At 36.8% G+C, this 72,089-nt stretch overlaps 1 protein-coding gene across 2 annotated transcripts; it reads right to left on the bottom strand.

Moving 5' to 3' along the window:
- Positions 1-10,897: 10,897 nt before the first annotated feature.
- Positions 10,898-60,254, bottom strand: Phf6 (PHD finger protein 6). 2 transcript variants are annotated; one of them, XM_074063843.1, is made up of 11 exons: positions 60,116-60,254; positions 55,870-56,053; positions 55,533-55,634; positions 41,505-41,638; positions 41,191-41,234; positions 25,699-25,865; positions 25,428-25,571; positions 24,302-24,406; positions 21,007-21,140; positions 14,350-14,479; positions 10,898-13,577 (listed from the first exon to the last, which is right to left on the bottom strand). In XM_074063843.1, the coding sequence occupies exons 2-10, from the start codon at positions 56,005-56,007 to the stop codon at positions 14,350-14,352; spliced, it is 1,098 nt and encodes a 365-aa protein (XP_073919944.1). In that variant the 5' UTR covers positions 56,008-56,053; positions 60,116-60,254; the 3' UTR covers positions 10,898-13,577. The 2 variants fall into 2 exon arrangements, with proteins under 2 accessions (XP_073919944.1, XP_073919943.1); XM_074063842.1 differs by having other exon boundaries at positions 10,898-14,026.
- Between the last annotated feature and the right edge of the window lie 11,835 nt (positions 60,255-72,089).

A 72,089-nucleotide genomic window follows, 5' to 3' on the forward strand; every position in this document is an offset into this window, starting at 1 on the left:
ACAGATGACAGCTTGCAGTGGTAGCTCATGGTGACTAGTGAGAATATGATGTGTCAAAGACTAGAATACCAATGCTATGGCTTGAATCAGTGTTCCCCAAAGGTCCATGTGTTAAAAGCTTGGTCTTCAGGGTGGCACTATTAAAAGCTAGTGGAACTTTTAGGAAGTGGGAACCCAATTGAGAAGTGGTTAGGTCATTAGAGGAATGCCCATACAGGGAACTATAGGAACCTGAGCTCTTCCTCTTAGCTTCCTGACAGGGTTTGCTTTGCCATGCAGTCCATCATGATGTGCTGCCTCATTAGAGGTCTAATTTAATACACCACTTGCTGTTGTACTGGAACTTCCAAAACTGTTAACCAAAAATAACCCTTTTCTCTTTACAAGCCAATTATCTTAGATATTTTGTTACAGCGACAGAAGGGTGACTAACACAATCAGGAGACACTTAGGTTAGGGGTAGGGGCAATAGTAAGAAAAGGAGTGGTCTTCAGACTTCTCTCCCCTGCCCCCACAGGGAAGTGAACCATCAGCTAGAGCCTGAAAGCACTGAGACCTGTCCCCAAGGAACTGAGTCCCAACATGTGTTGGCTGCCAGGTGAAACTGAGGGCCTGGGACACAGGCCCTCCAAATCACAAGATTTCCACAGCATTCTTCCCCCCTAACAGGGAGGGGGACTTCTGGAAAGGGTTTGTTTGAAAGTACTGGGGATCACCTCTAGGATCTGCATCCCAGCATGTATTAGGTACCAAGTGAGTCTATGGGCCCCTGATCCAGGCCTGCTGAGTCACGTGATTTCCACAGGGAGGCAAAAGGCTGGGAAGGATCTGAAATTCCCACTGAGGCCTGCCAATGAGTACTGCATCCCAGCAGGAGATAGCTGCCAGGCCAGTATGAGGGCTCTGAGGCCAGACCCTCTGAATCATGTGACTTTCACAGCCAGCTTCCTCCCCCACGCAGGGAGGCAAACTTCTGGGTAGGGCTTGAAAGCACCAGACCTCCTTTGGGAACAGCATCCCAGTGCTGCCAGGCAGGACTGAGGGCTCTAAGCCCAGACCCTCTTAATCAAGAGACTTCTATAGTCTCTTTCTCTTCACAGGGAGGTGAACAGCTGGATGGGGTCTTTAAGCATTGAGACCAGCAGGCAGTGACCTGCTCCCTCAGTTCTCTCCCAGCCAGAGCAGAACTCAGTGTTCTGTTTGCTCTCCTCACTCTCTGATATATTTGGGGTCACCCCAAGGCTTGAATGCATGTTGACCCTGGGAACACAAACTGGCAAACTGGGAGAGGGCTTGTGGAGCAAATGGGATCCTACCCAGCCCACTGGCTATAAAGCTCCTTGCAGCCAGCAGCAGCTCCCCATACACAAATAAGGGAAGAAACAGACAACTAACCATTCTACAAGAAACTCCTGCTAGTTTCCCTGGATCTGAGCAGTGCTAGGGATCAGGCCTTGTGTCCTGAGCATGTGAGCAAATCCTGGGCTACTGGGCCATATCTCCAGTCTAGTGGTGACAACATCTCAACCTGGCCACTATACTATTCTGCCTGAAAATTGAGAACATTTCAATTGAAAAGGGGATTAAAATTTCCAACCAACTACTTTGCCTCAGATGTGCAAATCCCAACACAGAAACACAGAAATATGAAAAAACAAGGCAACATTACTACTCCAAAACTCAACACTACTGATAAAATAAACACTAATGATAAAATAAAATCTCAAAGACAAGTGATAAGCAAATGAGCAGTGAAAAAGCATCACAAAACCAATAAAATGGCAGGAACTACTACATATCTTTCAGTAATAACTCTGAATGCTAACAGTCTCAATTCTCCAAACAGAACTGGTCAACTGGATTAAAAACAAGACTTGACCATTTGTTGACTACAAGAAGCACACCTCACAGGCAAAGACAAATATAGGACTGGAGGTGAAAGGATGGAAAAGATTTTCCAAGCAAATAGACCCTGAAAGCAAGAAGGAGCAGCTGTATTCAGATCTATAAAGCAAGCATCAAACCAAAATTAATCACAAGAGACAAAGTACGTGATTTCATATTGATAAAGGGAACAATCCAGCAGAAGAAGATAACAATTGCAAATACATACATATGAAACATCAGTGAACTCAATTTCACAAAGCAAACACTATTGGACATAAAAAAATACAGACTGCAACACAATAATAGTGGGTGACTTTACTACCCAATTCTCAAAAATATATAAGTCATCCAGACAAAAAAAATCAATAAGGAAACTTTGGACATAAAGAACACTACAGATCAAATGGACTTAACAGACATCTACAGTATATTCTACCCAACAACTACAGAATACACATCCTTCTTAGCAATCCACAGAATTTTCTCCAAAATACAGCATATCTTAGTACATAGAGCAAGTGTTAACAAACACAAGAAAATTGAAAGAATTTCCTATATTTTGTCAGACCACAATGGAATAAAACTAGAAATCAATAACAAGAAAAACTACAGGGGCTGGGATGTAGCTCGGTGGTACAGCGCTTGCCTAGCATGTGTGAGGCCCTGGGTTCGATCCCAGCACCAAAAAAGAAAAGACAAAAAAAAAAAAAAAAGAGAAACTACAAAAAATATTCAAACACAAGGAGAGTACAATTCACTCTTAAATGACCAGTGGGTCATGAAAGACATATGGGAAGTTAGGTCCCAGTGGCTCAACTCCTGTAATCCTAGCTACTTAGAAGGCTAAGATCAGGAGGATCATGGTTCAAAGCTATCCCAGGTAAATAGTTCAAAAGACCCCATCTCCAAAAATAACCAGAGCAAAACGTACTGGAGGTGTGGTTCAAGTGGCAGAGCACCTGCTTTGTGAGCATCCGATGTACAAATGCAAAGCTCTGAATTCATACCCCAGTCTCACCAAAAACAAAAAAAGGAGGGAAATTTCAAAAATTCCTAGAATCAAATGAAAATGAATACACAAATTACCAGAACCTTTGGGACACAACAGAGGCAGTGCTAAGAGGGAATTTTATAGCTGTGAGTGCTTTCATTAAAAAATTAGAAATCACAAATAACCTAATGATGCACTTCAAGTTCTTAGGGAAACAAGAACAAGTCAAACCCCAAAACAGTAGATAGAAGGAAATAATAAAAATCAGGGCAGAAATTCATGAAATAGGAGACTAATACACTAATATAAAGAATCATTGAAATAAAAAGTTGCTTCTTTGAAAAGATAAACAAAACTGACAAACCTTTAGCCAAACTAAACAAAGAGGTAGAAGACCCTAATTAATAAAATTAGAGATGGGATACGGGATATCACAACAAACGCCAATTACATTCAGAGGATCATTAGGGAATACTTTGAAAACCTTCATTCTAATTAACTGGAAAATCCAGGAGGAATGGATACATTTCTAAATGCATATGACCTACTGAAATTGAACCAGGAGGATATAAACCACTGAAACAGATTTGTAACAGGCAATGAAATTGTAACAGTAATAGTTTCCCAACAAAGAAAAGCCCAAGACCCAGTGATTTACTGCTGAATTCTACCAGACCTTTGAAGAATAAATAGTACCAATGCTCCTCAAACTATTCTATAAAATAACAAGGGATGGAATGCTACCAAACTTATTCTAGGAAGCCAGTATTACCCTGACACAAAACCTGAAAAGGACATGAAAAAGAAAGAAAATTACAGACCAATTTCCTTCATGAATATACATGTAAAAATTCTCAATAAAACAGTTGCAAATCTAATCCAACAACACATTATAAAGATCATACTGTGATCAAGTTAGTGTCATTCCAGGGATGCAAGGACAGTTCAACATATACAAATCAATTAACATAACACAGCACATGAAGAGAATCAAGGATAAAAGTCACATGATCATCTCAATAGCTGCAGAAAAAGCCTTTGACACATTTCAACATTCCTTCATGATAAAAGCCCTGAACAAACTAGGAATAGAAGTAACATACCTCAACATAGTAAGAGCTCACATCATACTAAATGGGGAAAACTTTAGTTCCTCTAAAGTTAGGAATAAGACAAGGGTGTCTACCCTCTTCACTCTTATTCAACACAGTGCTTGAATTCTTAGAGCAATAAAGAAAGAAAGAAATAAAAGGGCTACCAACAGAAAAGGAAGAAGTCTAGCCTGGTGCCAGTGGCTCCCACCTGTAATCCTAGCTACTCAGGAGGCAGAGATCAGGAGGATCACGGTTCGAAGCCACCCCAGGAAAATAATTCACAAAAACCTATCTTTTAAAAATCCCCAACAGAAAAGGGCTGGCAGAGTGACTCAAGTTGTAGAGCACCTGCCTAGCAAGCGTGAGGCCCTGAGTTCAAACCACAGTACCGCCAAAACAAATAAAAGGAAAAAAAAGGAAGACATCAAATGATCTCTATTTTCATATGATACGATCTTATATTTAAAAGACACTAAATACCCACCAAAAAACTCTTAGATCTGATAAACACTTTTAGAATACAAAATCAATACACAAAACTCAGTAGCTTTCCCATATACCAATGGGAAATATGCTGGGAAAGAAACCAAGAAATCAGTACCATTCACAATAGCCTCAAAAAATTAAGTACTTAGGGATAAGCCTAACAAAGGAGGTCAAAGACCTCTACAATGAAAACTATAAAACACTGAAAAAAGAAATTGAAGGTGACACTAGAAGATGGAAAGACTTCCCTTGTTCACTGATTGGCAGATCTGATACTGTGAAAATGGCTATACTACCAAAAGCAATCTACAGATTAATTGCAATCCCCATAAAGTTCCAATGACATTTTTCAAAGAAACACAAACAGTCCTAAAATTCATATGGAAGCATAAAAGACACCAAATAACCAAAGCAATCCTGAACAACAAAAGCAATGTTGGAGGTATCATGATACCTCAAAACAGCATGGTATTGGCATAAAAACAGACATGTTGACCAATGGAATAGAAAAGAAAATCCAGTAATAAGCCCACACAGTTATGTAGCTAATTTTTTTTTTGTCAGCACTGGGGTTTGAACTCAGGGCCTCATGCTTGCTAGGCAGGTGCTGTACTGCCTAAGCCACTCCACCAGCCCTTTGTAGCTGATTTTTAACAAAGGTGCTATAAGCATATATTGGAGAACAGATAGCCTCTTCAACAAACGGTGTCGAGAAAACTGGACATCTACATGTAGACAAATGAACCTAGATCCCTATCTCTCACCCTGTAAAAACCAAATTTAAAATGGATCAAAGATCTAAATGTAAGGCCTGAAACTTTGAGACTACTAGAGGAAAACAGAGAAGACCCTTTAAGACATATGCATAGGTAACCCCTTTCTGAATAGGACTCCAGTTGCTCAGGAAATAAGATCAAGAGTTAACAAATGGGGGGGGGCAGAGAGAGTGGCTCAAGTTGTAGAGCACCTGCCTAGCAAGCATGAGGCCCTGAATTCAAACCCTAGCCCTGATTTTAAAAAAAGAGTTAACAAATGTGATTTTATCAAATTAAAAAGTTTCTGCACATCAAAGGAAACAATAACCAGAATCAAAAGACAACCTACAGAATGGGAGAGAATCTTTTCCAGCTATTCATCAGATATAGGATTATTATAAGAGCTCCAAAAATTAAGTGCCAAAAGAATCAAACTAATAAGTGGACAAATGAATTGCACAGATAGTTGTCAAAAGAAGTACAAATACATGGAACTCTTCAATATCCTTGGCCATACAAATGCAAATCAAAACTACATGGAGATTCTGCCTTCCCCAGTCAGAATGGCTACCATCAAGAAAACAAAACTGAATGTTGGCAAGGATGCAGGGGAAAGGGAATCCTTAAACACAGTTGGTAGAATGTAAATTAGTGCAACTACTATGGAAATCAGTAGGATGGATCCTCAAAAACTTAAAAACAGAACTGTCATATGGTCCTGCTATATTATTCTTAGACATATATCCAAAATATGACTGCATACAATAGAGATACTGGCACACCCATGTTTATAGCAGCAATATATATATACACACATATATCTATACACACACATATATAAACATATATATATCAGCAATATATATAATATACAATATACGTATGTATATACATACACACAATGGTGTATTTTTTCAGCCATAAAGAATGAAATTGTGTTGTTTGCTGGAAAATGGATGGGACTGCATCATGTTAAGTGAAAAAGGCCAGACTGAGAAAGATGAATATCCCATGTTCTCTCTCAAATGCAGAATCTAGACCTTAAAAAAAATGACACAGGTGTAAAACAGGGCAGGGGACTATTTGAGGGTGGGAACCAGCTGGATGGGGGAGGGTGACAGGGTGATGAGGAGTGAATATGATCTAAGTAATTCAAATGCATGTACAAAAATAGAGTAATGAAACCCATTAAAATTATTTAAAGAAGTGGGAAGGGAAGATAAGAAGTAATAGAGGGGGGTGAATCTGATCAAAATATACTATATGTATACTATATGCTAATAAAAAAAGAGAAAAAAAGGAGTGGTCTTTGAGGGGTGAAAATTAAGGTAAGAGTTTCAAGGAGGGGATCAAAGGAAAAAATGAATAAAGATCTGACTTCTACATTTGTGTTGATCTTTCTTGGAAGTAGCCTACAAACCACAGGCTGTATCTCCGTTTCATGGAATGGAGTGACCCCAGTTATTAAAGTGTTTCAAAGACCACAGTAAAGGCTACTTATGTGTCTCTCCCTCTCCTCTCTCTCTTTCTTTCTCTCTCTCTCTCTCTCTCTCTTCTACCCTGTCTCTTCGCAGGAGAAAGAAAATCTGTCAATCTTTCTTCCTAAGTAACATATGTTTTCTTTAATGCTCTCTTTCAACACCCCCCCCACTCCAACAAACTGGCTAGCTTCCCTAAGCCTTTGGGACACAAGGGATAGGTTGAAATGCTTACGAATAATAACAAGGATGTCCAGAAGGAATGCTGTATTTGAGGATAATGCTAAAATTCCAGCTCTCTGATCTGTAAACTTCCAGAAACTCCCTATCTTTTGTGTTTGCTCTAATCAACAACACATGAGACCAGGGTCCAATGAGTTATTGCTTCCTGGTAATACTAAATCAATACTAAATATAGAACATAAGCCTATTTGGGCTTAAGGATCAGGAATGTTTGAAAATAAGCCTTTGTGTTAAATTGTCTAAATAACCGGAGAGGAAAGTGACAGCAGTCCTCATGACTGTTTTAGTTCCAAGTTACAAAAAGAACTCTAATGAAATCACCCTATTTTGTTGCCCCTTCTTAAAGAGTTAATTATTTAACAAACCTATAAAGACTGAATGGAAAGAAATGTGATCAATGTTTGGGTTACTGGAAAAACACTTAAAATTTATTTTTGTAATGTTATAATCTGAGTTAAGTCTTTTCAAATAAAATAGTGTCACTAATGTTATAAATACTAATTAATGCAAAATGTCATTTTGAGAATTAGAAAAAAAAGGTTTTCATGTGACATGATTCACCCCTGACTACATTCATTTTATTCTTTGTTTAGAAACTTCCATGCTGACTGGCCAACATAATTGAGTATCTGTTATTTTTACCAATAATTTCTTTTCAGACATACGGGCAGCTGTTGCTTGAAATTCCTAAATGAAAAAAATCATTCTCTAGTCAACGAGCCAAAAGCATCAGTCAATTTTTCTGGTAGTCTTAGACTTTATTCATACAAGGCCAAAACAAGTAATTGAAAAGCAGAAAGTTCAAGTGATGTTTTTTTTTTTTTCAAATGATGTTTTCTTGTTTAAGAGAATTGACTACTTGTTAGACATAGTCATAATTGGGAGGCTAAGAGTCATCACACAACAGCTAAGGTCATAGTAATGCTCCAACACTAAAGTACACAGCCCCTTAATGTGTACTGGACTGAGCCACACTGGCCCTGGATATGGAGAAGCAGGTCTACCTGGAAACAATGGATAGTGTCGAACAATCTGTTACTTTTCAGAAATCAAGAGAAAGGGAAATGATTGACCGATTTCTATTGTTAATAATACATACAAAACAAAACCTTTTGATTCAACTGTTTTACAAATGTAATTGTGCCTGGTTTCTCAAAGACAATTCATATGCCACATTGAGATACGGTCTATATGGGCTTCACCACAAAAATCCTACAGAGTATGTATGTTGAAAAGGCACCATGTCTCTTTTCATTAAAAAGTACTCTTCTGAAGCAGAGAAGCAGGCAAGCTTAACCCTACAGATGGACTGCTAAATTGGCACAAATTTTTGGATGGCAATTCTTATTAAAGCTTTAAATGTACATACCCTTGACTTAGGAGCTCCAATTCTAGAAATTTAGCCTAAGGAAACATTTGCATAAGAACATGAGGATGCATATGAGACTACATAGAACAATTCTAGTTCATTCACACACTGAAAAAATATGCAAAATCTAGATGTACCAAATGTGTTGAAATGAAAATCACAAGGTACAGAACTTAATGGCATTTTAATATTAACAGCATGAACCTATAAATGTTAAAACTATATATCTTATATCTTATACAGAATCATGTAAAAGGATACATATGTAATACTTCTGGAGATTAGACTCGTAGAGAAGGGAGAATTTTCACATTTTGCTTTATATACTTTGTATATTTTAATTTTGCACAATGATCGCATATTAGTTTTTTAAAATATGAACTAAAACCCACTCTTTTAAAGTCTGTAATTCATGATTTTTAGCATACTCATGAAGTCACGTGGCCTTCAACCACTAATTCCAGACATTCCATCACCCCTCAAAAAAACTCTATACCTATTGTCACTCATTCCCATGTCTCCGTAGTTCCTGGTAACCACTATCTACCTATCTGCATCTGTGGATTTGACTCTCTGATAATTTCATATAAATGGAGTCATATTGTATGTGACCTTTTGTGTCTGGTTTCTTGGCATAACATTTCCAATGTTTATCCCCAATGTAGCATATATCAGTAATTCATTCCTTTTTATGACTATATATTACTTTAATAAATAAAAAATCTAAAATTGATTGTAAGTTTAAAAATACTCAACCATCTTACTCTTCTGTACAAATCACTTTACTGAAACAAAGAAAGCCGAGTGCCAGTGGCTCACACCTGTAATCTTAGCTACTTGGGAGGCCGGAATCAGGACGATCAAGGTTTGAGGCTGGCCTGGGCAAACAGTTTATGAGATCCCATCTCTAAAATACCCAGAGCAAAATGGACTGGAGGCATGGTTCAAGTGGTAGAGTGCCTGTTTTGGAAGCTCAAAGCTTCCAGTTTGAACTAGAGTTCAAACTCCAGTTGCCCTTATTACAGCACTATTTACTTCTATCTTGCCACTCCTAACACTCTCTTAAATCCCACTTGAAAGGTTACCCCCTCAAACAGTATTTCATGCATATCTCTTTATTAGAAAATTATCATTTACATAGTAGACCCAGTTAGCTCTTTGCCAGGCCACCTTTTATTTTCCTTACCATCCACCAGCATCATAAAAGACACACTTATAGCCACAGAGATAATTTGGAAGTTTGTGATCTGCTGTCTCTTGTGTCTGTTTTATTTTTAAGACAGGTCTTGCTATGCAACCAGGGTAGCCTGGAACTCACTATGTAAGCCAGATTGGCCTCAGACTCAAGATCCTCCTGCCTCAGCCTCCCAGAGTGCTGGGCTTACAAGAATGTACCACTATACCAGGGCATCTGCTATCTTTTGAAAAGGACGTGGGTCTGTTTGACTCCAGTATACTGGCCACATGCAGTACATCGATACTACCTGCAGAATAATATTTTCAAATGCTACTAATATTTGCCTTATTATCTGAACAAGGCAAAGTTATATAACATTAGTCAATATATAAACTAGCACTTTAAACTAGCCCCTCTAGAACTGAAGACACTAGTTTTTTTTTTTTTCTCTTAAAAATATGGACTGGCTATTTGGTGGTCATAGAATTTTCTTAAGGAAAAGTTTATGCTCTGTAATGACCTCAGCAATTGCTAGGGACTGCAGCTCAAAACAATAAACTAGCTGTCAATAGCTCTAACTTGCTAAATAAAACCATGTAACTCCCAATCGTCGTATTTTTAATTATGGTAATTTAAATGAGACTTAATAATGGATATGTATATGTGCCAGGCACTACTAGGTAGTATTTGCAGTAAAGCATGCTATTCTATGTTGCAGCATTAATCAGAACCTATTCCTTGATTTTTTCCCCTTTGAATAAGAATGCAGGCTAGGAATTTTGTATAGAATGAGCATATTCCACTAATTAAAACTTTGATTTCTGTCCTAGATGTGACCAACCTCAATACAGGAGCACGGTAGTAGCAGCAAGTTGTCCATGGAAATGAGAGTAACGTAAAGTCTATGAAGTGGAACCTCTGTATGACAAGGATATTAATCCCTTACCCTTTTACCCATCAGACGAACTGCACTAGGAGTTTGGGTGTGTTTATTTTCAAAATCGCCTTTTATCTAGGTTTCAGAGGACTTGATTTAAGCTGTAGGTATTGGAACGCTGTGCTAGAATAACCAAGATATAATACAATTCTATTATACTTAAAAGATTGCCATTTTTCTCTCGATAAAACCTTTATATTGTGAAACTTTAAACTGATTCAAATTCACTTTTTTCCTTCCATACCTCGCCTCCCCAACTGTTTTTTTAAGATAGATTTTTTTTGGTGTCTCAAGCATGCTAGGCAAGCACCTCCCACTGAGCTATATCCCTAACCCTTCTTCCATATTTATTTAATGACAAGTTATTAAACAAACTAGGCATTTTACCTCAAAGCAAAGCAATACTAAAAGGAATACAACACTATTGTTGTCATAAGATAAACTTCATTATACACTTTCACAAAAAAAGACATACAAATATGAAAGTCATAACTCATTTATTGAATGAATAGTATATGCAAGAATACCAATAAAAGGAAACTAATACTACAAACTACAGTTCTGAAAATAAAGCCAATATAACAAGAACAAAATATACATAACATGAGAGGAATGTTTGATTTTTGACCCATGATGCATTCCTTATCTTTACAATTAACTTAAATGTCTGTTAGAACAAAACTATGCCTTGGTCTAACCTTAGTGCTTTTTAAAAAAGCAACAACACTCTAGAATACTTTTTCTTTTTGCTTTGAGATATTTGAGATTCACACATTTGTTCAAGTACATAGATTCTGATTCGATAGTAGACCTATAGATCTTGTTATTCTGTTAATATCTCGAGTAGCATGTACTTCTGAGCAAGTACTATCTGAAATTCTAAAATTGTTCACCCTTGAAATAAAATTTGAGTTGTGGGTTTTTAATATATTGAGATGAAAGTAAAATTCACCCTCCCACCCCCCAAGGAACAAAGAGCTCTTATTAAAGTAAAGAAACTCAGGTCTATCTTTCTACTCTAAAGAACATTTCTTACTAACATTTCTGGTAAGGCAATAAATGCTCCAGAATAATCTTCAATATACGCTTGCAAAGGTTACACTGTTTAATATTAATAATAACAAAAGAAAACAAAAACAAAAAAGGAAAAGAAAGAAAAAAGGAAAGAAAAGACGCTTCAAAATTTCAGGCTAAAATATGCATGAAAGACAGTAATGGCAGTATTTTTGGAAATGATGTAAATGTCATATACTTATCAAATAACGTCATGCTTATTAAAACTACAGTTAAGGACTTAAGAGATGTACAGTAAATACACTGCTGAGGTCCATTTCTCTAACTATTAATAGCACAATGTAATTCTACCCAGAAGATGATGATGCTGCTTGGGAACATAAGTACTGTACAATTTTTACATTGTAAGGCACTTTTTACTCAGCATGTGATGAAAACATAGATAGAGAATGAGAATCAAAATATTGGAGGTTTACAACCAAAGGTGAACTTTCATGTGACTTCAATTTACATTTCAATTTTTAATGAAGGATTATTTAGCCAATCACACCACAGTGAGAAAAACAGGTAGTCAGCCACTTATCTAGCAAACCAAAAGGTAAAGTGCTATTCCGGTTGCTAGTGGCAGAGAAAGGGCTGAAGAAACCCATACAAAGTCATACATTTTATTACATAACAAATTCATCAACTGACAGCTATAATATTTTATTGACTGGCCATGATTACCCCTGGCACCTTCCATTTTTCCTAAAAAATTCATTACAGTAGTTGTCCAAAAATGAAGGAGCTCTGTTTCTTCATGGGTAAGTTCTATGGCACACAATGTAAAAGTGATTGAGACACAGTGATTTAAAGATTTAAAAAATAATGTTTTTCAAGCTGTTGTAAGGAAATAAAGTACAGATCCTTTGGGAAAAGTCACATAGCTTGGTAAACAAACATTTAGATCTGTCCTTGCACTTCAAGTCATGATGAATTTTGAAAATTAATTACATACACATGATGGCATATTAAGAGCAAAAAGAGAAGACATACAGGGCGATCGATCCACTACTAAAGCTAGTTTCCTTCTAAAAATAACAATAAAAGATAGTTAAAATAAAGCAAGCATCGAGTCCCTTGATTTAAGTAAATGTGTTAATACACACTCAACAAACATGATCTTAAGGGACTAGCAGTTAAAAAATTCATTCATTAAGCACAGTGTAATTTTCCACCTGTTACATTTAAAAAACGCTGTTCTGTCAGCTGCAGACGATCTCAATGTACAGTCAAGTTAATGTTATTTCTCACTTGCAAATCTGCTTTATTGTGGTAGGTTAACTAATAACTCAGAAATCAGATCCCTACCCTTTGTACTGAGGTGCTATGGTAATATTAGGCAGACCACAACTAAAGTTTTTTTTTTTTTGGCTTTGCAATAAAGAAATATGTAAATGTGCTTCAGCAGATAAGTGGAAGAAAATATCACTAGCTAGAAATGCCAGTGTGGAAATCCTTTCTAAAAAGCTGGGTTCTTAGGCTTTCATAAACAATTGTGATGATCAATAAAATAATACCAAGCCCTACCAGAAGAAAAGCAGGGCACAAAAGCCTATTTAATACATATAACCAAAGCAATGACTGAAAACATTGAAAATATTAAATAAAGTTTCTAAAATAGTGGTCACAAAATTAAAAATAAATACTGTTTTATGCAAAGACTGTTTTTTACTCCTACAGCACACACGCCCTCCTTACATACTTTGGGCCAATATGTGAAGTGTTCCACACAACAGGGCACTTGAGAGGAACAGGTTTCAGACATGGTGTCTTAAAGTCCTTAGCAAGTGGTAACCCCTTTAATCTGAAAGAGGTTTAATTTGCTGTTGCCAAATGTTAGTTTAAACTTGAAAGGATTCAATCATTTTGCCAGAAGCTCTTTGTATGACATGGAAAGAGAAGAGGTGTATTGTCAAGAGAATTTGGCATAAGCACTGGAGCTCATAGCTTATAATCACCAGATGCCCGAGTCCATGCTGGTCAGTGAGAACAACTTTAACAGGAACCAAAGAAAAGCTTCAGCACACTTCTTGGAAGAGACTTTTAGCATGTGCTGTCAAAGCCAATATAGAAAGAAGGTCCTCTTCATTTCTAGCCTCCATCACTTGAGTGTGAAAAAACAATCCACAAATTATCATGTGTCGCCACCAGCGGCATGTTTGTATTGTAAAGTAAAATTTGCTTACGGTTTCCCTTGAGCATGAATCCACTAAACAAACTTAAACACTCTAAACAGTAGAACTTTGTTCAGTCCAGAAATATAGCTTACTTCATTTCAATGTCTGCTTTAACTGTTGACACTATACACAGGGTTAATAGTGTTTCAACTGCTTCCCAGAAACTGCAAACTACAGCTATGTAATATCAACATGTCAAGCTCAGCGTCTAGTGAAGGCTCATAAAATAAACGACGTTTTAGGCAGTTCAATGAAGGATCTAAGAGTTGGGCAGTAAAAAGTTACAAACCCTTTCTGATTTTAGAAAACAGTGAAAAAAGAATAGTAGTTATAGATGTCTTATTCATTCCCAGTTTTCTAACTCTGTCCCATGAACCTGTTTAAAAGATGATAAAAAAATGTAAAATATGATGCTTGAGGGGAATACAATCAACATAATGTTAGTGAGGAGTGAGAATATTTTACTGATTTGACACTATAACTATTGATAAAGTAGATAGTTTGTTTTTATGGTTACAAAATTGGCTAGTTAAGAAAAAAATCTATGCAAGCCTACATAATCTTTAGCATTCCAATAACATGCTCTTAACTAAACATAATAGGACTAAAAAACATCTTACTGCATATCATTACTTCATTATGTATTTATCAGTGTGTATTGTATCCTGACATCAAATCCCATATAATTAACTTTCATACCTAGTTTCCATTAAGTTGCTGCTGAGTTAGTTGTTGCTGATCAATTTCTACTTTTCCCCGGCTTTTACTCTCTCGTTCCTCATCTTCTTCATCTCTCTCATCATTTCCACTATGATTTTTACAATATAGTCTACAATGATGAAAGACAAAAATCTCAAAATCCTTTGCACTGTTGATAAGAATACATTTATGTCATCATTAGCTGGTGAAGTTGGTGCCCATAGAAAATATGGATTTCTTCATTCACACTTAAAAACACCCACAATTATAGGCCTCTTTCTATCTAAAAGCTAGGAAAGCACACTATTATTGAGATAAAAAAAGTTTATTTGAAATAAAACCTCCAGTTTAGGATGACAGTTATCATAAGGCAATTCCTTATTTTGTACCATGAGATTAAAAGCAAGATATATGGCCAACTAAAAAATATCAACTTTCAGATCTATAGATGCAATTATCAGTTTCTGTAAGTTTATTTAATATACACAATTTATAATTACATTTCAAGAACTACAGTCCATATACACTGCTACTTTCTGTTCATCTTTCATGAGACAATTTTAGTCAAACTCTTCAGATGCCTTTTCATTAAGTCGTGGCCTTCATGAATACCTTCATGAATCATCCAACAATGTCCCCACACTGTTTTTGCCTGCATCTCTCTTACTCTACTCTGGTCCTTCCAACTTCCTTTCAGCTTATGACACTGACTCCTTTTGGATGGAATCAGACCAAGTATCTTGTTGACTGTACCACACTGTGGGTCTGTCTAGTACTGTTTTATTTAGTTCTCTCTCACCTCATATTTCATATAAACTAGGGATAAAGTTGAAGGGTTTGGTGAGTTTCAGGTTCAACTTTGGTTTTTCATTCGGCACTTTAATAGATAATTCTGCATACTTCAGGAGGTATGTAATTTCACAGTGTCCCACTATCAGTGATACTATGCTTGATGATTTGGTTAAGGTGGTGGTGTTAGCCATTATTTCTCCACTGTAAAGGTAGGTTAAAATTAGCAAGTAATCTCTGGAGTGATTCTTTGACATCATGCTATTCCAACAACCTTTTATTTGGGTATATACTCTGTATACGTGAAACTCACTAAGTTTTTAATAAAAATAATATAGGTGATAATCAGAGAAAGATGAGCTGATGTGAGCCCAGTTTTAGGTCAATTACAGAGTAGATGACAGTGGAATAGTTCTTTAAAATCTTCATTGGATGCCCTCTTGTGGTCAGTAATGAAAAAAGATTATATAGGAATTTATGTGTCACAAATGGATAATCTAAACTAGGTCTAACACTTGAATAGAATAAAAGGCAGGAATGGGGCTGGGGTACAGTAACAACTGACTTCAGTCTAGTTTTGCTCATGGTTTTTCCTTCAAGTCTTAAACATTTTCAAAGAGTTATAGGGAATTTATATACTTCAAATGCTGCATATTGAGAACTACCTCTTGCTTTTTTAATCATGAATTCAAATCTCAAGAGTGAGATTCTGATACAGTGCCACCTATGAAGTATCTTCCCAAAAATAAAACCTGAATCTAATAAAACCTTTGAATCAATTTCTAGTTTACAGGAAATGTGTGAAAGAGGGGTAGAGACCTAAACTATTAGCAGACAAGACAAGTCTATAATATGAGACTTTTACAGAACAACGTAATGGGTTCTTCAAGTACGGAGAAAAGGCGAGAGTGGGTTGAGGATTACTTCATATTAAGACAGACACAACAGAAGTATCAAATGGAGGAGATGAACCTTCTATGTATACAGATTTGAACACATCAAGTCTAGAAAGGTTTGTGTAAGACAATTGAGGAAATGCAGAAGTGGACTGGGTATGAGCTAATACTAAGAAATAACTTCATTTGTGATAATAGAATTGATCATGGAAGAAACACCAATACTTTGAAGAGATGCATACTGAAGTATGTAGGGATGAAATCACAACCTATCTGGGGTTCTGCTTTAACATACTTCAGGAAAAAAGAATAATGGATGGAACTGTAGTAATAATTTGGCAACTGCTGATAAGGGAATGTTATTTACAATTCTTCTGTCTCCACTTCCTGAGTATTGGGATTATAGACATGCACAACTAGGCTCGGCTTCCCTTGCCTTTTAAATTATGAATATATTCAACACAGAAAGGAGTTGTAAGAAAGGAGATAGGAAAGCCGTTTTGTTCAGAAACATCCTTCCTTGAACTCAACAGTCTGTCTGAAACCCACATCACAAGCAGCTTTAAGACGCACATTTCAATGTGAAGAATAAAAAGAACAATTCAAGTCATCATGGATCCTACTGCATATATTTGTTTAGAGATGGCCACTGAAGCATGGCTTTCTAATGACTAAAAAGTAAAAACAATCTAAATAAAATAAAAACAAACATCTATCTATAACAATAGAATACTATACAATCATTAAAACAGATGTAAAATTGTTTAATGTCACAGAAAAGATGTCTCAGATATAGTGAGTGGAAAACAGATTATGAGAGTGTATAATCAAAAAGTCTTTGGTGGTACTGGGGTTTGAACTTGGGGCTGTGAGCTTGCTAGGCAGGCACTCTACCACTTGATCCAGGCCCCCGGCCTGAAAATGTTGTTTTATAAATATACACATATACGTAATCACACAACCGTCTGGGTGGTAGAATTAATGTTGACATTAACTTTTTTCTTATCTAATTTTCTACTTTTCCCCAAATGAAAATGGGTAAAAAATATCTAAATAAAGTTAAAATTTAAATGTAATAATTTCTTATGTAATTTAATTTCAGATGTTTAAAACAGGCTTATTATTTAAAAGTATTAATGGCTACTTAAATAATAATGTACTGGTCATAAAAAATAGTCAACACCACAGAATCATATAATGCACAACATAAAATCACCTCCTCCTCCATTCCCATGCAACTATTAAGTTTGCTGAATGTGTTTCTAGAGGTGTATATACGTAAAAACATATACACACATATGTGGAAAGACATCCCATGGAGCAGGGAGCAGAAAGATGGCTGGTAACCTGGGTCCCTGATGAGAATAACAAACTGCCTCTCAGATCTGACTCCTTTCCTCTGCTCATCTTCTCAGTTCACAAACAACTCGCTATCTTGTTTAAGCTGCTATTTTTGCCCAGCTTTATAATGTAAGCATAATGTAAGCATAATCATTACAAATAGAAAATTACACCATGTATATGCTTTTTTCCCCCAGTACTAGTGACTGAATTCAGGGCCTTGTGCTTGTTGGGCAAGTGCTCTACCACTGGAGCCATGTCAACAACCCTACTATGTTTACTCTTTGAGATAAAATTTCCAAAAAATTTGGATTTCATTAAAATTATACTAAATTTATGGATTAATTTGGTGAGAATAGGTGTCTTTCAATGCTGAGACATTCTATCAAAAACATATTTTGCTATTCATCTGAGTCCTTTGTAAAATGCAATTATTTTTAAAGATGGAAAAGGTTTACCTTGTGTGTGTGTGTGTGTGTGTGTGTGTGTGAGAGAGAGAGAGAGAGAAAGAGAGAAAGGAGAAAGGGGGATGGGCTAATGGGGAGAGGGGATAATGAACATTCTTCATTTACATTTTCTAATCAGTTATTACTGGAATTGTTTCTTTAAAGTCACTTCATATTCTACAACATTACTAAGCTTATTAATTTTGATATTCCTTTGGATTTTCTTGGTAGACTACTGTATCAATAACAAGTATTGATCATTTATTATACAGTTGTCTTTTTGTTTGGTGCAGGGGATGGAACCCAGGGCCTCTTGCATGCTAGACAAGTGCTCTACCACTGAGCTACACTCCAGCCCTTCTTTCTTTACTTGTTGGTAGTTGGTTCCCTGTTCTTGCTCCTAATCCAAGTTCTGTTAAGAGATGAACAGAAGAATCACCTGGAGGATCATCAAAATAAAGATTTAGGGCCTCAATGCAGACCTACTGAATTTAAATCTCTGTGGTAGGGCCCAGGCATGGACATTTTCAAAGACATCCCCATTTACCCCAGCAGATTCTGAGAAACAGCCCTGAATAAGGACTATTGATCCTTTACTTTAACACTAAATAAACTATTTGTTGCTTTCTCCTAAACTTTACCTTATTAAGATTTATAGCTTACCAGGATTACCCTTGTTAAGTGGGGGGAGTGGATTATGAGAAGCCTATGAGAACTTGTCATAAGCACAGTTGTGCTCAATGATCTACAGGCTGAGTTTGGCACAGCCCCATCCACAGAAGAAAGCAAGAGGCTGCTTTTCCAAAGTTGTTTATGTTCAGAGAAGTAGGAAGGCAGGTTTTCTCTTGCTACAATGTCACACCCCCTTCCAAGAACTGTTGCTCCACCTCCTTGTTTACCACTGGATATAAAAGACTCCCTGAAGAAGGATGTGAGGTTTTTTGATGGGGGATTGATGGAAAGTTTTTTGATGGGGATTTTTGATTGGCTGCCACGGATGCTGCTGCTGGATGTTGCGTCTCCACTAGAGCAGCTTTCTGCACCGAGACTTTAAGAAAGCTAAAGAGAACATGGGACAGTGCAAGTCTAAGGAAAGAGACTTTAAAGAATAGAAAAGAAGCAAGGTTTTAAAGAACTGTAAAGCAGTAAGGCCTTAAAGAACAGAGAAGAAGCAATGAGGGTGTTGTGCATCTCCATCGGAGTGCCCAGCACAACTGATCCCAACTTTATGCATGTCTATTGTTTGTCCTTTCTGCATCTCCAGTCACCCCCAGTTAGGTCAGGGGAGAACAAGAGAGCTCCTGAGAAAGCTCTCTACAGTTAAGTAACTTTAAAATTTGGAAATTGATGTTGAATGTTATCACACATCTTTTCACCATCCAACAGGAAGGTGATGATAGAATTTTTCTTTATTAATTACAAAAATAGATCACATTAACATGTTTTGAACATCTCTAAATTCTCATACTACATTTGATTTACTGATATTTTATTTCAATTTTTTTATATAAATTTTTATTAGGATATATGTACATACATTTATAAATGTGAGATTGGTCTACAGTTTGTTCTTTTAATGTACCTTTTTCAGGTTTTGTTATCAAAGTTATGCATGCTTTAGAGAATGAGTCAAGTTTCCCATCTCTTGCTATGTGCTAGACTTATCTGTTCCTTAAAGGCTTGACAGAACTCTCTTCAAAAATATTTGTGCATTTATTATTAAAAATTTGATTAATTTTATGATACAGTATTAGCACTCTATGCAGGCACCCAAATGACTTGATGACTGCTTGTGTAAACTGCTTTTTACACAGAATATTATAGCATGAAGTTATTGACTTATTGTATACTAGTCATGTGAGAATATGGAAGGGCTTCACAATTCTTGAAAGCAAATCAAAGTTCAGGGATTCCTATCAAATCATTCTCTATTTGCTTAAACAAAGGGAACCATGATAGACACACATTACACCATTAGCTTGAGGAAGCACAGGTAAAGTGGCAGATCCATTACAAAGAGAGTGACATGCAACCCCAAATGTCCACATCCTTCTCTCTTCTACTTTCCTTCTCCCTCTCCCTCTCTGTGTCACCCCTGGCCTCATACTGAGGCCTGAAGCCAGGGTCTTGCACATGCTAGGCAAGAACTCTACCATTTAGCTAGCACTCCAAGCCCTCAAATCACACTCTCTGATCATTCTGTCAAGCCAATCTTTTGGTGTCTATCTTTGCAACTACATGCTATTCTAAGTTAGCAGCAATTCTCACCTGAACAATCAGAAATAGCCTCTTCAATTCATCTCCTTATCTCCTTCTTCACCTCTGTCCCATCTGAGGGTCTTACTTGTCCTGTTCTCTCTGCCTACAACACTTCCACCCTGCTTACCTCTGTTCTTCCTATCTTCAAAACATTCTTTTTTTTTTTTTGTGGTGTGACAGGGATTTGAAGTCAGGGCTTCACACTTGCAGAGCAGGTGCTCTACCACTTGAGCCACACCTCTAGCCCATTTTTGCTCTGTTTATTTTGGAGATGGCAGTCTCTCAAACTATTCGCTTGGGTGGCCTCAGATTGCAGTCCTCCCAATCTCAGCCTCCCAAATAGTTAGAATGACAGGCGTGGGCCACTGGTGCACGGCTCCTTCAGAAATTTTTTTTTTTGGTGGGTCTTGAGTTTGAACTCAGGGCTTTGCACTTACAAAGCAGGTGCTCTACTGCTTGAGCCACATCTCCAGCCCTACTTTGGAAAATTCTTTAATACTCTCTATTATAGACTAGATTAGCTTTTTCTTCTTATATGCATTCATAGCACTTTGTAGCTTCTTTAGAGTGTTTAAGTACTTCATAATCATGCATCTACTTCTCTGGCCATTTAATGAACAGGTCTCTCCCAACAGACTGTAAACTTCCTGAGAACACAGTCTGTGTCTGTTTTGATCTCTATGTATGCCCAGCTCCTAGCACAATGCCTAACACAGAGTAAGTGTAATACTGAGTGAATGAATGCTGATCCAGGCGTATGTAATCAGAGGAAAATGCCAATTGCAGCTGTCATTCCTTACTTAATAGCCTCAGCATTCTCAACTAAACACCACCGAAGAATAGAGATTAAGTAAACTAGCTTCATCTATTTAAGGGCCATTAATTACTGTCATGTTTAGGAAAATGGACAAAGACTGTGTTCTTACTTGTAAATTCCTCGTGACATATTCTCAATGTATTTAGCTTTGTCTTGTACTCCACAGTGGTAATGGTAGGTTTTAACACAGGCTTTGATTTCACATCCAATAGTAGCACCAGGCTGACTGCAAAGTGTACATTTCTGTAAAGAAAGAAAGAATAATCATAAGCCCTATTTCAAAGTTTAGGCAATCTTATTTGTTCTACTTTAGCAACATTTCAGCCAAAACGCTCTAGTTTATAAAGAAAACAAAGGCCATTTTATAATGAAAAAAGTACACCAATACGCCAAACTTACTATATAGCGCATAATTAAAACTGTACTAACCATAAGAGACCTGACATCTAAATATAGACAAGACACTCCTTGATACTGCCAAACACAAACACAATATTGTATATTGCAGTGGTCTAACTTCTTTTCCTACCAGGGATCATATCCTTCCTTATTATGATTGGCGGAAAGAATGAGAAAACAGGAAAGCAAACTTCCCCACAGAGGACTCACTACCAAGTAGGCAAAAGGGCAACAGGGAGACTAAAGGAGCTGAAATCTTTTCAAGACTTCTCAGTTTGGCCGAGAAGAGCCTCACCTAAAGAGTGTTCTGAGACTAAAAGGTGCCTGTTGAAAACAAGGGTTTCATAGTCAAATAAGTTTATACAACAGTGGATTAAGTAGATTGCCTTATTATAGAGCTTCTCATAGCCTTTTCTCCAAGAAGGGGTATAGAGTAAATGGTTTTGCAGTTTAGATGTCCTTTTATTTTTGGAGTGCTGGAGGTGTGCCCTGATGGACTAACTTGCTTTGGCACACACATGGAGAAAATGCTAGATGAGCATTTATCCTACCCTTTAACAGAGGTAAACAATAAGATAAGCATGAGAGCTGAATCGCCATCCTACTCACCTATTTGAACTTAAGTTAATATGACACAACATTGCTGCATGATAGATAAAGTGACCCCTCTCTTTTTTAGTGTAATCAAAGTATCGACAAACTGAACTGGATCTAAATAACAATTTTCATACTTAAAATAGGAAGTTTCACAAAGAAAGGGCCATGTCTAGCGGCGTCAGACAAAGACCATAAATGTCTGAAATCATTACATTAAAGACTGACAGGGAACTTCCCAGTAGAGGAATCACACTCACCACTTGAATCCAAAGATCAGCCATTATGATCTATATGATATGACAGAGTAGGGAAGATGATACAGTCCTACCTGTGAAGGATTCTTACCCCTCTCAAAGTTGAAACTGTATCTAATCAAGCCTTTACATATAATTCCCACTTTGAATAGAAATATGGAGGATAGAGACACAAGTTAAGTTGGCCCACAAAAAAACAAACAAAGAATTAGGACATTCTACAGGACAATTCATTCATTTTCTTTACCAAATCCATAACATACAAAACTATAAAACAACAAAGAGAGAGAAGAGGGATTACCCTGTATTACTTAAGGGATATAAAGAAACAAATGTAACAGGTGGTCCTCCGTTGGAGTCCAATTCACATAAATCAACCTTACAGAGAGTTTTCAGACAGTTTGGGAAATAGGAATGTGAACTGGATGTTACATGACACTGAGGAATTAACTGCTAATTTTTAAGTTGTAATAACATTGTGGTCAGGTAAGAAAATGTCAGATTAAGAAATATATCCTGGATAGGCATGGTGGTGCACACCTGTAATCCCAGCTATTTGGAAGGCTGAAGCAGGAAGACTGTAAGTTGAAGGTCAGGCTGGGCAACAGAGTGAGACCCTGCCTCAAAATAAATAAAAATTAAAATAATATTAAACCACGCATACTGGTAAACATCTGTAGTAGTCCTACCTACTTCAGAGGCCGAAGTGGGAAGATTGTTTGAGCTCAGGCAACATAGTCAGACCCCATATCAAAATTTAAAAAAAGAAGGAGAGGGACTGGAGCAATGGCTTCAGTAGTAGAGAACTTGCCTAGCAAGCTCCAGGTCCAATCCCCAAACCACAAAAGAAAAAAAAAAGGAAAGAAAAAGCAAGAATGAAAAAGAAAAGCATACTAGAATTAGAGAGTATGGGGTTGGATGCAGCTCAGCAGCAGCAGAGCACCTGACTAACAAGTGTACGGTCTTGGGTTCAATGCTTAGCACCACACACTCACACATAAAGCTGTACACTTGACTATGGAGAGGTAAAAAGATAGAAGGTCTGAGCTCTGCTTTAAAACACTTTAATCAACAAGTGATTAAAGGCACAGATGAAACAAGAGCTGAAAGTTCCTGATAACTACAAAATCAAGGTAATGGATAGATGTGTTGATGGTCATTCTAATTTAATATGTTTGAAATTTTTCACAAAAAAGTTGAAAAGATAAATGTTATTTGAGATAACTGCTATCGTAAAGAAACGACTTTGCATTTCATTGACATTCCATATTCATACGCTGAAGATGTCAATACTTCTCAAAGCTACTTCTTAGTAATTCAATATGTTTAAAAACATGAAACTAAAGGCTGGGTGTGGTAGCCCATGTCAGTAATCCCAGCTAATCTTGAAGACTGAAGTTCAAGGCTAGCACAGGCAAAAAAGTTAACAAGATTCCATCTCAATAAACAATCTGAGCATGATGGTATACTCTGTAATCCCAGCTACTAGGAGGCACTGGTGATCTGAATCTGGCCCTAGGCAAAAATTCAAAATCCTATTCAAAAAATAAAGCAAAAAGATCCTGGGGGTCTGTGTGTGGCTAAAGTGGTAGAGTGCCTGCCTAGCAAGTGCAAGGCCCTGAGTTTGAGCTCTTGTACCCTCTCCCAAAAGAACCCACTAGATTAAAGCACATTCTATAAATGAAACTTTAAAGTGATGATAAACATTTTAACAGTTATAACTGTTTATGTGTTCTTTAAACATAAGCTCCTTAAAAAGTTTTCCTTTTACTAAAAAAAAAAAAAATAAGAGTAAATAATATGGGGAGGTCCTCAATGGTATATTAGACTTATGAAATTTTTCTTTAAGCAAGCTGATACAACATAACATTTTAAACTTTATAAGAAGCACTGGAGGTGTGGATCAAGTGGTAGAGTGCCTGCCTAGCAAGCACAAAGCCCTGAGTTCAAACCCCAGTACTGCAAAAAAAAAAAAAAAGAAATGACATTTCATAGAAAGAAAGATAAGTTTCAATAATATCAGCATCTTTTATCGTATTACAAATGTATACTTGGCTTTAACATATGAACTACTTTATATTATTTCTTATGACTGAATAAATTTGAGATGTGCTCTAAATTTCAAGCAGAGAATCAAGAATAAAAACCACAGACCATCCTTTTTCCTCGCTTAATCTCCTGAAGGACAGTTTTAATATCGAAATCTCCAAACTCTGCTCTCGATGTTGTTGTGAGCTGGACAGTGCCAGAAGAGAACAACTAGAGAAGAAAGATGCAGGAGTATTATCATTCATTGTCCTCACAAGAAAAAGATTCAACAAGATAATAACAAATGTGTTATATCACTGTAATCCAGGGCAAAACCTGATTTTTTCATTAATAATCAAATACTAACTCAAATATTTTAATATATTATCTTGTTACAATACAACCCCAAATAAGGCCACTTTAAAAAAAACCTAAGATTGCCAATGGGAGCTATGTTTAAATACCCTGCTTTAAACAATGAAGATTTCAACGATATCACCTTGTTCTATTTTACATTTACACCAAGTTTTTAAAAATAGTTTAAATTGCCAAATTTCAACTAGTGATGCAGATCAGAAACACCTGTGGGTTTTCGTTTTAAAAACAGACATGTCTAGTATCTATTCCACAGGGGTCCTAGGTACACTTTTTTAGGGAAAAAAAACAAAGGTAAATCTGGTATGTACTTTAGTCAAGAGCTTCTTATATAAATAATATAATTTTAAAACCTAATTATGAATGGGTTGAATAATTCAATACTGTATAACTCAAAAACTGTACTGTAAGTCAGGTCTGGATCTAAGGAGGAAAAGATAAACACTTAGCTTCATCTTATTCTATCTTCAAGGAATTTAAGTCTATTAAAGAAGATAATTCATAAATAAAAACTTAAAATACAATGTGTAAACTACAGTAACAGTGGTATTTATTAGGTTGTAGTGGAGGTCTAAAACATCTTTCATGACATTTATAAAGATGAAATTGTTATAGTTGTGAAATAATCATGGATTATCTTCAATATGGCAACTAAAATTAGTATTATTTCAAACCCTACTAAAATATAAGGGCAATATTTTTAAATCTAAAGTTTATTAATATTTGGGGTCATACAATGTTACTATTCATAAGCCTTAGTCACTAATGCTGCGGGGGTGACGTGCTATACTTGGTGCTGTACTTGGTTACTAACTAAATGATTTTCAAAATATTGAAAACACTTAGGCTTAAAAGCACATAAAAGAGCCATACTTACCATGCACTTATAATGTGCAGCTGCCTTCTTGGCATTAAATATATGCAATTTTCCTCTTGCTTCATTTTCTTCCTCCCCTACATGACAAAATCCACATTTAGGCCTGGTGTCACTAGGGCTACTTCTGTGTGGAGACCTATCTCTCTGCAAACATAAAAAAAAAAAGCTTAAAATGTTAGTATTCCATGCTTGTTTTACATTTCAAATGGTAAGCCTTACCTAAAAACACAGTTTCAATGAAATATTCATGTTGCAACAACTTTCTACTTACATAGGAACTACTTTCCATTTCATCTGTTCCATGGGAGGACGTGGACCTGGTGTCTTCAGACAACCCTTTAAAATTAGTTTTCCTTGGTCTTCCTTTGCGACTTTTCTTTTTACTTTTTGGGGATGAGGGCTCCAGTTCATGTTCATTAAAACTTTCTTCTAAATCAGCTGCATACAAATGAACAAAGATTCATATGAACCAATCTTAAAATGAGTATTCATGGGTCCTTAGGACATGTTTTCCTGTAGAATGAAATTGCCTCCAGAAATGCAGAGACATGGTTTGTGGTATTTTCAACATAGCACAGTCTAATGTTTCAGATAAATTCAACAAAAATCAAATACAAAAGAAGTTTTATTGTAATCACTGTAATCCTATTTCCTTGGAGTTTTTATTTCTATAAAAATGAGTTTTGTGATAAGTCTTTTCCAGGGGTGAAAACCAGTGGGAGGAGGGTGGGCATAAGGAAAGGGTGAATGAGGGTGAATATGGTGGATGCATTTTTTTATTTATATATGAAAATAGAATAGCTGGGCACCTGTGCCTCAGGCCTGTAATCCTAGCTATTCGGGAAGCAGAAATCAGGAGGATCTGGTTCAATGCCAGCCCTGGGCAAATAGTTCTTAAGACCTATCTCAAAAAAAATCCATCACAAAAAAGGGCTGGTGGAGTGGCTCAAGTGGTAGAGCACCTGCCTAGCAAGCACAAGGCACTGAGCCTGAGTTCAAACACCAGTAATTCCCCTCGCCCAAAGAAAATAGAATAATAAAACCTGTTGAAGTTGTTCTAAGAAGGGGGGAGGGGGAACAAGGGAGAATGATGGAGGGAGTGAATCTAACTAAGATATATTGTAAGCACATATGTAAATGTCACAATGTACCCTCCTGTACAACTATTATATGCTAACAAAAATGAGTTTTATGATCTTGATTTGTGGCTTTTGATGATTAATTATGAGCTATCTTCAATATGGTAACTTCAATATGGTTATAATAAGATAAAAACTTAAGTTTCTCAGTCACACTTAGCACATTTCAAGAGCTTACTAGCCACATGGGGCCAGTCGCAACAGCGTTAGCACAGATATGGACTGTCTCTATCACTGCAGAGGAGTTCTGTTGGACAGCATTTGTCTAGATAGCTCTTCAACCATCATGAAAACTGAAGGAACAAATTCAATAAGGAAGTCATCTGTAATTGAAGCAACCGACCAAGTAATTAGACAAATATTAAGTAAAAATGGAATTTCTAACACAAGTGATAGAAAAGCTGTGTCACAAGTTAGTCGTGTATACTTTAATGGAGCAAGCAAAAATCACATAGAAATTTCAGAGCTACATTTCCTAGCAGTTTGAAAAGAATTGTCTACCATTAACAGAAGGTATTTCATTCAGATGTTCACTATAAATATTTTATTTATTAAAAGCCTACTAAACAGAAGGTAATGCATTTAGTGTCCGCAAACACCGCATTTAGTGTCCGCAAACACCAAATGTTCATGGTCTTAGGGTTAAACTAGAATGGTTTCAGACACAATCCTCTAATAACTTCATGGTTTTTCCTTTATCATAGTACTAATTATAATTTTAGGGACTAATTTCTCAATGAGAAAGCATACCAGCTCCTATTCTCAGATGTTAGTATCTTTCCTAAGCACATTCATTATGATAAGAAAAGGGTAACTCAAATAGTATTAGAACATATATAAACTCAGTGAAACTCCAAGTATTAGTTTACTTATAAAACGGTTAATAACAATTTACATGAGTACAGTTTCACATAGCTATGATATGAATGGAGGGAGCTAAGGGAAAGAGGTATAAGTTATTGGAATGTTTTACAGGAAACAAGACAAATTCATATTTAATAACTTCCTGTGAAGATAGGGAAGGCAACTAAAAATGTTTTGTAGCCTTAACACTACAGCAAATTTCATTATCAGAGCACACTACCTACTTTAAATATTCAAGCCAACAAATTTTAGCATATAGAATTTCATTAAAGCTGTTAGAATTACTTACACTTGCCAAAAACTAAAATTTCTTAAAATGAAAAGTCATAACCAAATGTTTTGATCATTCTGACATTTATATATGTGTATATATACATAAAGCCCTTCAGTTACATATGTGTATATAACATACCCAGTTATCTATAATGAAAACAAGTATCATTAGCACCATAACACTACATTATTAAACACCTAGAAGAAGCTACTTAAGAACTGATTTTATTATCAGGCCAACATGATTTGTTTTTCACATGGTGTAGTTGTCCAAAATATGGAATTATTCAGTAAAAAAAGTGTAGGAACTTTAATAGTAATAGTAAAATCACAAAAGATTCATGGATTTAACTATATTAGACTTTCAAATTTCTGGAAGGTAGAAAAAGTAGTAAGCTAAAAAGCAAACAACAAGTTGAAAAATATCTCCTATATCTATGATAAAGGATTAGTGTCCTTACATGATGTTTATCTATGATTATGACTCCAATAGATCAAGAAGGTATCAGAAAAGTCACAGAATATACAGTTAATAAACATACTTTAAGACTATTTAATTTCTCCAGAAAAAAATACAAACTATGTGATATGTCATTTTCACCTATCAAAATGGCAGATTTTTGTTACAAAACATAACAATAAACCCAACAAAAATGTGTTAGAAATGAAAGGACAAAAGTTGTCTCTAAATGTAGAGAAAGGTAATGACCAAAATCAGTATTAGAAAATTGGTTCTTGCTAACTTAATTTAATAAAATTCCAACAAAGTAAGTTGATTCTGGTTTTTGGGAAAAGTAAACAGACAAGAATGAAGAAGAACATCTTTTTATTTTTGAGATGGGGTCTCACTATGTTAACCCAGGCGGCCTTAGTCTCTCAAGTAGCTGGGATTATAGCTCCATACCACACTGCCCAGTTTAGTAGTATCTTTTCAAAAAAGATATAAAATATACTATAAAGTAACAGCATTTAAAATACTGGCATGAGTAGCCAGGCAGAGTGGTGTTTGCCTATAATCCCAGCACTCAGAAGGCCGAGGAAGGATGCTCACGAGTTGAAAGCCAGCCTGTGTGACATAGTGAGACCCTGTCTCAAAAAACCAAGGGCTAGGGATGCAGCTGAGTGGTAGAACACTAGCCTCACATGCATAAGGCCCTGGGTTCCATCTCCAGCACTGGAAAAAAAAAACTGGCATGAGGATAGACATATATCAGTGAAAGAGAAGAGCAAGTCTGAAAAGACTAATATGCATATGATAATGGTGGCATTTCAGATGAGTGGGGAGAAGAAATGATGTCACAATTGCCTACCCATTATTTTAAACAATGAAAAAATTATGAGATTAATTTTAAAATCTAATAATAAAATAAGCTATCAATACCACAGAAGAAAATAGAATTATTTAATATCAGCTTGAGATTAGGACACATAAGTGTCCATAAAGGTGAAGACTGTGAGATGCGACTAAAAATTAGTAACTTCTATATAGCAAAAGGCATTGCAAGGCAAGTTAAAAGACAAATAAATTGGCCTGGATGTGTAGCTCAGCAGTAGAGCTCTTGCCTAGCATGTGCGAGGCCCTGAGTTTAATCATCAGAGCTGAAAAAAAGAAAAGAAAAAATAATCAAATAAATTGGGTAATGACTTGCATATAGCAACAAAATTAACCCCTATATTAAAGAGAGTGCCTATAATTCAATTTTAAAAAGACAAACCCTCAAGAGAAAAATCACACAGTCTAGGAACGAGCAATTCACAGAAGAAATAAATGACTAAAAAATATGAACAGAAGCTCAGTCTTAGTGATAATAGAAATGAAAATTAAATGGAGATAATCAGATTGCCAAAAATTAAAGACTAATAATAAACCAGCCAGGTAAAGGCTATTTTTACCTGCTTACCCTTTACCCTACTATCTATAATGTAGTGTCTACACTGTGGACAGGAACACGAACTGGGTAAATGGTTTCAGAAGCAGTGTACTTATTCCCAATGTTAAAAGCATAGAACCTTTGATCAGAAAGCCCCATTTCTAGGACTTTATCCCATAGTCACTGTATTAAGTACATAACTATATTTGTTCAAGGAAGATTGTTGTAGTATTATTTGTAATAATGAAAGAAATAAACATAGCCTATTTTTTTGGTGGTAATGGGATTTGAACTCAGGGCCTTACACTTGCTAGGCAGGAGCTCTACCACTTGAGCCACTCCACTAGCCTGCCTATTTTTATTAATAGACAAATTCTTAAATAAGTTATGGCCCTAGTTATTCTATGGACCATAACTGTTAAAAAAATAGAGTAGATCTGCATGCTAACAAGGAAGGTCTGTGATATATCACAGAGAGAAAACAGTGAGTTGTATAATATTGTGTATACATAACACTGTTAGATTCAGAACAGGCGTGCAACTGCATATATATCTAAGTTTGCATATTAAAAAGATTTTGGAGAAATATATGTATACCAGCTACTCCCAGAGAACATGATTTGAGGTAAGGAGAGAGCTTTTTGAACTATTTTAATTATATTTTTGTACTATTTAATGTTTTAAACAATGAGCAATGTGCCACTTTTGTAATTATAAGAATTTGTAATATTTAATGTGATGAAGAGGGGGGATGTTCATCCATCACTGATGAGAATATAACCTAGCATGATTTTTCTGGAAAGTAATAATAGGAATGTATACTAGGAAGCTTAAAAAGTTTATATCCTTTGGGTAACAGAGAGGGTGAATATGATTAAAGTATATTACATGCACACATGGAAATGTCATAATGAAGCCCATCACTTCGCACAATTAATATATGCTAATAACAAAGAAAATAAACATATTCTCAAAAATGTATGTACCCTTTGAGCCAGTGATTTCAGTTACAAGACTTTATCCTAAAAAGTAACTGAAAATGTGACTACAAAGCTAGTCACAGGACTTGTATTTAATTTTTTCATGGTTGCAACCTATTGCTTTTTTCTCTTCAATTCAAAATTGTAAAAACTTAATATTTAAAAAATTTTTTATTATAAAAGAGCTAGCTGCATAAAAGAAGTAGAAATTCTCTGTTCTGCTTCCACCTGCTGTGTACATCCAGCAGGCCCCCTAGCCAGTCTCTGCCCTCCCTCCATGGGAATTAACCCCTGTTAACCACTTCCTTTCACAGCCTCAGACTCTACATACCCTAATTCAAATTTTGGATTGGCTATATACTGAACATCTTAGATCTGGGACCTATCTCAGAAGATTCTTGAATAAATTGCATGAGTTAGTTCATATACAGTACTTAGAACAGTGCCTGGCACATAGACATACTCAATAAATATCAACTATTATTCCCTCTGACGATACAGGTGCTTTTTAAAAGACTTTTAAAGATCTATTGTGTGTATAACAAATGACATATGAAGTTTACTATTCTGCATCTTTCCTTTTCTATTTAAATGTAGTTTGACAACTTTCCATGTCAATAGTACAAATCTTCTTTGTGAGAGCTGATCGTAATCCATTGTATTTAACCAGCCCCCTTTTATACAACTTGTAAGTTATTTTCATTGCTTTGCTATTTGACAGCTTTCATTTGTAAATATATATTTAGGTATCTATATGTATTTAAATATTCATTATATAAGTTTTTGCTATATGCAGATGTGCTATGCAGTTTGCAAACCCATAAAGTTGTATCAGTCATCTTCCCAACTCCCTACTTTAAAGATAACAAAATTCAGAAAGATTAAGTAATTTTGGCCAAGGACATGAAGCTAAAGAGTGGGATAAATATTTGTCAATGAGTAACTACAAGTATGCTTTTAAAATGGTAATACTTATTGTCACAGAAATACACATTTTCATATGCTCCTGAAAATTAGAAAAAGGACAGCTATACATATGTCTATGTATACAATGAATTGCTCTAGAATGATACATTAAAAAACTGACAGTACTGTTTACTTTTAGCAAAGGAATTTGGAAACTGAGACACAAGGGTCAAGATGAGAAGAAAACCTACTTCCAAGTGTGTAGTATTTGTACTGTTGATCTTGATATTCGTGCACCTATTCAAATAAATGAGTACCATACAGCTGTAATTTCTAAAAATCCAGGTTGATAAGATCCTGTGCCACCAAACATTCCTGGCCTCTTATGGGTACAGCCCTCAGAAGTCTCTGTCACTTTACAATGGCCAGATCCCTCCCTCTGTTACCCTTCACTTTGCCTCTGTTATGGCGCCTATGGGGCAGAGAAGCCACTAACCTACTAGGACTCAGCTCTCCTCGTCCTAGCACTGTGAAGCCCTTTCTGTCCTTTAACTGACTCTCTTCTTATCTAATGTATTCCTCAGTTTATATCTCCCGATACATGCTCCACTTCTGTTCTCCTTCTAAGGTTTCACACCAACTAATGGTGTGAAACAGAAAGGACTTCCGGACAAAAAGTATAAAATTGCCATTCACTATGCCTTAACTTGGTAAAATTGCCTACCCTTTACAAGACAGTCTCCTCATGTGTCATACAGGACTAATAGCAATACCTTCCTTACAAGGTTGCTTTAACAGATGACTTGGAAGTTGGGTGTGGTGGTTCACATCTATATTCCCGGCACTCAGCAGGCACAGGCAGCAGGATCAGGAATTTGAGACCAGCCTAGGCTACTGAAGAAGTTTAAAGCCATCCTGGGCTACATAGTGAGACTCAATTCAACAAAATCAAACAAAACAAAAAACCAAAACCAAAACCAAATGACTTGGGGAAAATGATTTGTAAACTATAAAGCTCTATTAATTTAGTAGTTATTACTCCTGACATAACATGTTGATTGTAAGCTCTTTGCTTACCAATGGATTCTTTTCTAAATTTCCCAGGATGCCCACACCAAACAGGCACTCAATAAACAGGCAATAAGGCTGAGGCAAGTATCATCACCTCTGCTTTGCACTTTTATAGCTGCTACAAAAGGAAAATGGCAGGTCCCTTGACCTGCCTTTTCCAATGCAGTTACAATGTGCATTTGCTCTGGATGTTCTGTGTTGGTAGTGAACTCAGCTTTCTGCTTCTTCAGGAAAGCATCAGTATTTTATACATAATGTATCAGGCATCTACATATGTATATACAAATATGTAGCAGACATCCAAAGTACATTATTCTTCAGTAAGTGTGCTGAAATAAAATATGATGCCTGAAATTTACTTCAAAATAACCAGATGGGGAATGATCAAACAAGATTGGCTATGAGCTAAAGATTGCTGACTGGCTGATGGGTACATGTTGTTCTGTCTACTTTTGTGTACATTTCAAAGTTTCTATAATGAAAGTTTGTAGGGAATGCTAAATAAAAGATGAGCATATATGGTGCCGAACAGTCCTGTGTACATGGGTGGTCAATAAGTCTGGTGAATCAAAAAGAAAATATGGAGTCAATTCTACATGATGCAAAGACTACAATATGAATATGTTACCAAAATTCTCCAAGTTAAAGCAGAAACACAATTTGAATTCCCTTGTCTTCCAAGGAAGAGTACGTGAAAAGATGAGTAGTAATAAAGGTAGGGAGAATTTCAAAGGGATGACAACAATGATATACAGTATTTACTAAACACTTACCATGTGCCAGGAATATTCCTGAGAGCTTCACATGTATTACTTCATTCAATCCTTGCAACAGTCTACGAGGAAGGTCCCCCCACCCTGTGGAGGGGATAGAACTCAGGGCCTCCCACAAGCTAGGCAATGCTCTACCACTGAGCTATATCCCACGCCCTGTTATTTTTCAAGTCCCCATTTTATAGATACAGTATCTCTCATCTGAGAGATATCAAGTAATTTTCTCAAGATCATGTGACTGGAACATAACAGAGCTAAGATTCAAACACATACCCGATTTTAAACCCGTACTCTTAATCAGTGTATGATACTGCCTTCCCAACACTTTATAAGCGCATTCAATACTACTAAGCTTAAAGGTTTTTTAAAATTAATATTTTTAATTCTTTTTGATTTTTTGAGACAAGGTCTTACTATGTAGCACAGGCTGGCCTCAAACTCACCTATATAGCCCATGCCTAGCCCTGAACTCTCAATCCTCCTACCTTGGCTTCCTGAGTGTTGGAATTATAGGCTTGTACCACTATACCCAGCTATACTTTTAATTTGTAATTAATACATAGTAATTGTACATATTTATGGGGTATAGTGTGACATTTCAGTATACATTAGACAATGTGTAGTGATCGGATCAAGGCCACTGGCTAAACGTAAGAATTTTAAAAGACTTTAACAACCACATTAAAATCTGTCTAAATTTCCATTTAATAACAATAATGAAGACCAGAAACTGGAACATATTCTAAAGAAAAGGACAAGGGGAAGAATACACTAAGTGAATACTAAAGCAGGCAAAAACTTCCAATCTATATAAATTATAATTTTCAGGCTAGGGATGTTGCTTAGTGGGTGGCGTGCTCAGCTAGCATGCAAAAAATTGTGACTTCCTTCCAACATACTTCCATAGTGACCTATTTCCTGAAACATATATGGAATTACATTATTTGAGAAGCAATCTTTAATATAATGTTTCAGAACTATCCATTAGGGAATTGACCAGGTCTTTGAATAAAATTGAGACTACAATGACCAAGGTAAGGCACAAAAGATTCCTTTACACTGTCTAAGAAAGTGTAAGGTTTTATGGTCTCTGTAATTTTAGCACTTACCACTACTGCATGTTTTTAAGTAATGTCAAACTTAATACCCTTCACTTAAGATTCCATACATGATAATATTTTACTACATCTGCTTTTCATTCATCCTGTCTCTATATACATAGACTTTTTTTTTCCTGAAAGGTAATAAGAGTACCGTGCAATATTATATCCTTTTATCTCTAAATATTTCATGTATTATCAAGTATTTTTAATCAGTTGGTTGGACACATTAAATTATGTCCTCCCCTGGCTCCAAAACTGAAAAATTGTTTTGTTAACTCAATTTGCTCTAATAATACCTGCACTAGAGAAGCTATGGGAAAAGGAAAGATAAATGACATATGAGACATTATTCTTAGTTTCAAGTCAAAGAAACTGAAGAGGTTACACGCATTTTTTGAGTGCCCATTATATACTGGGTAATTTGAGAAAAATAATACGCTACAAGTTCGGTTCCTTATGAATTCAAGAATCTACACTGACCTGCAGTTATGTTTGTGATCATGACTTTCATTCTACATACTCTTTTTCTTTGTGGTGCTGGGGACTGAATTCAGGGCTGTGCACATGCCAGGTAAGCACACTCTACTGCTGAGCTACATCCCTAGCCCCATTCTACATATTTTTGCTGTGAACAGTTATGCCTAGCATCTACTCTACGTATTTTCCTATCTCATCACAGAATCTTTTGCTCAACACAAATTGCTAAGTATAAGGGCCTTAACCTTTTAATGAAAATGATTTTATTTATTTATTTATTTAAAAAAATTTTTTTATTATTCATATGTGCATACAATGCTTGGGTCACTTCTCCCGCCCACCAGAAAATGATTTTAAATGAACTACTTTTCATATCTCATCACAGTTCCTTGCAGGTACTCAAATATTTAGTGACAAGCTATCCTATTAAAGTAATTCTATAAAACAGAGACTAGTACTATCAGTTATAAGATAGAGCGATTTGTTATTAGCAATATTTGACATTTTTGAAATATTGCTTTAAGAAAAGGTAAAGGTGTTTGAGGTGTGGCTCAGTGGTAAAGCGCTTGCCTATCATTCGTGAGGTCCTGGGTTTAACCCCCCCAAGCAGAACAAATAATAAAATAAAATAGGGCAATTGGAACTGTGGCTCAAGCGGTAGACCATCTGCTTTGCAAGCACGAAGCCCTGAGTTCAAATCCCAACCCAACCAGAAGTGTTTTTAAAAAAATAAAGGTAAAGAATATAAGATGTGGGAGTGAATTCTGGTGATTTTTGTCCATTTTTAAAGTATAAATTCCTTATTATGAACAGAAAAGCATGACATCATTTTAAGTACATTAGCCAATAAGCACATGTGGCTAGTAGCTACTACACTGTAAGATGTAAAGAAGGAACATTTCTATTACCAAGGAAATTTCTACTAGACAGTGTTGTCAATGCATTAGTTCTCTATCACTTTGTAAAAGGGCATGCATCTTTGAGGTCCACACCATTTAGCTAAACCACTGTTTCTCAAACTTTAAATACAGACCACTGGGGATCTTGTTAAAATGGGGACTGCTATTTAGTAAGTCGGGGTAAGGCTTGACATTAGGCATTTCTAATAAGGTCCCAAATGATGTCAATTCTGCTAATCTACACTCTGAGTAGAAAGGAGCTATGCTACCATTTTCTCTCCTTGTTGCTAACAAGTACTAACTCCCAGTCATTCTACCTCATGCATCAAACTATCTTTAATGAAGTCCACAGCCCTTTTCTTTATCTCAACCTGTCTTCATCCTGGGTGATTTCAACTGTCCACATAGACAATCAAACTAACAACTAGACACTCAGTTCCTTGATCTTCAGTGATATCCTCCAACAACCACTCAATTCCTATATTCACACTCAGACACCTTACAATCACTAAAATGGTTCTCCCTCTGAGGTCCCTTTATCGACTTTGGGACCAAAATATTGGCTTTCCCAAGTATTTTCATCTCATTGTTCTTTGACCTCACCAGATCTCCAGTCCATTCCTTCCTTTTTTTATTCTCCTGCCTTCACTTCCCTCCTTCTAACTCAGATTTCTCTCTTACAAGTACCTTAACCTCCCTTATCCCATTACTTATTCATTGAACACACTTGAAAAATCCCAATAATTCTAATTCTAAGTTTAATTCTTCTTATTCTTCTTCTTCCCCTCCTCCTCTTTGGTTTGAACTCAATAAAACCCCAATTCTGAATTAACCAACTAACCACTTTCTCTATGTCATATCCAGGATCTTAAATTGCTGGAGGAAAAGTCACAGAACCTGATTGTTGGATACCACAACATGAACACCAACCTCAACTGGATCCACAATCCAGCCTGAAAACTTTACATTTCTCTATACAAACATCCTCTTTCACTTTTCAAAGTTTTTCTTTCGACCACCTGTCATTCACTTCCCACCCTCATACCTCTCCCTATATTCTCCTTCCCAGAGAAGACAGACCAGATAGGAGCCACCTATCTTCTTCCTTCCCTTCTATTACAATGGAAATGTCTTCTTATCACAGGCAGATCACTTTGCTTGTGGGCTAAATCCTCTTTCTGGTACCTTCACTCTCTTCCTCATAAGGGTGTGTGCTAACTAAGCCCCCTCCCCTTACGAATAAGAGTCAACTAAGTAAAAGAAGGTAATATGGAAAAGCTATATACTGTATAATTCCAAGTATGTGACATTCTGGAAAAGGTGAAACTATGGAGACAATAAAAATATCTCTGGGGAGTTTTGAGGGAAGGAAAGAATGGTGGAGCAAAAGAGCTTTTTAGGGCAGTTCATCTACTCTGCATGATCTAAAGGTGGATACATATCATTATACACATGTACCACACCAAGAGTGTACCTTAATGTAAATTAGGAAGTTTAGGTAATAATGATGTGTCACTTCAGTTCACTGATTGTAATGAAGGTAACCCTCTGGCATGGGATGTTGACAATGAGGGGGCACAGGCAGGAGATACATGAGAACTCTGCACTTCCCATTCAATTTTGCAATGAATTTGCAACTGCTCTAAAAATTTAAGTCTAAGGCTCAGGGTATAGCTCAGTGGTAGAGTGCTAGCATGCACAAGGCCCTGGCTGGGTTCAATCTCTAGCATCACTCAAAAAAGTATAAATTCAGGGGGAAAAAAGCCATCTTTCAACTTCCTTCAACTGTTCACATGTCCCTTTACAAGCAAACATATTAGAAAGCTTACCTATGTTCTCTCTCTTTTTTTTTTTTTGGCAGTACTGGGATTTGAACTCAGGGCCTCATGCTTGCTAAGCAGGCACGCTTACTGCTTGAGTCATTCCTCCAACCCTTTTCCTGTGATTTTTTTTTCCAAGGTAGGGTCTAGAGAACTATTTGCCCAAGACTAGCTTTGAACCCCGAATTATAGGCGTGACCCACCAGCACCTGGGTGATCCCTATCTCTTAAGTACTCACCTCGCATTTGCTCTAAGTTACGTATCCGTATGGCTTATGGCTTTCGTTCCTACTACTACACCCAAAGCATTCTCTAAGGTCATCAATGGCTCCATTGTCACTGAATCCAATGGTTGCTTTTCAACGGCATACTAAATTGACCATTTAGTTTCTTCTGGAACTACTTCCCTTAAATCCTAGGACCTAACACTAACCTGACTTTTCACCTACCTCTCTAGCCATTTCCCCTCTCTCCCTTTTCAGGCCCATCTTTTTAACTGTAAACATTCCTCAAGAGACCCAGGCCTGGGTCCTCTCCCCTCTCCTCTTCTGAACTTTCTCCTTAAGAGATTTTTCCTCTTTCCTCCACTCACAGAGACAAACTTATCTACACTCAAACCTGGAAATTTTTTATCACTACCCAAGGCTTATATTCTGAAGGCAAGAACCATATAAGCCATCTACTTATATGATATCCCCACTTGGATAGCTTAAAAGTATCTCAAACTGGCACATTATAGGTAAAATAAATTTACTGATCTATGTATAATTCCAGAGTAACACTATCCTTAGCTGTCACCACTGACAGGGGAGACATTTTCAATTAGAAATGCTCTCTTGCTTACTTCAAATCATTTTACAGGTAGCCTATCTGAGGCCATCACCACTAACAGGTAAACATATATAGTTCCTAGAACTGGCATTCTAATAATCTAATGACATAGTGACAGCTCAAAACTTTATCCAAACAGCTAAATACTTTGGGACACAGATTTAAAAAAAAAAAACAGTGCTTTCACAAGTTTTTGCAGTCAAGTTTTTTCTAAAGCAAAAAAAGATGACATGGGTTTTAGGTATTTAACATTAAATAATATCTTGTTTTAAGATAGGAAAATTAAATTGTTCTATTATGCAGCTATTCTTTACTATTTCAATTATATAAAGGTAACGTGACAAACTGAAGCATATAGCATTTAACATATATTAAGTATCACAAGCACTGAGGAACAGATGGCAAACGATCAAGAAATTGCCACTAGTATCAGTTTCTGTGCTCTAGAGACTAATACAGTACAACTCTCAAAGACAGTCCCTGAAATCCAATGCTATAACCCCTCATCATAAATCACAATCATAAAGTCGAACGTGTTTCCCATCAGAACAATTGGAAGTTGTTTCTGCCAAAGCACTCAAAATAAAGTAAGCTGAGCTAAATGAATGTGAATAAAAGTCAAAATTCTAAGTACATTGTATACATGTATGAAAATGTCATAATGAAACCCATTATTTTGTAAAATAAAAAACTAAAAAAGAAGTATACATTAAACCCAAAATTAAAACGAATTCTTATCTCCAATTTAAAGATGCAGTAATCCTACCAGTTAATTTAAAGAAAAGTTGCCATGAATAGTATGAAATCTGATCTCTCTCACTAGTTTCACTGAGCAAAAAGGCAAGCAAAATTATTCTTTACAAAGTCTGCAGTGACTTTTCTCTACCACTAGATGGTAGTATCATCTTCAGAAACACAAAAATTACAATGGGAGCTGGCTATAGTAATTAGTACATATTAATCACCCTTATCTCAAATGTCTTATCTCAGTATGCTCATCTACTTGCATTAATCACAACATGAGTCTTGCTCCTCAGCTGTTAATATATATGGCACTACAATCTCAAAAGAGTATCACATGAATATGCCACTAAGTTCTGAAGAAATAAAAGGTAGGAAAGCTTACACATTAGCTTTTTTTTTCTTTTGTGGTGCTACGGATGGAACCCAAGGCCTGGTGCATGCCAGGCAAGGGCTCTACTACTGAGCCACACCCCCAGCCCCTATTTATAACCTTTCACAAAAGATTTTGGGTCTGATTCTAGGGTTAAGTGAAGAAAAACAGAAGGAAAGACGTTTAAAGATTTTCAGTCTACTTTATCACTCCAAAAGCATTTTGTTCTTTCAGTTTACCTTAGAACAGTAAAAAGACTGAATTTTTAATTTGATTTTAATTGTACATCTATATAGGGCCAGGTATAATTCAATATTTATATAAAATATGTAATGATCAAATCAGGGTGGTTAGCATTTCCATCTCCCAAATCACTTCTTTTTAGAATTTTTGATTAACACATAATGACTGTACATACTTTTGGGGTACAGTGGTATTTCAATACAATATGACTGTACTTTTAAGCCAGCAGGCTAACGTAGCTGGATAAATCTGGAGTTCAGTACTATAAAAGCCAAGTCTAGAGATCAAAAAGAGGCATCAATTTGATTACATTAACACCAAAAATTATGTAAGTCTTTATAAAAGAAACAATGTCCTAAAACAATATGCTTAGTCCATTTTAATTTTAAGCAGCATGTTTTCAGAAGCTAACAAAAAAAGTAAAGATCTCTAATCTAAATGAAGGAATAGAACAATCTCAGGTTAAATCAAATCCATCTTATATTTCTACTGAAAGTTTCAAAACCATCTGTTCAAAAAGGTTTGAAATAAGTCAGAATTCAACTGAGAACTTTCCCATACCTTTTAAAGACCAAGTACAACTTGGCTAACTATAATACAAACATGACTAACCTGATTTTGTATAAATTTAATTGGAAACAAACTATAAATTAACTTCAAAGATTTCTATTTTAAATTTAGTTACTTGTTAACATGTCTATTTTTTTAAGTACAGTAGTCCCTACATACCAGTGAGGACTATGTTTCAAGATCCCCACCAGTGGATGCCTGAAACCATGGATAGTACTGAACCTTTGTACACTACTTCTTTCCTATATATACCTACTTACGGTGAAGTTTAATTTATAAATTAGGCACAGTAACAATAATAACTAATAATAAAATAGAACCATAATAATATACTACAATAAAACTGATTTAAAACTTATGAATTGTTTATTTCTAGAATTTTCCATTTAATATTTTTGAACTGCAGCCAGGAGTAACTAAAACTGCGAAAAGTAAAACCATGGATAAGAGTACTATAATGTGATTAAAAATTTAACAGAAAGCCTGGTGATCATAAAATATCCCAGTATTCCTAGGTTCACATTATCCATATTATCTGATGGAAGCAGGGATTCCCATCATCACCCTTATAGGAACATGCTACTCCTAGCATCATTTTTTTCTAAAGTGAAATAAATTTTCAACATATACTTTATAAGATATTCAGGATAATATTTTTTTCTTAAAAATTTAGTTCTTCACTATGTACATTAGTTTAGACTGATGCTTTTCCTAATTCCTCTAAATGTATTTAATATTGATATGTCTTATGGTAAAAATGAATATAAAACTAGTACTCATATTTTATTCAAACTCCTTTTTGCAACTGGGAAGTGGTTGAATGACATACCTTCAGAGTTATGTGCAGTTTTCTTGTGTTTTCGACAATAAACCCTATGAAAAAAATGAAATATAAAAAAATTACAAGGTATGCAAACTAAATTAAATTCATTTTTCAAATTAGGAAAATGAGAAATACACTTTACCCCATTTGCAAAGTAGATTTAAAAAATCTTATTATGAAACTTCCTACACCACTTCTTTAAGGATTCAATTCCTTATAAACACCCTTTATGATGATGATGAAACACTTTGAAATGGGAAGAATATTTTACAAGAGCATATGATTGTTTACAAAAACTTATGGACAAGTTGAACAATTACATGTAAATTCCTTGTGAAGGTTTCTCTCGGATTTGAGCTTTATCATGCAATGCACAGTGGTAGTGGTATGTCCTGTGACATGTTTTCACATCACAACCAATTGTTGCTCCAGGACAATGGCACAAAGAACACATCTATAGAAAAACAACAAGAATAGTATTATTAGTATGCAATTTTGCTAAGAATGTGATTAACAGGTTAGAGGCATATCAACTGCTGTCAGGAAAAAAACTGATTACTGGAAATTTTTGTAATTAATGTTATTTTTCTTATTTTCCCTTCTAGAAGTAATTTGAATAAAATTATTCCGATGGTATTTTTCTTATGTTAAACACTGATGAAATAACTGGAATGCTAAGAGAAAACTTTTTCCCTCCAAATGTCCACTTAATCAAAATCATCACTGAGAATCTCAGAAAAAAAAAACCTTTAGGAACCTGGCAAAATTAATTTGAAGTGAGGGAAGTAAAGAGGAAAAAAGAAATAGTTTTTTTAATACCTCAAGCTCTGAGAGTATTTTGTGATGTCATGTTGATTACACTGCAAAAATACGCTCATCTACTTCAATTTAATCTATGTTTCTTATCTCTTACATTATGAATTCAGGTAAACAGAGAGAAGAACAGATTCTTTCGACATATTTTAATAAGCCTTACCTTCTGAATTTATTGGATAATTCATACTGATTAATTGGGTCATGTTCTCTATTTAGGAAAAATTATTTTTAAAAAGTATACAATGATTGTTCATGGTTTTGGTTCACATATTTTAATGTACTGTACTTAGTGGACTTTTAATGAGGCTATCTCCTAAGCTATAAACACCATACAAAAATAAATTCACAGTAAGGTAAAACTAAAGAACTGCTGTTGCTAGATACCCTGTTTTAAACTCTGGAGTATGCTTGTGATCCCAGCATTCAGGTGGCTGAGGCAGTGGGATCACAAGTTCAAGGACAGCATGGGCTACATAGTGAAACCCTGTCTGAAAACCAAACAAACAAAAAACAAAACGAAATCTCAACATTTACTATCCTAACTTTTGGATTACTTGGCACCTAAGCAATTTTGGTATACTAATATAAATTCTAACGAAATTTTTTACATTTCTCTAAGCAAATCAAATATTCAAACTCATCCAAAATATCAAAATGTCAAAAGCAAATACTCTCAATACAGGTACTTCCCAGAAAACATGAGGGCCAGGGCCCATTATTAATACTTCAGAAATATCCTACTTCCTCAAATAAATACAGAAACTTCAAAGTACTGCTGTAAAAAGAAATATCGTGCCAAATTATCAAGCATGGAAAGCTCTTGGATGGCTTATAAATTCTTAAGGAAGTAGAGCAGTTGTACCATAGCTTAATTATGAAGTTTTACTATTTTAGTGTATTACATGTTTGATTAAAAATATACTTACTATAAAATTCTGCAAAACAGAAAAGAGCACAAAGAAAATTTAAAATCACTCATACTCACCAAGCAGAGAAACTTTACAGTGTTGCAATGCTTACATGAAAGTATTTTTCTTTTTTCTTTCCTTGTTTTTATTTATTTTGTGTGTGTGTGTGTGTGTGTGTGGTGTGGTGTGGCCCAGGGCCTCAACACATGCCAGGCAAATTTTCTACCGAGCTAGCTACACATTCCGAACCCCATGAAAGTATTTTTTATGTAATTACATACATACTGCTTCATAATCTAAGTTTTTAACTTAACAAATCAGAAATTACTCCATTTCATTAAGAACTCTACTGCAAATAATTTATTTGAAAGTATACCTAAAATGGGTTTAAATGGGTAGACTTTCAAAAAATATTTTCAATTAGCAAGCAAAAGTGAAAGAAATGCCATTAACAATACTGTACTGAGATAGAATAAGATACGTACTCTCCTATACTGGAGACTGGAAAGCAATTCACCTTAGTTCTCAGAGAACTTTTTCAAGTTTATATATATTTATATATAGAACTTTTCCAAGTTTATATATATGTATATACACACACACACACATATATATATACACACATAAATATACATGTGTATATATACACATATATAAATGTACCTCCTCTGATCCAGTAATTTTACTTCTATATATCTAGTCAAAATATAATCAGGCTCAAATAATTTATACACAAGCTCATTTATTACAGATTTAGAATAGTCTCAAATGAAAATCACCTATGGAAAACAACTGAAAAATACTTAAATAAACTATACTATATCCACATGAAGGAATATTCTACAGCTACTCTTTTTTTAATTTTTATTTTTGAATTAGCATACATTAATAATACGATGGGATTTCACTGTGATAATTTCATACATGAGCACAGTATACTTAGAACAAGTTTACCCCCCCATTGGATTTTCATTGCACCCCCAGCCACTCTTTTCAAAGAAAAAAAATGTTCTTGCTTTTTTGAGAGAGGTTCTTCCTTTGTAGCCCAGGCTACCCTCAAACTGGTGGTCTTTTCTACTTTAGCCTCCCAAGTGCTGGTATTTCAGATGTGTGCAACCATGACTTGGCTTCAAAAAACTTTTAATGGCAAAAGCTTTACGCATAAATGGAAAAGTTTTATGTATAATGTTAAGTGGAAAACTGAGACAAACTATGTGAATTACAATCATAAATGCAATGCTTCCAAATGTCTTCAATACTTGTCTCTCAGTTTGGTGAGAATAAGGAAACTGAAAGCTCCAAGTATCTCGAAATGTATTTAGGCTGGTTACAAATGCAGATCTGCTCAAAGATCTGGTTTAAGTCACTATGGTAAAAATAAGTCCATTTTACAAATAACCAGTCAACTACAGCAATTGTAACTTTTTGAGTGAATAAAACTTTATTATGTTTTATTGTCAGTTTCATTCAAGGAAGAAAGAAAAAGGAAGACATCAATAAAAATACTGAGTGGAAAATTCTTCTCAAGGAATAGAATTTATTTATTTTTTTGTTTTGTTTTCTGAGACAGGGTCTAACTATGCAGCTCAGATTGGCCTGGACCTCACAATCCTCTGCCTCAGCCTCCTGAGTGCTGAGATAACAGGTGTGCACCACCACGCTCAGCAAAAGGAATTTTGCTGAATTAGAATTCACAGGATCTATTTTATGCAACGTTCATATGTAAGCAGTGAAATTTCTGGTGAGACACTAACAAAATAGCAGAAATTATCCATAACAATACTAACATACAAAATTTACATTTGCTATACTTATAAAATGCAAAAAAGGAAAAAATACTATAATCTTTAAGTCCACTATGCTATATCCTACCCCTTGAAATAATCCATTTTCCTGAAATCTTGTGCATCAAGATATACAGTATTTATTCGAGTTCTTACCATTTCACTCCTTTCTATGACTGATTACTTTTATATATGCATAATTTTATCCATTAATTCCTCCTAGACTGAATCATTCTTCTTTGTGTTGCTAGGGATCAAACTCAGGGCCTTGCACAGGCTGGACAAGTATTTTAACCTGAGCATCATTCCCAGTCCTAGAATGAATTCTGTTAAAGACTAACATTGTGCCTTACAAAGTAGGAGTCAATTCTAAGTTTACTCTGTTACTGAAGATTTGAATCTTGCACTATATTTTTTTCTCATTCATATTTCTAAAACCTACAGATTTTACAAAATTATCTTCAGATGCTCCTAAAAATATCTATAAGCCAGGCATGGTAGGCACCCCAACACTGCAGAAGCTGAGGTGGTAGGATCAAGAGTTTAAGGCCAACCTGGGTTATATAGTGAGTTTGAGGCCAGCCTGAGCTACACAGGGAGACCCCATATCAAAAAAGAAAAACACAAGCCAAAAACCTTATGAAGTGTCTGATCTAGGATTGGGAAAGGCAAAATTAGGGAGAACAGTACAGTGGAAGGAATATAGAATGTGTGGTGGCAAGAATAATGTTTGTGAGGAAAAGGTTAGCTCTGCTAGGAACAAGTTGGAGAACTAAGAAATCAAAAAGAAAAATTTTACAAGTGCAGAAATAAGACAGGTAGCTAGTACAGTTTTTTAAAATGCTATGGGAAACAAAAATTTTAAAGAGCCCTGTCTTGAAAAAGATTGGAAAATGGGACCCCTCCAACCACCACCACCATGACAGTAAGGTATCAGCTGGTTAGACCCAAATAAAGGTTTGCAGTATTCCCCTTTTCATAAGATTACTGCTCTTCAATTTGCCACAGTCCCTACTAGTACTAGTCCCTCAGAAAATGAGGGTCATCTCTGTCATTCATCACTATGCTTACACTGTACCCATGGCTCCCTCAAATGAAGGAAAATGAAAGTTAACCTGAGAGGAATGTGTTCTTTAAGAACAATGGTAGGCCTCCTTCCCTAACCTCCCTCCCAAAGGACCTGACCCGCCTATCAAATATTCTGTTGCAAGCTAATTTCCTTCTTCCAATGTAGGTATGAATGTTAGTTCTTGGTTTATCCTGCTTATACCTTAATTTCATAGTCTTGTTTCAGACACAGGTGAAAACTTCTTCACTGCTAGATTTTTCTTTACTCTCCTACTCATTTTGCTCCTAATAGATCTGGTAAACTTCAATCATTAATTATCAGTTCCAAACTGGGTCTATTGGAATCGACAGTCCTGTCTATTACAGACAGTTGCATGGCATCTCTATAGTGTGGTCAGATGGTATACTAACTTACATTAAGTGGGGCCACATAATCGGTCTTGAGGAGCTGATCTACAGATGAAAGAGGAACTAAGTCATACATGAGAGAGGACACATGAGGAACTCAAAGACTAAGACTTAGCTAAAGTACAGAAGGAACCAGAGACTGGGACATACCTGCTCTTCAATCAATTCAACCAGGCTAAGACTGAAATTCAATTTGCAAAAATGTCTGAAGGAACAGTTGGGTGCCAGTGGCTCACACCTGCAATCCCAGCTACTCAGGAGGCAGAGATCAGGAGGACTGTGTTTCCAAGTCAGCCTGGGCAAACAGTTCACAAGACCCTATCTCAAAAATACTCAACACAAAACAGGGCTGGCGGAGTGGCTCAAGTGGTGGAGCACCTGCCTAGCAAGCATGAGATTTTGAGTTCAAACCACAAAACTCCAGTATCACAAAAAAGAAAAAGTCTTAAGTAACAAAAAGAAAGCCATCACTTTCTCAGTAGCTTTGGGGAGTTAAACAAAAAGGATGTTGCCAAGTCCTAGAATAGGCAGAAAGGAAGGAGAAAAACTAGAATGTGATGGCCAGATATAAGTTCCTACAGTTTAGCTTTGTCTAACTTACACTGTGGTATGTGTACTATACAAATCGCTTACTAACAGACTATAGATACAAATTCTCACTGCAAAGCACTGTAGTTAACTACTCTTGATACACTTGCTACAAGAAAACTGCTATGACTACACAGAGAATGCAAAGGACACAAAAGGAAACTGTGTTCTTGAGCCTGTTAAGGCAAAGAAAAAAATGCCAAAAGCACTTGGAGAAAGGACAGGGTACACAGGATATTTTCACAGGAGCTACAAGCCAAAACTAAAGAATGAACAGCTCACCTTACATAGTTGTTTGTCTCTTCCTTTTGGTTTTAATAAGATAGCATGATCTCCAATAAAACTATAAAGCAGGACTGTGCAGTTGGGGCAAATTTTCAGAGATGCCCTCAAAACATTTATAACTACAAGTCTATCACTTTACAGTAATATACCTCACACACCCAACATAGTTAGAGGACAGAATGGCCTCTGACCTACCTACTTACCTGACAGCTGTCCAATTTATTTGTTAAAAATTCCTTTTAAAAAAGCTATTTCAAATGCAAATGAAAACCACACTAAGATTCCACCTCACCCCTGTTAGAATAGCCATCATCAGCAACACCACCAACAACAGGTGTTGGCGAGGATGCGGGGAAAAAGGAACCCTCTTACACTGTTGGTGGGAATGTAGACTAGTACAACCACTCTGGAAAAAAATTTGGAGGCTACTTAAAAAGCTGGACATCGATCTACCATTTGATCCAGCAATACCACTCTTGGGGATATACCCAAAAGACTGTTACTCCAGAGGCACCTGCACACCCATGTTTATTGCGGCACTATTCACAATAGCCAAGTTATGGAAACAGCCAAGATGCCCCAGCACTGACGAATGGATTAAGAAAATGTGGTATCTATACACAATGGAATTTTATGCAGCCATGAAGAAGAACGAAATGTTATCATTCGCTGGTAAATGGATGGAATTGGAGAACATTATTCTGAGTGAGGTTAGCCTGGCCCAAAAGACCAAAAATCGTATGTTCTCCCTCATATGTGGACATTAGATCAAGGGCAAACACAACAAGGGGATTGGACTATGAGCACATGATAAAAGCGAGAGCACACAAGGGAGGGGTGAGGATAGGTAAGACACTTAAAAAACTAGCTAGCATTTGTTGCCCTTAATGCAGAGAAACTAAAGCAGATACCTTAAAGCAACTGAGGCCAATAGGAAAAGGGGACCAGGAACTAGAGAAAAGGTGAGATCAAAAAGAATTAACCTAGAAGGTAACACCCATGCACAGGAAATCAATGTGAGTCAATGCCCTGTATAGCTATCCTTATCTCAACCAGCAAAACCCCTTGTTCCTTCCTATTATTGCTTATACTCTCTCTACAACAAAATTAGAAATAAGGGCAAAATAGTTTCTGCTGGGTATTGAGGGGGGGAGCGGGAGGGGGTGGAGTGGGAGGTAAGGGAGGGGGTGGGGGCAGGGGGGAGAAATGAACCAAGCCTTGTATGCACATATGAATAATAAAAGAAAAATGGAAAAAAAAATCAAAAAAAAAAAAAAGCTATTTCAAGGGAGGGTAGAAAATGAACTCATAGCTGCTTCTGTTTGATCCTATAGCTACTATTATGCAAAAGCATTTTGAAGGAGGTCTCACATAAATACAAACTTAATACTACTTATGAGAACTAGATGGATAGCTAGGAAAAAAACAAAGAAATTTGAAAGCTGTTAAAAGTGAAGAGTGACAGGTTGCTTGAAACATAGACTAGGGCCTTAAATTCCAAGTGCTTCGAAAAAATAGGGCCACTGAAAGTACTTGTAAAGTTTTTACTAGAGTAGCAGACTAAATCTAAGCAGTTACTGAACAGATCACTTTGGAAATCTTGGAAATTGGAGGGAAATAAACCAAGCCTGCCAAGCTCTGGCTTGACATAATCTCCTGACCTTCCTCTGAGTATCACATATTCCAACTCCAACTTTCTGAATCATGACAGATGAGAAAAATAAATTCTCTTATTGGAGCTTTTGAAGTTTCTCTTTGGTTTCCTCTGAAAGATTCATACAGACATTTTCTAAGTACAGATCTTTTTGTTTAGGTTCTTCTCAGACATGGGTCTTTCCAGTCTTGGGTACTGTAAACCATCATGCTGCCTGCTATATCTAATCTGTGAAGAATGCCAAATGCACAGACATGCTCAAGTACTAAGACATCCCTCCAAACCAGATACAAATTATTTTACGGTTTGGGGTTTTTGTTTGTTTTTGCAATGCTGGGGATTGAACTCAGGGTGTTACACATGCTAGGCAATTTTATATTATGGGTTTTGGTTCTCCTCTATTAGTGTAAAAAAATGAGAATTATATAATAACATAAAGTTATGGCATTCCCAAGTATAAAAAAGTATTATATGAAGGCAAAAAATGTGCACTTAAATAAACTTATTCAGTAATAACCAAAGACCCAATAATTCTCTCTACTAGACTTGAAGTTTCTTTGTCCTTACATTTGTTCTCCTTAATCACCTCCAAAATAAAGCACTGTTTACTTTAATGTAAATTTCAGATAAAATAGCCAGGTGTCGTTGGCTCACACCTATAATCCTAGCTACCCTAGGAGGCAAAGATCATGAGGATCACAGTTCAAAGCCAGCTCATGCAAACAGTTTGAGACCCTATCTCAAAAAAACTCTTCACAGAAAAGGGCTGGTGGAGTGGCCCAAGGTATAGGCCCTGAGTTCAAACCCCAGTACCACAAAAAAAAACAACCAAACCTATGAACATTGAAATTCCCACTTATCTGGGAATATATAGTGACATATATGATAGTGAACAAATCTTTTTTTTGTTTTTTTGAAACAGGGTCTCACTATGTAGCCCAGGCCAATCTCAAACTGGATATTCTCCTGTGTCTGCCTCCTGAGTGCTGGGATTACACGTGTGCACCACTACTACTGACTAATAATGAACAAATCTTCATGAAGAAAATTTACTTCTTTTCCTCCCAAAGCACTCTTAGGGTAGATGCACTGTGGGCCCAATCCAGTCTACCAGTTGCTTTTTATTTTCAATTTTTGAGGGCAGTACTGGGATTTGAAGTCAGGGCCTCCCGCTTAGTAGGCAGGTGCTCTACCCCTTCAGCCACTGTGCCAGCTCTACCACTTGTTTTTGTAAATAAAGTTTAATTGGAATACAGCCATGCTCATTTGTTTGTGTGTTGTGTGTGATTATAATTGTGACCACATGTCTGGCAAAGCCTTAATATTTATTATATGGCCATTTATAGAAATAGTTTGCATGGTAGAAGACACCTGCAATCCCAACACAGGAGGTCGAGGCAGAGGATCACAAGTTCATGGCCAGTCTGAGCAACATATTTAGACATTGCTTCAAAAACCAAAGTTTGGCATTCATCAAAAGTCACTGGGGGGATGGGGGCTGGAGGTGTGGCTCAAGTAGTAGAGCACCTGCTTTGCAAGCTCAAAGCCCTGAGTTCAAACCCCAATTCTATCGAAAAAAATTAAAAAGCAGAAAAAAAATTCACTAGGGAACATTTTTCAAAAGATACTTGTCTGCAAACCACCCATTTTCTGATTTAGTACAGCTGACTGGTCCCACTGCTTTAAGGACTTGGATACCCCAATAATCACTTGGTATCTTATGCTTCTGTAGAAAGCAAGAGGCAGCCCTGTGGCTGCTCCACTTGGCCCTTAGTAAACTCTAAATGAACCATACACTCTATACTTTAACACTAGCCTTCAGTGCTAATTTAGTATTTTTCACCACACCCTTCTTGAAACTCTTCCTTCCTCCTTTGACTTCCATAGCATTGCTTCTCTGGTGGACCACATTTCAAATGTCACTTTCTGTGGAGCTTTTTGATTTCCTAGGTGAATCAGCTATGGTCTTCTTTCCCAGCTCCCCTGTGACCTTATTTACTTCTAACACTAACCTGTATTTGTTCATGTTTATGTCCAAATGTTTATGCTTGGTGCAAAGTAGGCACTCGAGTATTTAATAGACAGATGGATGAATTTTAAATTTTAATTGACAAATACAACACCACCACATTTGGAGAATGAAGGCTGAAGAAACATGAAAATCCTCACAGCTCTCCACTATCCTGAAGAAATAACCAACCTGATTCTTCCATCTAGATCTCTCTTCCCCTTTGCAAACTGCTAAAGCTGCAAGCAACACCAAAACACTAATCAACAAAAACAAGAATTTTATGTTATGCTTTGATTTTCCTGGTCAATTTATACCTCAACCATTATTAAGACTTCACAATTTATCCAACTGAAGCCCCTTTTCTTCTTGAAATTGAACCAACAATAAGTGCCCACTTACTTATTAGAACGCTATTGAGCACAAAGGAGACAACAAGCACCATGCTAAGTGTTTCTCATGTATTGCCCCCACATAATCCTATGCTAGGCAAAAAGAATATAGCCTTTACTCTCCCAGAGTCCATAATATGGTGTGGCAGAAAGACTTGTGTATGTGTGCCAAATGCACTGCATACTGTGCATTTGTGCTGTACTGTATGATATGACAGAGGCAAGCTTGAACTCTGAGCTGGACCTCAAAAACAAACAGAATTTTTGTGAGACAGCTAAGAGGGAAATGGAACCACAAACAGGTGAACATCAGTACATGCAAAGCAGAGGGGGCAAGCATGTTTGAGAAATCAAGAAGGGAGAAAAGGTGTGTTAAGACAGGATTTCTCAATGGTACACTGAGGCTTCTGGAAATTACTTTGCATGTAGTAAGGAATCATTGAAGGTTTTTAGTTAGGGAGTGACATTAGAAATTTCGGGCAGTACTGGAGTTTGAACTCAGGGCCTCATGCTTGATAGGCAGGCACTCTATCACTTGAGCCACTCTGCCAGCCCGACATTAGCTCTTAAAAGCAAGGATTAAGTAACTATCAGCAGTGTATTTACTGGACGGTTGGAAGAGGAAAAGTGGATCCAGGGTAGCATTAGAAAGGAGGCAAAGGCATCCCAGAAATAGAATCAGGTTTCAGGGTGGGGAGGTTATGAATACTGGTTCAGACAGGCTGAGTTTGAGACGCCAGCAGGACATCATGTAGCGCAGACAAGTATGCTGCCATCACTGTACTTCACTCTGCACAGTGCCTACTGTATAGCATTTGTCTCCTGAAAAGCTCTGCTTTGCTCTTCCTCATTCTTTCCAATCTGAGTTAAATTTCCTGTCTGACGTTTAAAAGACCCTGCAATCTCCTTAGTCTACTTCACTCTAATCTATTGTTGCTTATCTCGATGCCCATTCTGGTATGGCTCGCCTATTTCCTACATTCATTCCATTTTTTAAAACCTTACTATCCCTAGGAAGTAGTTTTAACTTCAAAAACAGGCAAGACTCCTATCAAACAGAAGAATAAAAAAGTGTACCCCATGAATTGTCTTTTATGCACATTCATGGCATGTCCAACGTCTAGACAATAAACTCTCAAAGTCAGATACACTGTTTCTCTGGTACTGAGCAAACAGAGTATGGAGAATTATTTGTCATATTTTCATAGGGTACAAAAATATCTTGAGGATAAGAATCAGAATATTCTTATAGGGTGTCTAGGGTTTCTGTCCTAAAAATTAGCAACATAACTTTATTAATAGAAAATACTAATTACTGGAGTCTGAGGCATATCCTAAATTGAGCACCATTTCCATCTGTATTAGAAAACTACAAAGTTCTAATCATTATACTTTTTAAATGGATTTTTGGTTGGCTAGCTTAAAAGACAGTCCAGTATAACCTGGTAATTAAGAGCTGTGGCACTGGATAAAAACTGCAGCTCTGCCACTTCCTAGCTATAGGACCACAGTCTGAGCCTTAAATAAGAATGAATATTCTCCTAGCTCATAGTATGATAGTGAGGATTAAAAAAAAGGGTCGCATATTTAAAACATTCCGCCTAGTCTTGAACACATATTAAGTGTTCAATAAATGTTCAGTAAGTGTTCAAGAAATTTCTACTACTAGAAAAGCTAGAAAACGTTCAGAGGATTTCAAAAGATGTTTGTAAAATTTAGTTTGAAAAAGAGAACATTTGGGAGTCATGTGAGGATGATCAAGTATATGACAGATTTTTTTTTAAAAAAAGAAGAAAAACCAAATACTTCTTTAATGGAAGGAAACAGACCTACAATAAATGCCTTTAAATTAACAGATACTTGAGTTACACCAAGATGAAATTTTCAACTCTGAAAGTTGTAATATATTACCGGTCTTGTTTCATGTTCCTTGGGTAGAATCACAATTTCCTGACATATTTAAGAACAGAGCAGACAAAAATATTATCTTGTGTTTTATAGACAATCTTGCCTAGGACTAAGCAAGGTAAACTAAATAGATGGCCTCCTGAACACTTTTTGTTCTTGCAATCTGTGATAGATCTGACACAGGTACCAATTAGTAAAAGCAGATATCCATGTAAACCTTTTTAGTGACTTTGCCAACTAGTTTCATCCAGAAAGCATATATGCTTCAAATATTGCTCAAGTGTGTTCTTAGACAAATTCAATACAGCAATGGTAACTCATGATTTTACTTGGAAATCTGCATTTCTTGTCTAGATGCTGGAAAATAAGAACAGAAAGTACAGATGTAGTGTCTTCATATGGCTTCAGTGGGAACTGGAAATCATTCTAGAAAAATATATGTCTAAACTTCTAAAACAGGGCCTCAAATGATAAGAGCCTTTGTACTCTGCCAAATTTTTCCTGGTTCATCTTGGTGCTATCCATTGACAGATGATGGAAAGAGATTAATATTTTCATGCAGAATAGCATTCCTCTTGTGATCCTTGAGGCTCACATGGAAACCTTGGGAAACTGCCTATAGCTCCTCTTCTCTGTATTCCTTTCTATGGGGCAAGTAAGCACCTTTGGAGCCCACACCAGATACAGATTGAAATCTGTCTTGAAAACACATAGGAGCCAGTGCTCCTGTCTTTGATTATTTTCAATAGGTATTCGTGATCTACTTTTCACCTAGAAATCCAGATGAACAGAAGCCAAGGCAAATAGGCTCAAGGGATAAAATGTCTTAAAAAGTCAATTATATGTAGTTTATCTAGCTACATAAAGCTCTTCATTTTTTTCTCCCTTCCTAGTTGATTTATGGCCCTTTTATTACTTAGACAAATCTACACAGGGAAAAGTAAACTAAAATCTAGAGTTCTAGTTACTTGTAGCACTTCTTGAAAAAAAACAATATAATGGAAGAAACAAAACTGGAGGCTAAAAGGAGTCTTAAAAATCATTTCAAAGTGAAACGTATAAACTCTGCCTTCCTATTCCCTATGTAAGTTACTTAAATTCTGACATTTAGAAGGAAGGAATGGAAGCAAAATTGTATGTCTAGGCTTAGAAGTGCTCCCCTTTGCCTCTCATTCTTGATGCTAGCTGCCCACAGCATCAAACAGATTCTGAAACAAGCCATGACTCTTATTTTTTTAAAGCAGTGCTGGGGATCAATCCTAGAGCCATGTGCAAGTTAGGGAAGTGCTCTACCCTTGAGCCAAACACCTAGCCCTAAGAAAATTCTTTATATGTCTTATAGCACTTTTTAGTAGTGCAACATCACTGCATAGTAAGCAGTGATACAGCGTTATCTATTGACAGTTGGCAAAATGACAGTAAGTTTATGACTTATCTAAGGTTACATAATATGTCCATGGAAGTTATTTAAAAAATATGCCTCAGGGCTGCGGGAGTATCTTGGTGGTAAAGTGAATGCTTAGCATCCAGAAAGCCTTGGGTTCAATCCCTAGCATCAAAACAAAACAAAAAAACATGACTTGCTTTTCACTAGTCTTCAAGGGTATTAGCATGACTTTTTATTTATAAGTGAGACCTGTTGAAACTGTTCCAGGAATGGGGGAAGAGGAATAAAGAAGAATGATGGAGGGGGTGAATTCAAGCGTGATGGATTGTAAAAACTTTGGTATGTCACAATGTACCCTCAGTACAACAATAATTTTGAAAAAGCTAAAATAAACAAATAAAAGTTGAACTGAAAGACAAAAAAATTTCAAATAATGAAACACTTGACTGAAGGTACATTTATGGATGTAATTATAATAAAGGGCTCAAACAGGAAAAAAACCAAGCGAAAATATATCTTTCAATTAATTGTTTCAAAATAAACCATGTACCACAAATACCAATTAGGTGACACTACTTTTCCAATAGAGCAATACAGTATCTCGTTGATCTGATTACTGGTAGTGAAGAATAACTACAGGAACATCGTTCTAGCATGGCTTCAGAAAGACTCCTGTAAAATTCACCAAAAGTTATCCAAAGGTACAAATGCTGAACCACAGTAAAATATTTCATTCAGCATGCACTAAGAGGGGGTCTGTCACCTTTGTTTGTAATGACCATAATAACTTTATCGATAGAAGAGAAAAACATCCCAGAATTATGAAAAACATATTTGAATAAAGAACTTAACACATTGATACAAATTAGGCAAACTGCCTGTTTTGTAAGTAATCACAGCCTTTAAGATTTTAATTCTTTTTTGAAAAGAAAAATATTTTAATAATATAAATATTGATTCATTCCTTCCTGTTGAGGTAAATCAATTAAGCACCCAGGCCTACATTTTTCTGGCTAGGGGAAAAAAGCCTTCAATTTAAAATTTTACTCAGTTAATAATGCAATATACTCTAAAATAAGCAATTTCCTCCTTAATGAATCTAAAATAATTTTTATACTCAAGAGGCAGAAATACCAACTTACCAGCTTCGTGCCTCTTTTAATTTCCTTTTGGACATCTTCAATAGAAAATCCACCAAGACTTTCATTATCAGAGTGTGATGATACCAAAGCAGATGAAAAGAGCTACAAATTACATTTAAAAAAATTAAGGTTCATATATAAATTAATTACAGTAAAACAACAAAAAAGATGTTAAATTTTAAAAGAAATTTTCAAGTAAAAATGGCATAGCATTAGTGTCAAGTCATATTTTAAAATTTTAACTGAGTGGTTTTATTCACATTCAGAAATATTCCTGTTATTAAGATTCTTTCTTGTGAACGTTTCAAGGGCTTTTGGTCACTGCCCATGTACTTACCATGCACTTATGGTGTGCTGCCACCTTCTGGTTTTCAGATACTAGCAACTGTCCGCATTCCTTGTCTCTATTTGACTTACAAAAGCCACATTTGCGCTGTCTTGTAGGCCCTTTTTTCTGTTCAATTGAGCTTGACATGATTTTTAAATTGCCTTTAGAATGCCACTTTAAGCCTCAAGAAATGCTACAGAGAATAAGAATGGCAACAAAACAGTTAATTTTGGTTTAAAATCATATTCATGTAAGCAGTTTAATGTTTGGCCTAGGTTTTAATATATACACTTGAAATGGCTACTTAGTATAGATAAATTAATATTAAAACCCAATACGGTATACGTATGTATGGGGAAGGAGGTGGGGAAGATAGGGGGAATAAATAAGGAAGAGAGGAAGAGGACGGGACTAAATGAAGTCTAGACTGAGAAAAATCAAACTGCTCTCAAATTAGGGAATATGTGAAATAATTAGAACAATTTCTGTGTGAATAAAAATGTACAATGTAGCTGGGCATGATGATACCCGTCTATAATCCAAGCACTTAGGAGGCAGGAGAATCAAGAGTTTGAGACCAGCATGGGCTATGTATTGAGTTCGAGGCCAGCCTGGGCTACATAGCAAGACCCTGTCTCAAAAAAAACAAAACAAATACAGGTACAATTTACAATATTAAATCATTATCTGCTGGCATAATTAATGAAAAATATTTTTCAAGTACAGTTAGGTGCCCATCAAGGAGACAAAGAATTATATATGCAAGAAGAGAGCAAAAACGACTAAGAAAACTATAAAATATCCAGAGGGAACAGCACTCTACAATTGCTCAATTTCTTCAAGTTCACATATTGATCATATGATAAAAGTAAATCAGTTTACTTAACCATGACTTTGGAACACTTATTTTAAAAACCTGAATTATTTCCAAGATTAAAACATTCATGTATATGATTTTTAATACATTAAGTTTTGCTATTCTATTCCTTATCTAAATAAAGGAAAAAAATTAAGCTTCTGTAAGTCTATCCAAAAAATGCAGTCTTTACTGTATGACTGAGATTGACCCCAAGTCTGCTTATTAATTAAAGCCACAAATTGAAAGTGGTTTCTAAATGCAGTGACTTCTATATGCAAAATAGTACTATTGTTCAATGGAAGAAAATTTTTTCTGAATGAGCCTTATGTTTGATCAAATTATATTATAAGAAAAAGGAAAGTTGTAACATAGAAGACTTCAGATTAAAATCATCATTCTCAACATGGATTCTTAAGAACACTAAACAAATTTAAAACCAGTTATTTGATTTGTAGTTTTCCCAAGTCAACAGACTAAGCAATCAAGACTCAGGATGCCATAATATACAATCACAACCAATAAAATCTCAAACTTTCATCTTAAAATTAATTACTAAATTCTTTACATTTTCCTATACATATGAACATTTTCATAACACTATGTCAAAACAACTGACTCTCTAACACAACACTGCAGTTTTCTGAGAAGCATTTGTTCACCAAGCTCAGTAGTAGCAAGGTAATACTGTCTCTACAAACCATTCAGTGCCATTCAACAGAGAAATTCAGATACTTAAATAAAATTAAACGTGACGTCACAAAGGAAACATGTCTTCTCATTAATTTATATGTAGTATTTTTGGAGAAAACGCCAAAGGCCCCAACAGTCCTTGCTTTGATAGGCTTAACGAACTCTTAATGCTATCTATTATTTTAAATACCTCAGTCCTCCAAGTGGTATCTGATACTTTACAATAGTTCTGAATTCACAGCACTGACTATAAACTGAAACTGATTGAAAACAAGCAGTAAACACTTTTAGGATTAAGGAAAAAACACATTACAGAAACAAAAGGGGAAGTATGTTTGCATTTGCTCAGGCAAGTGTGTGTGTTGAGTTGCTTTATCAAGAATATAGCTGTCCAAATTTTCAGAATTAACTATGCAAAACACCAAGATTCATAAATAGCACCAAAATTTGCTATTTAAGTTCTAAATTAGTTTTCTTTCCTACTATGCAATAAATAATAGGCACTCTGAAGTCACTGTAATGTATTCAGCATTTTCCCGGTCATCCAGGCCAGTTAAAAGGATGGCCTATTATAAATTTAATCTTCACAAACATCTTTAACATGCAATTTCTATACAATCCTTGCAGTGGCTACAAAATTGACTTAAGTGAAATTTCTGGAGTGGAAAATCACTGTTTATTCTCAAAATTAATTCTGAAATTGTATCCCCCAAATTCTATCCATATTGAAATCTGCCTCTTTCAATTAATAAACAGGTAAATTTCTCTTCCTAATTTTGAGAACCTGCTTTTCTAGATACCAAAGACTCCAAAATCTGAAAGAGACAAAAAAAGGTACTCTTTATTTTGCATTCAAAAATATTCTGGCATGTTTTTCTGTGATCAATTTAGATTTAATTTGTAAAGTGAACAGAGCCACACAAAAAGTGCAACAAACCAATTAAAAACTTTCCCCAATATGCAATGACTAAATGGATTTTTCCACTAAAATTCAAATAATGCATCTGTGCGTATCTTGCTAATTTTTTTACAGCCTCCTTATGAAACATGAAGTAGAAACATCATGGAAACAATGACTCCTAGCAAAAAATGTCTATCCTAAAAATGCAGATTTTTATCTAATGCTGTCACATCTGTGGTCTCTAGTTAAGTAGAATACGGGCATTCCAAGGATCATTACTAAGTGGTTGAGGTTCATAATGATCCACAGCCACATGTATTTTAATTTCCAGGTTACAAAGGTTTTTCAGGATTTGCGAAGATCAAAGTTTCATACTTTCATCCAACAATGAAACCGTCTCCTTAAAAGAAAGGTAACATTATAGGTATTATTACAAAGCAGATTTAAAGAGGCAACAATAACAGCACGAGAAACATAATTTAAATGTCCGAGAGCATACAAAAGACAGATTAGTTAGGCTGAAGCGATCGATACTGTTTCTGATTTTCCAAGATGCTGTGAAGCACCAAGGTAGAAATAACCTGAAACATCAAGGACGGCATTCAGGAACCAACTCGAGAGCTCATTCAATGCCTGGTATCTGAAAGAACATTTTCACAGAAAAACAAACAAAACAAAACAAAACCTGCAGTTCCGGGAGACGAAAACATTCCGCAAGCAAGCAAGCTGAAATGCACATCAAAATATATAAACGCGATCCTCAAAAAGATGCAGTATTTCTGTCAGGAAAGTTGCCGTGGAGAGAAATAAACGAGTAAGCGATGTACCGGAAGGGCACCTGAATTTGGTTGCACGATATTGTTACATGCTTCGCACTGCTTTTTGCGGTTATTCAAAAGGAAACTAAAGGAATTTTCCAGTTGTTTCAAACCCACGGTAAGGAAAGAATTTGAGCTGTATGAATAAGACCTGATATTAAGTAGCAAGCAGATGAACATAAGCAGATTTTTCAGAAACAAAAGGGTTTTTAACTTCCACGCAGAATATCGAAACGAATGGAAATCGCAAAGGAATACCGTGCTGTTCGCCCATATAATAAAGGATTGTACATATAACATACCCGATCCTCTCCGTTATTCCTCAGTAACACGCTAGACTCCAAGATCTCCCTCTAATCAAGGCGCTAGATAAACTAAAAAAACTATCTTCCTCTAAAACACTTCAGCAGGTTCTTTTCAGTCGTAAAGTCAGGGTTCTCGATCGTCCTTTTGCAATCCTTTCGAATCCAGGAAAATACCCTCCTACCACTTTCTTTACGCCCCCGCCCCCAGGAGTTCGTCCTCTACCAGTCTTCCTGGTAAGCTTCGCCTTATACATCAGTTTCACCCCCAATTCCCCCCACCCCCGAGTTTTTCCTCATTCCGTAAGGCTAACCCTCATGCCATCCTAACAATTCTTCCTCTTACACTTCCCAAACTAGGAGTCACCCTCCTTCCCAAATATGTTCTAAGCAACAGCAAAGACTAAAAATTCCCGGGTTTTCCCTCCTCAAATGTTATGTCCCCTCCCCCGAAGTCTAGGCTTAAACCTAACGCTTCCCTCAGCACCTCCAGAGCACTTTCTCAGCAGCCTCTCTGCCAAGTGCCTACAATGAGCGGCGCTTCTGGGGTCCCTGACAATAAAGCGAGACCACCAAGAGTCCCCCCTTAACAACGGGCAGGGGCGGCGGCCTGGCCACCGCCATCCTCCTTGTCTTCTCCCGCCGGGCAGAGAATGGGGGGCCCCTGGGTTCTGTGGGGACTCACCAGCGGGACCCGGAGGCGGACGGCAGGAGAAAAGCGCCAATGAGGGGAAAGAGAAAGAAGTCGGTCTCTGTTCTCCGGCAGTGCCTGAGAGCAGAGATCTGTCGCCGGAGGTTGTTTCCTTTCATTCGAGGAGAGACGGGCTCGCGGAGCGCCCTTACGTCGCCCCCCTTGCACGCACACGACCCACATAGCGTTGATACGTCCTGAGCGCGCCGCGGGCTCTGATTGGCTGCAGAGAAGGGGCGGGTGAAGCCGCAGGGCCACAGCGCATGCGCCTAAGCCGCCCCCGTACGGATCAGGGTGGCAGGCCCCGCCTTCTGCTCGCGCGCGTACCTTCTATTCTCCGCTCCGCCGCTCCAAGTGTGAGGGGGCAGGATCTGAGGAGATAGAGAAAGAGATTCAAAGCTATGGCTATGGATTGGGCGGAGAAGGGGCAGGCTTTGGGACTAGAAACCGTTGGACAGGGGTCCTGGGGAACCGGTTTTCAACCGCGATTCAAAGTGGATAGGCCTTAGCCCTTGCACTTGTTCACCGAGGCCTTTTCACATCCATTATTTCATTGTACTCTCGTGGAATCCCTTTGAGGTCCTCCGTTCGCCTCATTTCACAGCCAAGAAAGACAGAAGCTCGTAGTGGAGTTAGCCTGGCTGCATCTCAATCCTTGGGCGAGTCATTTTAGCCTCTGAATCTTAAATCTTTTTTGTCTTTAAATTGGGGATAAAATAATATCTCGCCGGTTTATTGTGAGAAGAATGAGAGAATGCAGCTAACGCGTGCATTATGGTCCCTGACACATAACAGGCTCTCTATAAATCCTGGGGTGCCATTATCAGAAAAAAATAAGTGATTTCCTTTATAACACACGCAGGTAAATCTGAATCAGCGCTTTTCTTTAAGGTGTATTGGAGCCAGGCTGCTTGGGTTTGAATCTCAGCTCCCTCACTCCTTGCTCCATGACCTTGATCACGTTATATTTCCTGTCTGTGTCTCAGATTCATTTCGTCCAAAATGGAGAGCATAAATGGTATACATCTCAAAAGTAGATGTGAGAAGGGCTGGGATGTAGCTCGGTGGTACAGCGCTTGCCTAGCATGCGCGAGGCCCTGGGTTCGATCCCAGCACCAAAAAAAAAAAAAAAAAAGAAAAGTCAAAAGTAGATGTGAGAAATTAGTTAATACATGTAAATCACAGAGAATACCGCTTGGGCACATAGTATATCCTATGTAAAGGTCAACTTTTGATACTTTCTTCTGGCCTCCCAGGCTGCAAGCCAATTTTTTAAAAAAGAGAAGGGAAAAAGATGCCTAAAAAACTAGTAAACATTTAAAGATGTTCTTCAAGTGGCTTTCTTTTTTCTTTTTTGCAATGAGGGTGGATTTCCACCGCTTTCATCCAATGCTGTTTCTACTGTTTAGTCCATCTTTTATTTTTTTCTCTGCAATGTCAACCTTAAATAGTAATCCACAAGAAAACAGTGACCATAGTGGTGTGACACTGATTCCCTTCAAATAGGTGCCCAGTAAAAGCAGATAAATCAGTCATTTAGCTGCAAGAAACCCTTAAGCCCTTTTACTCAGGTTCTGTGCTGTGAAAGGGCATAGCTAGAGATTTACATAAGAAGATCCAGAATGTTTATTTCAGACACTTATGGTGTATATGGAAACAGGTCTCCCGACTTCATTTTCCACCAACTTCATAGGCTTACTGATGAGAGAGATGATTATGTAAGCAAAAATGTAGTTCCTCTGCAGTATGTCATCTTTCTATGTTACCCCCCAAATCCCCACATTTTTCTGTCTTTTATTCATTCTTTAATCCTCACATTCATTTCAGTAAAATTTGATTCAATAAACATTTGCAAAATTACTAAGTTTCAAACACAAAGGAGACATAGACCGATACAACTCAACTCCTATCCTTCAGCTCATGGTTTAAAACCGGAGACTAAAAGGCAAACAAAACCAATATGTTGTGCTAAACACTGTTTTAGAGGTGTATGCCCAATACAGACATCTCCTGCCTATTATGTGCAAAGCACTATGCTAAGGTACGACACCACAGTGAATAAGGTACAGCCCTTCCCTTCAATTATCTGATAGGAGCTGCACTGCATTGAGTGCCTTAAATGGTGAAAAGGAAGCTCAGAGAGAGATTTCAGGAGAGGGAGAGATCAGTGACTTAAGTTACTTTCAGGCCCAGATCTCTTAGCCAGTCCCAATTAGCATGACTGACAGATGCAGCCTGTTATTTGGAGGGTTGCAAAAATAAGTCAGATTGTGATAACATACTCTTACTGCCTGGGAAGACAGTGTGGATTTATTAATCTCTTATTGATTCACCATTCGCTCCCACCAATAGTCTTCTAGCCTTTTACTTCAGATGCCAGATTCTGCTTTTTGTACTTCATTCTTAGCAAAGGCTCTAACTTCATAACTTACTTAAAAAAGGACCACCAGAACTAAGCTACTTTATCTTGTATACCCACCCAGTTAGGCTTCCTTCAAGACTGAGAAAGACTTCCTTCACAACTCCAGCTTTCTAAAACTAAAGCTGTGCTTTTAATCACATCTCTTCCATGCTCTGGAAGAACTGATTCCTCAACTCAGCTCTCCTCTGCCTTCAAATACACAAGACTCACTCATCTACTTTTCACTGCCAGGCAGTGCCCTTTGCCTACAATTGCTTTCCAGTCATTCATTCAGCAGGGATTAACACACATCTTCTGTGTGCCAGGTATTATACCAGACACTGGAGATTTGAAAAGGAACAAGATATAGGTCCTTATCAAAGCATCAAGTTGAGGCCAGGTGTGGTGTTCCATGCTTGTAATCCCAGCACTCAGGAGGAAGAGGCAGGAGGATTGAGAGTTGAAGGCCAGCCTAGCCTAGGCTACATAGTGAGACCTTGACTCAAAAAAAAATCAAGTTTATACACCTTAAATACATACAACTTTTATTTGTCAACTGTATCTCAATAAAGCAGGGGTGGAGGGAGAAGAGATGGAAATAGAGAAAAAGACACAGCTCCTGCATTTAAAGAATTTTCTATGTAAATTAGGAAGATAAATTGATTTTGCCGTACAATGGGTAAACTGCTATCATAGAATTACAAACCCTCAAGGATTGTCAGACTCTGTCCATCAGAGTCAGAAAATACATCACTGGGAGGCAGTGTTTGGTGTTTTTGCTTGTTTTGTTTTGGTTTTTTGGTAGTGGTGGCACTGGGGTTTGAACTCAGGGCCTTGTGCTTGCTAGGCAGGTGCTGTATTCTGTCTCATAACTTCACTAAAAATATGTTTAAAATCCTCATTGGATCTTTTTTTACCATATTCTCCATCTTCCTCCTTGACATCTCAGTTACACGTGACACTTTTGTTCATCTACTTCGTCTTAAACTTTCGCTATCCAGGACTCGCAGCAGTGCCCTGACTCTGGCATCTATTTCGGCCTCTTGTAGGTTTCCCTTCTTCTCATTTTATGATACAGTACAGACTTTTCCCAAGACACAGTCATCTACCCTCGGCCAGTCTGGTGCCCTTCCAAGTTCTGCAGTTCTTAAACCCTGGAGTGAGAATTACCTTGGGAGTCTGTTAAAAATACAGATTTTTTTGGCACCACCTCCTGGGGATGCTGAGGTCTGGGTCCAAAAATCTGCCTCTTAGATTTCTCATATGTTCTGTCAGAGATCTGTAGAGGACCACAGAGAAGAAATCACAGTGAAGAAACTACGTTCTTTTTGGAGAATTGATACAATGTCTCAACTTGACTTTCCCTGCCTCTGCTTTGTTCCTGCCTGTGGTCTGTTTAGATCAGACCTGCCTTTGGCCTTCGGTTACAAGTCCAGTACAAGCAAATTTATTCTCTTTGGCTACCAAGGAACAACTCCTTTGCCTACCTTTAGTATCTTCATATAGGATACCAGTAAGATTTCTACTCCCACCTAAACCAAAGGCTAAATTCACCTATGTGCTGATGACCTTCTGGCTGTAATCAACACCAGTGGATCACTCATTCATTCACCAAACACATATTAATCATTTATATGTTAGATAAAAATGGACATGGCTCATTTTGATTTAGTGGGGGAGACAGAATTAAGTAATCATGTAAACAAATGTAAAATTGCAACCATGATAAATACAAAAAGAAATACCACTCCTTTTAAATTAGATTTAACTTTTAAAAAACAGAAAACTTAAATAGAACCAATCTATTTGCTTTTTTGTGGCACTCTACCACTAAGCTACATCCCTAGCACTATTTACATGTTTTTTGAAGCAGGGCCTTGCTATATAGCCCAGGCTGGTCTCCAACTTGAGATGCTTCTACCTCCATTCCAGCTTCTGTCCTGGGATTACAGGCATGTACCACCATGCCTGGCTCTAATTTTTATATTAAATACACTTTATGGTTCTAATTCTTTAGTTTCAAAGTGGATGAATTAAACATTTAAAATATTTCTATGAACAAATATGCTTTTTTTATTTGTATGAAATACAGCATGCAGGAAAAAAAGGCCTGGGTTTGAATCATCAGTGTGACACTAACTAGCAAAGTGACCTTGGGCATCCCAGACATTTTGAGCACCTCTTACAATGTCATGTAATTGACCTTTTGGCTCTCAGCCTTTGGCCTCTACACTCTTCTCCTTAGAAGGAGAAGAAGTATTTGGCCTCTACACTCTTCTCCTTAGAAGGAGAAGTATTTGGGGTATGGGGGTTGAACTCAGGGCCTCAAGCTTGCTAGGCAGGTGCTCTACCATTTTAGCCATGCCCCAGGCCTTCTCAGTTTTTGTTATTTTAAAACTTCCACTGAGCGTATTGCTGAGGCTTTGTATCATTGCTCACTGTCAGGTCTGTGGCGCTTACTAAGGTATCTGATTGACAAGCTAGGTTTCCTAGTGGGCCTTTTTGCTGATAGATCTTCCTTATTTGCATAGTTTCACTGCCCAGGAAACTAGCAACTGAGTCAGGGGGAATGATTTAGAAACTCATGAACATCCCTAACACTTTGCTTGTTGAAGTTGAATAAGCACAGAAGCTTAACTTAATTTTAACATATTCATAGTGATATTGGAGAAGTAACTAAAAATCATAGCATCAAGTCTGTAAGACCATAAGGCCATGAGCAATGTAACAGGCACCCACTGAACTATCTGTACATTATCTTGTACATCCGCATCACAGCCTCAGGAGGGGTCAGGGCATGTCAGTCCCATTTTACAGAAGAAGCAATTGTTGAGCAATGAAGTAACTTGCTGAAGGTTACACAGTTAGGAAAAGAAAGGTGTTTCAAGTCTACAAAATTAGTTTTTGTCTCCAGGGCCCAAGCTCTTGATCACAACGTTGCAATGCCTCTTTCTTTCTTTTTTTTTTTATTATTTTATTATTCATATGTGCATACAAGGCTTGGGTCATTTCTCCCCCCTGCCCCCACCCCCTCCCTTACCACCCACTCTGCCCCCTCCCTCTTCCCCCCACCCCCTCGATACCCAGCAGAAACTATTTTGCCCTTATTTCTAATTTTGTTGTAGAGAGAGTATAAGCAATAATAGGAAGGAACAAGGGTTTTTGCTAGTTGAGATAAGGATAGCTATACAGGGCATTGACTCACATTGATTTCCTGTTCATGTGTGTTACCTTCTAGGTTAATTCTTTTTGATCTAACCTTTTCTCTAGTTCCTGGTCCCCTTTTCCTATTGGCCTCAGTTGCTTTTAAGGTATCTGCTTTAGTTTCTCTGCGTTAAGGGCAACAAATGCTAGCTAGTTTTTTAGGTGTCTTACCTATCCTCACCCCTCCCTTGTGTGCTCTTGCTTTTATCATATGCTCAAAGTCCAATCCCATTGTTGTGTTTGCCCTTGATCTAATGTCCACATATGAGGGAGAACATACGATTTTTGGTCTTTTGGGCCAGGCTAACCTCACTCAGAATGATGTTCTCCAATTCCATCCATTTACCAGCGAATGATAGCATTTCGTTCTTCTTCATGGCTGCATAAAATTCCATTGTGTATAGATACCACATTTTCTTAATCCATTCGTCAGTGCTGGGGCATCTTGGCTGTTTCCATAACTTGGCTATTGTGAATAGTGCCGCAATAAACATGGGTGTGCAGGTGCCTCTGGAGTAACCTGTGTCACAGTCTTTTGGATATATCCCCAAGAGTGGTGCAATGCCTCTTTCTTATTTGTTTATGTGTTTAGTATCTGTCTCCCACTACAGTGGAGCTTCGCAGAGGCAGGGCTATGTTTGATCATGATCAGTGTTCTAACTGCAGTCCCTGGAACACTGTGTCTGGCCCATTGGAGAAACAATAAATATTTAATGAAGTCAGACCATGGAGAAGGAAGAGAAGTGGAAGTTTAATGGAATGGAATCACTTCAGAAATTGGTTAATAGTAGAGCAGCTAAGCCCCACCTTACAGATGTAAAATAGGGACCGGCATGTGTATCTAACAAGCAACTCAGTAAGACCGTGATACACAGGACAGAAGAGTTTGAGAACCATTGGCCTGCAGCCATCAAGGTACAAAAAAATATAACTTGGACATCTTATCTGAAAGCCCAAGAGACTTCATTTGGATTGGTATCATTCTGAGACATATTTTAGTGAGGGCACTCACTAATAACTGCCTCAATACCTCAAGTATTATAATAAAACTAAGAAATAGAGAAAGTAGTCTAGACTGAGCAGTAAGGAACCAAAAAACCTGTACACAAATCCCAGTTTAGAGTTAAATTCCCTTTGCCTTAATTTCCTCTCTGTAAGCTAAGATAATGGGGATACATTTCTCAAGGATTTTTATAAGGATCATGTGAAATAATCCACATAAAGCCTTTAACACGGTTTCTGGCCCACATAACTCGATAAATATTCGCTACAAGAGTTAACATTATAGCAGTGATATGAAGTTGTTTTTATCTTTTTTTCACTTATGAGCAACTATCATCTCCAGTTTTTTTCTGATAAGTGAAATAGAGAGACTAAAGGCCTTTATTTCCCTATTCATGCATTTTTTTTTTGCTTCCCAGACCTCCTTTTCATAAATTTCTTGGACTAGTTAACATCTAGATGTCTTCAAGATTCATTTCAAGTGTCAGCCCTGAGTGTCCCAGAATCGATCTGTTAGCCTTCCATTGGGTGAGCTCTCCTCCTCTTAGTTTCCATACCATCCTGGCCATGCCTTTATCTCATCATTTACTGTGTTATATTGAAGTTATATGTACTTCGTTGTATCTCTCCGCTGGACAGTGAGATCTTTGAGGAAAGGGACCACATCTTATTCTTTTTTATATCTGCAACAGCTAGCACAGTGCTACCCAATAAATGTCTGCTGAGCTTTCTCAAATGAACATGTGATGGTCACTACTTTTGGAAGACTTCTATATGGGATTGCTGCCTTGTACTCTGGGTCTCAGGACCCTTGACCTCCCTGTTGCACTTACAGTCATGCAATGAAACTTAGCACTTCATTACATACCGCACACTCTATATTATTCTCCAATTGCTTCATATGTTAATCCACCTCTTATTTCCTCTTCCTGCAGGCACTAAGAGGAGAAATGATTATAAACTGAAAGTGGCTAGTCCAGCTGTAAGCCACACCTAGCTGTCAGTCAACTCTGCTAGTAAGCAGATCTACCCAGAGCCCTGTGAGCACTACTCCTAGTTACCAGACGTGAAGGCCAATGAAAAAGCAGCATGATTTCTCATGAGGGCCTAGAACAGTGCCTTCACATAGTAGGCATTCAAGAAGTATTTGTTGAGTGAATGAATGATTTAGTGATAAAGAACTGTGTATTTGCTTAGTCTAGACACCAGATCTAGATCTCTGTCACTTCATTTTGAACTTTGAAAGTCACTTCACCCTTCTGGGTCACACTTTATGTTTTATAAAAGAAAAAGGAGTCAGACTAGATGATCTTTAAGGTGTCTTCCAATTTTAATAGACAATTACTTCATCAAATGATTCAAAAATTCCTTAAGAGAAAGCGTGATATGCATCTAATACTCTTCATACCACCTGGCACAAAGCTGAGCACACAGGATTTGATAAATATCCGAAAGGTCAGAGCCATCATCCCCCATAGTCACCCTTACCCCAAATCAAAACAAAGCCAAACAGCCAATGGACAAAAACTCTGATCTAAAACATGCCTCATTTCTACAAACAGGTCCTAAAGGAAATCTCTTCTAATTGTTTTATTTCAAAGTCTTTAAAACAGTTATGATTTTAAATCTTAACTAGGAACTGAGGCCTGGCTCAAGTGGTAGAATGCTTGCCTAGCAAGCATGAGACCCTGAGTTCAATGGCTAGTACCTCCAAATAAATAAATAAATAAATAAATACCAAAACATAAAATCTTAGACTGGAGGCTCACGCCTGTAATCCTGACTACTCAAGGAGGCAGAGATAAGGAGGATCACAATTTGAAGCCAGCCTGGGCAAAACAGTTCATGAGACCCTATCTCAAAAAAAACCCTCCACAAAAAAGGGACTGGTGGAGTGGTTCAAGGTGTAGGCCCTGAGTTCAAAACCCATTCCTCAAAAATTAATTAATTAATTAATTAATTAAAATAGAATCTTAGCTTAGGTTTTAGTTTACAACCAAATAGTTTCATTACTTGAGTGAGTAACTGTTGCAGTGTGATCTTAGGCTCTTCTCTGTCTTCTCTATGTAATCATCCATATCCATCACTTTATACAACACCTACTGGAACTGATGACACATTCATTTCTCTCTCCAGCCAGTATGTCTCTAGTCAGCATGCACTTCTTTGAATTCTATGACCATACATTCAACTATCTATTTGTATTTTTTTCAACTGCGTATTGGAAATTGCTTCATCATCCCAAAGGCATCTCAAACTCAGTGTGTCTGAAAGAGAATGCTTGATCTTCTCCATATAAAACCAGTACTGGTCCATTGTTTCCTTACTGAATGACACCTCCACCCGCCAGTTCTGCAGGTTGAGAAGCACGGAGTTTTCCTTGAGATTACCCTCTACTTCTCTCCCCACCCACCACTAACCTCCACTCTATCATTAATCATGCTGATTTTTCTTCCTATCTCAAATAAATTCACTTCTCAATCTCATCAGCATTTCTACCACCTCTAACCTGGATCACTCCACTAGCTTACTAACTAGTCCATGCCAATTCAATTCTTCTCGCCTCCAATCACTTCTCCACATTCCTGCAAGTGCCATTAATTCATTTAGTTATCAGAAAATATTTGTTGACTGCTTGCTAAGCACAGGCGATACTGTAATGAGCAAAATAGACAAAACCCCTATTGTCATAGGGTTTACATTTTAATGAGACAGAGATACACTACACATGATATGTAAAATACATAATATCAGAGATTCACTTCTGCCATGATGAACTAAGAAAGTTAACATAGCTTCTCCTCCAAAAGCAACCACAAAACTATACAAAATTGTCAAAAACAAGCCTTTTAGGATGATCAATCAGCCTGATTACCTTGGTACAATTCCCCTTTTTAATACTCAAAGGCCTCTGTTCTAGGAAACCCTTACCCAGGATACAAAAAAAAAAATCTCATTTTTCAGCAATAGTTGCTCAAGTTTTAGGGAAAGTTACCAAACCCATACTGTATCCCCAAAATAAAAGCTGAAAGCAACAGAGTCAAGTGGACATGGTTTACATTATCCGTAGTTTTTGTCACTGTTTTTAACCCTGACCACTCATGTTAGTAATCACGATAATAGGGCAACCATTCTTGCATCACTCTGAGGGGTGCAACTTAAGTGTCCGTAAGTGCATGGGAACATGAGCTCCACCATTGTGTCTTTAACTTTGCCTGCAGATTAACTATTGTGATTTGCTTAGAGATAGTGCTACTTCACTTTTTTTGCTTTTTTGTGGAGCTACTAGGGTTTGACCTCAGGGCTTTGTACTTCCGAGGTAGGTGCTCCACCTCCAGCCCTTTTGGCTCTGGTTATTTTAGAGTAGGGTCTCACTTTTTACCCAGGCTGGCCTGAATCTCCATCCTCTTATTTTAAGCTTCCCACTATTGCTGGATGACAGATGTCCACCACTGTGCCCATCACTTGGTTGAGATGGAATGTTGTGAAGTTTTGCCCTGGGCTGGACTTGAACCTCAATCCTTCCAGTTTCCCAAGTAGCTGGGATTACAGGTGTGAGCCACTGGTACCCAGAAACTACTTAACACTATGGCTATTAAGACCATGTGTTCCAAGTGTTCAGATAAAGAAAAGGAGAGTGACTACCATACCAACCCAAGTTTGACCCAGAAATCACCAAAAACAGAAACCTAAATAACCATGTCATTTTAATGACAGATGGAAGGATACATACAACTGAATTAGGGATGTCAATAACCAAAATAAAATATACTGAGAGACAAGCAGAAAACAGTTTGGGACTTCACATGGAAGACAGGATATGAAATCACATAGGGAACTGAGTTTCACAATTCCATGATGAGACAGAGAGATACTTATAAATCAATTAAAAGCCTTTGGTATTCAAAACAAACCCACTGAAGTTTAGTGGAAATCAGTTGTCACTAATTTGGCCTAGCCATGCCACACAAATAAATATGCATTATTGTATCATTCCCTTGGTTGTCTTATGAACCTGAATAAAGTTACAGTTCCTGTTTCAGACTTTGCAACTACAATTTCTTATGGATGAACAAAGGGGAAATTTTGATATGAGATGTGTTTGCCTCTTACAGTATAGAGCTGATTCTCTCCACTCATGCTTTCTGCAGTATGTAAAGTAGTGTTAAATCATTGTTCTATTTTGATTTGAAAAGTAAGTTTCAAGTCATCTTGATTTCTATGAAGATCATAATAAACCTGCAGAAAATATTAAAAAAAGATTGTTGATATCTTGCCTAAATACAAAATAAACTTTGCTCTCTATTTGCATATTTAGCAGACAGTGGAAATGTAAATTTTGGAAATCAGACAGCTTTAGAACTCAAAATAAAATGTCACCAGAAAAGGGCAATCAAGTCAAACAGGATTTTCTCACTTTCTTTATTAAAACTAACTTAGTTGAAATCTAGTTTTGATTTTATAATTTCAAGTTAGTTTTGTACTTTAAAACCATTTTTCTGTAAGAAAAAGAAAGTTAACTTAGGATAACACCCAACGTGCTTTGTAATCTGTAGAAATGAACATTCCAGGTACAGGTAAACCTAGATGATGAATTTATAGAGGCAAAGGACCTGATAGGCTAACAAAAGTAGTCTAAAGATGTCAAGTGAATAGACAATTTTCAACAGCTGGAAAGTAATTCCTGTATAAAAACCTATTTTGTTTGTGTGTTTGTTTGTAATGTTGAAGATCAAACCCAGGACCTCACATGTGCTAGACATGTTCTACCACTGAGCTACACTGTGGCTCAAATACTTTTGACAGGATACTTCTGCTCTTACATTTAGGCTGTTGATCTATTTTGGGTTAATTTGTGTAAATAGTAGGAGATAGGAAGGAGTCCAACGATACTCTTTTGAATGTATATATCCTGTGGTCCCAGAACCACTAGTTGAAAATAACATTCTCCCCCCGCCACACACACACACACACTGAATTGTCTTAGCAGCCTTGTTGAAAGTCAATTGACCATAAATGTGAGAGTTTAGTTCTGAACTCTCAGTGCTATTACATCAATTCACGTGTGTACCTTAGGTCAATACCACACTGTTTTTGATTATTATAGTTTTGTAGCAAGTTCTGAAATAAACAAGTATGAATCCTTCATCTTTTTTTCTGGTTTTTCAAGATTGTTTTTGTCCTTTGAATTTACTGATGAATTTTAGGATCAGCTTGTCAAATTCTGCCACAAAATCAGCTGGAATTTTGAAAAATGATTGTGTTGAAGCTGTAGATGGACTTGGGAGAGTAGTTCTATCTTACCAACATTAAGACTTCTGATGTGTGATGGGATCCTTTTTCAGTTTTTAGATTTTTATT

Source organism: Castor canadensis, chromosome X (assembly GCF_047511655.1).
Source record: "Castor canadensis chromosome X, mCasCan1.hap1v2, whole genome shotgun sequence".
Lineage (NCBI taxonomy): Eukaryota > Metazoa > Chordata > Mammalia > Rodentia > Castoridae > Castor > Castor canadensis.

Excerpts from the sequence above, each read along its gene's own strand:
- Phf6 (XM_074063843.1), bottom strand. The coding sequence starts at position 56,007 with ATGTCAAGCTCAATTGAACAGAAAAAAGGGCCTACAAGACAGCGCAAA. Across the intron at positions 55,635-55,869 it reads CAGCACACCATAAGTGCATG|CTCTTTTCATCTGCTTTGGT; the intron begins GTAAGTACATGG and ends TGTAATTTGTAG. Across the intron at positions 24,407-25,427 it reads CTGCACATTATAAGTGCATG|TTGTTCTCTTCTGGCACTGT; the intron begins GTAAGTATGGCT and ends TTTCTTCTCTAG.